General features: G+C 47.2%; 5 protein-coding genes across 12 annotated transcripts; 3 read left to right on the top strand and 2 right to left on the bottom strand.

Annotated features, from left to right (window-relative positions):
* The first annotated feature begins 1595 nt into the window (after nucleotides 1-1595).
* Nucleotides 1596-3141, top strand: Znf567 (zinc finger protein 567). Its single transcript, XM_038340981.1, has one exon. The coding sequence runs from the start codon at nucleotides 1600-1602 to the stop codon at nucleotides 3139-3141; it is 1542 nt and encodes a 513-aa protein (XP_038196909.1). The 5' UTR covers nucleotides 1596-1599.
* A 4586-nt stretch (nucleotides 3142-7727) lies between these two features.
* Nucleotides 7728-19068, bottom strand: LOC119821601 (zinc finger protein OZF). Of its 4 annotated transcripts, none has more exons than XM_038340729.1 (3): nucleotides 18957-19068; nucleotides 10570-10617; nucleotides 7728-10482 (listed from the first exon to the last, which is right to left on the bottom strand). In XM_038340729.1, the coding sequence occupies exon 3, from the start codon at nucleotides 9861-9863 to the stop codon at nucleotides 8985-8987; it is 879 nt and encodes a 292-aa protein (XP_038196657.1). In that variant the 5' UTR covers nucleotides 9864-10482; nucleotides 10570-10617; nucleotides 18957-19068; the 3' UTR covers nucleotides 7728-8984. The 4 variants fall into 4 exon arrangements, with proteins under 4 accessions (XP_038196657.1, XP_038196658.1, XP_041911573.1 ...); XM_038340730.1 differs by having other exon boundaries at nucleotides 18964-19039; XM_042055639.1 differs by having other exon boundaries at nucleotides 7728-10617; nucleotides 18957-19067.
* Nucleotides 19069-19236: 168 nt separating this feature from the next.
* On the top strand, nucleotides 19237-28825 carry LOC119821602 (zinc finger protein 565-like). 5 transcript variants are annotated; one of them, XM_038340734.2, is made up of 5 exons: nucleotides 19254-19330; nucleotides 20245-20378; nucleotides 21177-21241; nucleotides 22592-22718; nucleotides 27090-28825. In XM_038340734.2, the coding sequence occupies exons 3-5, from the start codon at nucleotides 21230-21232 to the stop codon at nucleotides 27731-27733; spliced, it is 783 nt and encodes a 260-aa protein (XP_038196662.1). In that variant the 5' UTR covers nucleotides 19254-19330; nucleotides 20245-20378; nucleotides 21177-21229; the 3' UTR covers nucleotides 27734-28825. The 5 variants fall into 5 exon arrangements, 4 of the variants coding, with proteins under 4 accessions (XP_038196663.1, XP_038196662.1, XP_038196659.1 ...); XR_005286639.2 differs by lacking the exons at nucleotides 19254-19330; nucleotides 20245-20378 and adding exons at nucleotides 19398-19476; nucleotides 24448-24543; XM_038340735.2 differs by lacking the exon at nucleotides 20245-20378 and having other exon boundaries at nucleotides 19237-19330.
* Nucleotides 28826-33587: 4762 nt separating this feature from the next.
* Nucleotides 33588-35527, top strand: LOC119821387 (cytochrome c oxidase subunit 7A1, mitochondrial). Its single transcript, XM_038340380.1, has 4 exons — nucleotides 33588-34035; nucleotides 34769-34855; nucleotides 34957-35041; nucleotides 35412-35527. Exons 1-4 carry the CDS (start codon nucleotides 34021-34023, stop codon nucleotides 35465-35467), a joined length of 243 nt encoding a protein of 80 aa, XP_038196308.1. The 5' UTR covers nucleotides 33588-34020; the 3' UTR covers nucleotides 35468-35527.
* Nucleotides 35528-36535: 1008 nt separating this feature from the next.
* Capns1 (calpain small subunit 1) lies at nucleotides 36536-44956 on the bottom strand. The gene is made up of 11 exons (XM_038340379.1): nucleotides 44873-44956; nucleotides 43691-43920; nucleotides 42708-42741; nucleotides 42328-42417; nucleotides 42155-42212; nucleotides 41991-42055; nucleotides 40687-40755; nucleotides 40500-40578; nucleotides 40275-40391; nucleotides 37225-37283; nucleotides 36536-37093 (listed from the first exon to the last, which is right to left on the bottom strand). The coding sequence occupies exons 2-11, from the start codon at nucleotides 43903-43905 to the stop codon at nucleotides 37067-37069; spliced, it is 813 nt and encodes a 270-aa protein (XP_038196307.1). The 5' UTR covers nucleotides 43906-43920; nucleotides 44873-44956; the 3' UTR covers nucleotides 36536-37066.
* Between the last annotated feature and the right edge of the window lie 18254 nt (nucleotides 44957-63210).

The raw sequence follows: 63210 nt of genomic DNA on the forward strand, positions 1-63210 counted from the left end.
CGTGTTTCCTTGCTGTCTGCGAGGTTGAAGATACCCCACCCCCCAGCCTTGCACATGCTGGGCACTCTGCTACTGAGCTACATCCCACCTTGTAGTTTGTTGATCTGGTGCTCACCATGTAGCCAAGACTAACATCACTCCGTCCCCTTGCCTGCCTCACAAGTGCTGGGCCTGCACGTGTGCACCCTATACTTGGCTATATGAAGCGCTTCTGAAATCACAGAATAGAGTTTACTTGAAGATTCTCTAAATATGAGTGGAAAAAAGTCTGTACACACTTGGGCTCTTGTCACTTGGCTCAGGCGACACAACCTTCTAGAGAGCATAATTTACTCTTCATCCTTGAACTTATTGCCAGCTAAAAATCTTTTTACTTGCTCAGACCTTGATTATGCATAAGATAAAAAGATAAGCGTCTGACAATGAATGGCAATCAGTTGCCCAGGAGTTCCAGAGTAAGATCGGCAGGGTGGGGACAGCAGCTGAGCATGCCGGTCTATTTTAAGGGTCCTGCAACAGGTATTTTCCTAGTGCTCGTGTTACATGACAAAGCAGTTCTTCTAGCTCTTCATTGGCCACACAGCTAGATTACAGGATTGCTTGCCAGATTCCAAGAAACTAACACTTTAAGAAATTAGTGAGCCGTGGCGCGTCATGCAGAGGGGGCCAGGTGAATATAATCCCTAGATTAGTGAGCCGTGGCACGTCATGCAGAGGGGGCCAGGTGAATATAATCCCTAGATTAGTGAGCCGTGGCGCGTCGTGCAGAGGGGGCCAGGTGAATATAATCCCTAGATTAGTGAGCCGTGGTGCGTCGTGCAGAGGCCCAGGTGAATATAATCCCTAGATTAGTGAGCCGTGGCGCGTCGTGCAGAGGCCCAGGTGAATATAATCCCTAGATTAGTGAGCCGTGGCGCGTCGTGCAGAGGCCCAGGTGAATATAATCCCTAGATTAGTGAGCCGTGGCGCGTCGTGCAGAGGCCCAGGTGAATATAATCCCTAGATTAGTGAGCCGTGGCGCGTCGTGCAGAGGCCCAGGTGAATATTCACCATTGTTTCACCACAGTAATTGAGATTCGCATATAAAAATTTGGGTGATGTTTTCTGCAGAAGACATTTTCCTGCAATTTCTCCGAATAAACTATCTTGTTGTTCGTCTTACTTTACTTTCATTCCCGTGAGTCATTTCGTCATTTGATCTTTCCAGACATGACTTCCTCTTGTATCATTCCTTATCTGGTTTCTATTGCTTTCTGTATATAACTGTTTGTGGATCAAAAGGTATTAACAGTGTTTCCATTTCTTTCTTTTTCATACTGAAGCACACTGTGTATTTATGCTTTATGCTTGTCATTAGGTTTTTTGTTGTTGTTGTTGTTGTTTTGCCTTGTAACCTGGAAATGGTGTGCTATAGGTTTTTCACATGTTAGACCATTTCAATTCCTTTCCCTAGCAAATTTGTGGAAATTCACTCATTATTCTTTCCTAGAAGAAAACTGGAGATCAGAAGAGATTTTAATGAAATTCAAAGAACACCGTGATACGTACCCTGGATCATTTGTGTGTGTGAACTATAAAGAACTGGCTATGAAGAGTAGCATGTATCCTGTCAACCCCAAAGACCTACCTCCTGACTGTGACTCCTGCGGGGATATTTTAGAAAGTGTTCCAGAATTAATGCACAGTAATCTAAGCCCTGCAAGGCAGAGACAGAAGGAGTATGATGGGTATTTGAGACCATGCCCAAATTCTATGCAAAAGACGGGACATCCTGAATTCAAATTTCATACTCCAAGTGGTAAGGCTTGCGGTCACAGTGTTGAACTCGGACAACATGAGAAAGCAAGCGCTCCAGCACAGCCTTCTGGATGTGAGGACTGGAAACAGTCCTCTCTTAGAAAGGGGAATCCGTCTGTACATAACCAAAGGAAAAGAACAACAGATTCTAAAAAGAAGCATATCTGCAGAGAGTGTGGGAAGTCCTTCTGCAGGAAGTCAGTGCTGCTGCTGCACCTGGCGGTTCACACGAAGGAAAAGCCTCATCAGTGCCCTCAGTGTGGAAATGCATTCAGAAGGCGGTCGTATCTCATTGACCACCAGAGGACTCACACCGGGGAGAAGCCCTTTGTTTGCAATGAGTGTGGAAAGCCCTTCCGCCTGAAGACAGCCCTGACGGATCACCAGAGGACACACACAGGGGAGAGGTCGTATGAATGTCCACAGTGTCAGGGTGCCTTCAGGTTGAAGTCCCACCTCATCCGTCATCAGAGGACTCACACGGGAGAAAAACCATATGAGTGTACTGACTGTGGGAAGGCCTTCCGCCAGAAGACAACACTCTCCCTCCATCAGAGAATTCACACAGGCGAGAAACCCTTTGTTTGTAAAGACTGTGGGAAATCGTTCCACCAGAAAGCAAACCTCACTGTCCACCAGAGAACTCATACAGGGGAGAAGCCCTACATTTGTAAGGAATGTGGGAAGTCGTTCTCTCAGAAAACAACACTTGCTCTTCATGAGAAAACTCATAGTGAGGAGAAGCCCTATATGTGTAATGTCTGTGGGAAGACCTTCCGCCAGAAAACAACCCTTGTGGCCCATCAGAGGACGCATACCGGGGAGAAATTGTATGCGTGTCCTCGCTGTGGGAAGGCCTTTAGAATGAAGTCGTACCTCGTTGACCATCACAGAACCCACACAGGCGAAAGACCGTACGAATGTGACAAGTGTGGGAAGTCCTTCAGTCAGAAGACCAATCTCAACCTACACCAGAGGATTCACACTGGAGAGAAACCCTATGTTTGCAGCGAGTGTGGGAAGCCCTTTCGGCAAAAAGCAACGCTCATCGCACACCAGAAGATCCATACGGGGCAGAAGTCCTATGAGTGTCCGCAGTGTGGGAAAGCCTTCAGCAGGAAAGCCTACCTCATTCATCATCAACGAACTCACACGGGGGAGAAGCCCTACCAATGCGATGACTGTGCAAAGTGCTTCCGCCAGAAGACAAACCTCATTGTCCACCAGAGAACTCACACGGGGGAGAAGCCCTATGTGTGTACCGACTGCGGCAAGTCCTTCAGCTACAAGAGAAACCTCCTTGTCCACCAGAGGCTTCATAGGGAGAATAGGGAAATGGAATAGAGCCAAGTGGCGTCTGTGCAGTCTTCCTGTGACTGGAAGCCTGCCGTCCCGGGAGGAAAAACACACCTCCACATGTCATAAATCCCTCAGCACTGTTGACTGCTTCCCAGTGTGTGTGGTAGATACGGGCATTGCTGAACTGGGTCGGCTGTGAAGATGATCTGTAACCTTTATAGACGGTTCAGCTGACTTTGAATACTGCATCAAAAAATACTTTTAGTTTTAGAGCTACCTGACCTACACGCCAGTCTCCAGGCCAGCCAGCGCTGTATGGGGGAGACCCTCTCAAAGTAACAAAAATATTGTATAATACATGTAGGAACACGTTAGAAAATGGTTATCAGCATTAATTACCATACGAGAATAAGAGTGAACCATCTCATTGTATTCCGTATTACTAGAAATTACTGCTTTCCCTGTGATAAACATATTTACATATTTAATTTTGTTTTTTGAGTCAGGGTTTCTCTGTGTGGCTCTGACTATCCTGGAACAGATATCCGCCTACCTCTAATTCAAGTGCTGGGATTAAAGGTGTGCACCACCACAGCCTGGCTCATGTTCTTAAATTTTAAGTATGTTTTATCATGTGTCTTGGATTTCTTTTAACATCATGCTTTGTTTTATATTTTAAAGATTGGTATGTTACTGCATGTGTCATTAGTAGTACATTAATTTTAATATTTTATTTAAAGTATATTTCTAGTTGTCTTATTTCTGGATATTTATATTTTTGATAACTGTCATAAAAATACTCCTATATTCTGGTATATGTCTTCTGGTATTTGTATATGTGTATGCATTTCTTATAACTTAATATCAAACTGGAATTTTTCCTCCAACATGTAGGTCTTTTCAGTTATGGTACATTCTGCCATATATCTCAGACCTTCCACTGTAGTGAAAAAATGATTTTTTTTTCCAAGACAGGGTTTCTCTGTAGCTTTGGAGCCTGTCCTGGAACTAGCTCTTGTAGACCAGGCTGGCCTCGAACTCAGAGATCCGCCTGCCTCTGGCTCCCAAGGGCTAGGACTAAAGGTGTGCGCCACCACCACCCAGCTACATACCAGTTTTCAAATGCAATGAAGTTTAAATTTTTTTGAATTGACATTTAAATTGAATTAGCATTTTTAAAAATCTGACATTCATTTTAAAGAATACATTTGTCTCTTTTTTCCTGTATGGAAGAAAATGCACGTGTATGTGCGCACATGTTCATCTGTGTGAGCGTGTAGATTTCCGGTATTCCCAGGGTGCTGCCCACTTCGTTCTGTTTGTTCTCTCACTGCAGCCTGGCCTCACCAGCTAGGCTGGGTTGGCGCTGGTGAGCCCCGAGGTCCTGCCGTCTGGGCCTCCCAGAGTTGGAATCATAAGCTTGGGCCACCGTGACCAGCTTCTTCTGAGGACTGAACTTTGGTTCCTAAGCTTGCGCAGCAAGTTAACTCAAGAGCTCCTCAGCGAAAACTGGGTACTGATGCATTAGGTTCCCAAATGTGATGCGTGTTCCACTAAATTTATGTTCTTTAGCAAAATATTATATGTATATTACTATACTATCATACAGTGTACTATATATAGCCTGAAAGGCCCAAAGAAGGCACTGGATCCCCGGAACTCTAATTACAGGAGGTTGTGAGCTGCTCGGTGTGGTGCTGGGATGGAACTCTAGTCTTCTGGAAGAGCAGGCACTCTCAACCACACCACCAGTTCATTTTCTCTGCCGGCATCTGCAAACTAGGATCGAACTGATCAACATGAAAGATTCTGTGTTACTACAGACCCAGTGAAAGGCCCACTGGGAGGTCATAGACCCTGACTGGAGAGTTCCTGTTTTGTTACATGAACATGGTGAGCCTGCCAGATTGCCTTCCATGTAACTGTATTCATGCCCACAAATCACTGTTGCATCAGCTTTGGTCAGAGAAGCTTCTTTTTACAATAGGTAGTGGTGCTTTCAGAGACTTAATAAATGCTTAAAAGCCAGGCAGTGGTGACTTACACCATAAAGCCCAGCATTTGGGAAGCAGAGGCCAGCAGAGCTCTCAGAGCTCAAGGCCAGCCTGGTCTACAGAGCATGCTCCAGGTCAGCCAAGGCTACAAAGAAAAACAAAGAAATGCTAAAAAAAAAAAACTTAAGACCAAGTGTTAGAATACCTATGGCCATAAACAGACATGCAAGGCTTAGGGAACTTTGTGGAACTAGGCCAGAGAGAGTGTAGGAGCTAAATTCCTGCCTAATTCTACACTTGGCTCATACAGTTGAAAAGATCCATCAGACGGTCACGTGGCTCAGTGATTTAGAGTGCAAGGCTTACTCCCTGCTCCAAGGAATCCACAGCCCTCTTCTGGCCTCCTGGGGCACTGCTTTCACATATGCAAACATAGAGATAGAATTAAAAATTATGTAAGTAATTGAAAAGTGCAAACTGCTAAGGAAGCCAATGAGTGTCACATCACACAAATGAGGATGTGTGCACGCGGTCTCCGTCCCCTTTTCTCTAAACAGTTCTTACACCGCATGGGTAGGGAAGCCTGCGGAAGCCTCAGGAGGGCATGGGATCCTCTGGAAGCAGAAACCGAATCCACCTTCTGGAACAGTTGTAAGTGCTGTAACTGCTGAACCAGCTCACCAGCATCTCCCCCGCTTTTTAAAATGTAGATTTACTCTGTAGCCCATGATGGCCTAGATTTTATTATACAGCCCAGGTTGGCCTCAAAGTCTTGGTAATCCTCCTGAGTACTGGGATTACAGGTGAGCACAAACCACACTTGGCTCCACTGAGCTCAGAGCGAGTAACACAAAAGTCATGTCATCACAGAGTCTCAAAATCCACCCCTCCAGACTCCAGAGTTGGCCACTGAGAACCAATGAGATGGTTTAGCATGGGACAGTTCTGGGTGCCAAATTAATTCCCAGAGACCTATATGGTGGAAGGTAAGATCCAGCTCCCCAAAGTTACCCTCTGACCTCTACCTGTGCTGTGACATGCCACGTGGCCATACATACACACATAAAAGATAAATCTTTTAAATCTCCGAGGAAGGCTGGAGAGACTGCAGCATGTATGGGGGTGCTTACAGCTAGCTACCCAAACCCCAGCTCCAGATCTCAACTCCACGGGCATGTGCGCATATGTGCACATTTCTACATAAACACGTACATACATATATAATTTTTAAAAGTTTCAAAAATCTAGTATTGGCCAAGAAAAAGGGCCAAGCAAGCTCTCAGTGGCACGTCTGCATAACCACACGCCATGTCGCCACAGCCGGTGCAGTACACATACATCCTCCACTCCCCACCCAAGCCTTCTGCTACCTCACGGACCAGCTCATTCATGGCCAGATCGTGTATGTAAACACTCCAGTCCAGGCTTCACACTGTCACCTCTAGGCTTCCAGCAAAGTATTTCTCTCATCTTTTACATTTTTATTTTTGAGAATTACGTGTATCTATCTGTGTGGGGGCATGAGGGCATGGATCCCCATGGAGTTCTCAACAGTTGTGATGAGCCCAGTTTGGGTCCTCTTCCAGAGGTCTGCACTAGAGCCAGACCCTTCCCATCTCCAGTTCACTATGACAGCAGCAATCACTTCCTGTATGCTATGCAGCTAGGCACTGCTTTAGATTTTCACGCACATTTAACCAAGGCTTTGAAATGAGGTGCTGGGATGAACTACGGCACAAATGCTGTCTTGTCATGTGACCCTCCGCACTCACAGTCCATGTAGACCAGGCTGGCCTTGAATAAATGTTTTAAAAGTCCTGAGATTAACATGTAGATGTTATTAACAACTGATATATGGGAGGGGGACAGCAAGACCAGCATATAGAGGGGCTTGCCATTGAATTTAAGGACCTGACTTTAAGCTCCTGGAGTCCACGTGGTAGAGGCAGTGAACCGAATTCTACAAGATTCCCCTAACCTGGTATGCATCCCACCCACCCACACATACCACACAAAATGTAAAAGAGCCCCAAGGCTGGGAGCGAGCTGTCAATAAGGTCCTTGCCTCCCAAGCATAGGACTTAAACCCATTTCCTTGAAACCATGCAAAAAAAAAAAAAAAAAAAAAAAAAAAAAAAAAAAACCCACCACAAAAATAAAAAACTGGTTATAATGGTGTGCACTTATAGTCCTAGTCTTGGTAAAGAGGCAGAGATAGGCAGATCCCTGGGGCTTGCTGTCAGTCAGCTTAGGTCTACGCCAACAATACATGGACACAGCACAAGCAACATCATATGAGGCTGTGTGCTCTGGCTTCCATAAACATCCACATCCCCAATGCAATGCGTGTGGACGCACCCCCATAAATATATACACTGTACCAAATTATATTGTGATGACAAAGATGGAATTTTAAAAATCTTCAGGAAGGACCAAAAGGTCTGAGCCACTCACCCAGCACCCCTTGGGGAAAGAAAGTGTCTATCAAAACAGGGGAACAAAACACTGAATGTCAAAATGTTGCCCATACATTAAACTTAAAGCTCTTTCAAGTCTCTACACTCAAATGATCTTACAAAGCTAGAAATGTAACGAGATCATACTCAACATAGTAAATAAAGTTGAAAGATTTAAAAATATGCTGTCATTTTAAATTTTAATAAAATAGATAATTTCATTACATAAAGTGTCAAGTCCATCCACTCATTGTTAAAGTTTTAGAAATATCTTCTATAAAAGCTTGGTATTTGCTTGGGAATTAATCGACTATAACATTTCTACAGGTACAGAGTTCCCACCTTTACCTCCATTCTTATTTTGAAAAATACAGAAAAGTACAAAAAATAAGACATGATATCCATATAACACAACTGAAAGTTAGCCAGTATCTTCATATATTTACTTAGTCTTTAAGAGAATGATGCTTCTATAAAGCTGAAGCCCTCCCACCCCGCCCACTCATTCCCTTCCCTTCTTCACTCTCTCGGGAGTTGGTCTGCATTCTGATGCATCGCGAACATTTACATACAGATTATTTATACCATGATAAGCTATGTCAAGAAGGAAATTCTAACTTGACAGGTCACTGCAGTATATGCATGATTCCGTAACTTCAGTTCCCCCATCACTTCCAGAAGTCTTCCAGTTACGCACACCTCACTTGTATCTGCCAGATGCCGCACAACAGTCCACCCAAAACTTTCCTGCTCCATTCCCAACAGGTGGTATTTGGCTACTCTACTGGTAAATTTCCTGGTGCCTAACCTCCTGAGCTTAATGACTCATGAGAACTACTACGTGTCTGCAAATGTTGCAAGGAATGTTTTCCCACTCCCAAGGTCATAACCTTGTATAATGTATAGCATTTTTATATCTCTGCTTTCGGCTTCTACACATTTGTCTTCTACTGTTGTTTCCAGTTTGTGGTGACTTTGCTCCTCAGAGAACAATGTGCATCCAGACAGAGTCTTGGTATTCGTCTGAAGCAATTCTTTCCATATTCTAAACCCTGCAGAGTTATCCTATAACCTCTGTCCTCTTCAAATCACAGTACATATTACAGCATGATCATAATTTACTTCGTTTCTTCTAACAGAGCTTACTATTAGACTGGCGAGGACGTCCAGACCTGTGCTGACAGCAGTAATAGTCTATCTTCCGCTCTCAGTCAGAGATGCTGTGTTTAAGGGTTCAGCATTGGTTTTGTTTTGTGTCCCATTCGCCGAGTGCCGGCTTCTACTCACACAGACTTCTTCCCCTTCAGCAGGAATTCTCCACTGTTCATACTTTATGTTAAATGTGTGGCTGATTTGTAGGGCTTAGCCTCAGAATGACTAACTGATGCATAATGGGGTGTAAATGAACACTTCCCCATACTGAAGATATTCAGAGCGCTTAATGAGTATGGATTTTCTGGTGTCTGATGTGGTGTGACTTCTGGCTGAAAGCCTTTCCACACTCACTACACTGGTACGGCTTCTTACCTGTGTGTATTCTCAAATGCAGGGCCAGGGTTGAGAACTGAGAAAAGGCCTTCCCACACTCATTACAGCCGTAGGGCTTCTCACCCGTATGGCTCCTCACGTGCACTGTGAGAGAGGAGCTCTGAGAGAAGGCTTTCCCACAGACATTGCACTCATAGGGTTTATCACCCGAATGAATCCTCACGTGCACAATAAGTGACGTTCGCTGAGAGAAGGCTTTTCCACATTCATTGCATTCATAGGGCTTCTCTCCAGTGTGGATGTTTTGATGCTTTATGAGGTACTTTTTCTGGCCAAAAGCTGTTCCACATTCGTTACATTTAAAGGGCTTCTCACCAATATGAATTTTCTCATGCTCAGTAAGATTTGATTTGCCACTAAAGGTTTTCCCACACTCCTTGCATATGAAGGGCTTCTCTCCCGTGTGAGTTCTCTGATGTCTGATGAGGTTTGACTTCTGGATAAAAGCTTTCCCGCAATCTTTGCACTCAAAAGGCTTCTCTCCAGTGTGAATCTTCTGATGGGTGAGCAGGTTTTCCTTCTGGCTGAAGGACTTTCCACAATCATTACACTCAAAAAGCTTCTCTCCAGTATGGGTGTTCTGATGCTTAATGACATACTGCTTCTGGCTGAAGGCCTTTCCACATTCGTTACATTCAAAAGGTTTCTCCCTATTATGGAAATGCTCATGCTCTGTAAGATGTGATCTGTGGCTGAAGAGTTTCCCACACACCTTACAGGCAAAGGGGCTTCCCCCACTTAAGATTCCCTGCTGACTGAGGTGTGACATCTGAATGCGAGTTTTACCACATTCACAAGGTTTCTCTCCAATTAGGAAACTTTTGAGAACTGAGGGATTACTCTTGGTTCAGGATACTTCCACATTTCTTATAGTTCTAAGGCTTCTGTGTCTGACCTCTCAGGCGAAGACAGAGAAGGACAAGGATTAAGAGTGTACACCTTTCTTCCCGGTGTACCTTTCTAAAAGTCAATGCTGTTTTTGCAAATTTCCCTTGTTTTTCTCCAGCATGAAAATTCTGAGATCTGTCATCTAGCTAAAGGCTTTTTGATATTCCTTAGAAACATGGGGCTTCCTTTCAGCATGACTTCTGGGTCATGAGATGTGACACTCGCATAAATGCTTCCCTGCAGCTGGTAAATTCATAGGCTTTTCCTCTAGCCTGCGTGCTCCACTGACAAATGGCAGCGTCTAAACTGCAGGCATTTCCGCACCGGGCTCTACCAAGATAATTCTTACCAGGAAGAGTAGGCTATGGTAGAGGACTTCCAAACTCTAGAAAAACGCATGATTCTTTCCCATACAACTTCCTGTTTAAATCTAAAGCGTGTTTCAAGCTCAAAGCTTGAACACTGAAAAATGTTCTGCCTTTTAAAAAGCGAAGTCTACTCTGAAAAAGAAAAGAAACGAAGTCTGTGAGCGAGAAAGGAGCATCCAGTTCCCTGTGTTCACCACTTTCCTCGGGGGAGTCACTGACCTCCAGATCTCGACGTCGCTCTACGTACTTGGCATTTCTCAGCTGCGTCTACAACAGACAACAGGGAACTAGTTAAAGGAGCACAGGTAGTATGTGGTGAACACTCAGCAAATACTTCCTGTAGGTTGCTTAGTACGACCTAAACAGCCCCCATTATCTACTGCTAGTTTTCATAGTATTAATGGTCCCATGCCACCTTCTGAGAGAGGGAAGCAACCGATAATGCCATACAGCTACACCTATGAACCACAGCAGTAACCAACATGGCCAGCTATCCTGAGGGCACAGCAGTAGCACTCACACCCTGGCAGTGGCCAATGGCTGTCTAACTGGACTGAAGGCATGTTTGACGGGGGAAGAATGTCAGGTACTGGAAACCTACCTGGGGTCTTAAGAGGAAGACTTACTATTCCCACTTTTACTAAAGCAGCCCAATCCCTAACTAAACTCTAAATATTTATTCTTACATACACAGCTAAGTGTGGCTCCTGCCACCATCAAATACACTTTTCTTTTGGTCAAAACGCAGAGAACAGCTGATCGTGGAGTGCCCAGCCCCAACAGACACAACTCTTGCACCGCAGGCTCCAGGAACATCGTGGAAAATGGGGTGGAAAAACCGTAAGAATCAGAGAATAGGGAGACTGCTGTAAGATTGTCTCCTAGAAATACAGGGCGGCTTTCCCGTTGATACTCAACAAAGGCTGTCTGAACAGGGCTTGAACAGGTGTGACACCAACAGTCATGCAGACATGCAGGGACAGCCCTCATCAGACCCACCCTAAACAAAGGAGCACAGGCAACTAAAGAGGACTAAGAGGAAAATCGTCCTCCCCAGGGATAAGCCCTCTCCTTGGCGAGTCAATTCCAACTGGTCATCCCTGAAATCATATACATACAAGTAACACTATAAATGGACTGAGCACATACATATATATATAAAAGAAAAGGAGGCCATGAATCTGGGAGGGAGCAGGGGGAAGAAATGGGAGGGGCTGGAGGAAGGGAGACTATGTAATTATATTAATTATATTTTCACTTCATATTCCCCATTATGAACAATAAAATTTCAGATTGTTTAGTATATAGCTCAGAGGCATAATGTTTGCTTAGCATTCGTGAAGTTCTAAATTAAACCCTCAAAAAAAAAAAAAAAAACCCAGCACCTAGGAGGTGGCAGGATGATCAGCTCAAACCACCTTTGCTCGCATGAGTCCAAGACTACCCTGAGCTACAAGACACTCAGTCTCAAGAAACAAAAATAAAACTGTGTATGAGAATTGTGCTTACAGAGATTGTGATAGCCCATATTCCAGAATGCAGAAATCCATGCAATCAGAATCTCTAAATTTGAGACAAAAATCCTTAAGAGAGAATATCTGGGTAAAAACAAAACAAAAAAACAAATAAACAAAAAAAAAAAAACCCTGATATTCATTTGAGAATACTCCTTAAAAAATAAGTTTTTCCATTTAATTAGTAAGTTGCATAACAATGAGAAATCATTCAACAGGATTAAAAGACCACACAAAAACAGGGTAATTATCACTCAGCTGACACAAGCCCACAGAGAACACTTTGCAGAAGTTGGTTCTTTCCTTCTACAGATGGAGCTCGTTGTTAAGCTTGGTGGCAGTACCTTTACCCACTGAGCCATCTCCTGACTTCCTATAAATGCAAACCATGTGGTAGATTTTCAAAGCGTAAAGAGCTTATTGGAGGAAACAGAAAATGTGGGCACAAAGATGCAAATGTCAAACAAACTCATTTGTATCACAAACTACCAGGAAAAAAAGTGAAGGGAGCCAAGTACCTAAGAAAAGGGAGTGAAAGACAGTGGAAGAAAAGACATAGTATAAAGACCACTCGGACCTCTAAAGCCGTGGTTCTCACCCTTCCTAACACTGGGACCCTTTACGACAGTTCCTCAGGTTGTGATGACCCCAGCCATACAATTATTTTCATTGCTGCTTTCTAACTGTAATCTTGCTACTGTTATGAATCATCATGTAAATATCTGACATGCAGGGTATCTGATATGCAACCCCTGTGAAAGGGTCTCTGGACCCCAAAGAGGTCCCACAGGCTGAGAACCACTGCTCTGAAGGATCCTGCCTGTGGTGGTGCACGCCTAGAAAAGGTGGGGGGGGAGGGCTGAAGGACTGAGAGTTGTAGGTCATCCTAGTTACATAAATTTGAGGTCAGCCAGGTCTACATGATACTGTTTCCAAAAAAAAAAAGGCAATTAAGAGAATGAGGACAAGTCAGGCAGTGATGGCACAAACCCTTTTAATCCCAGCACTTAGGAGGCAGAGGCAGGTGAATCTCTGTGAGTTCGAGGCCAGCCTGGTCTACAGAGTGAGTTCCAGGACAGGATCCAAAGCTACACAGAGAAACCCTGTTTCAAAAACAAGAACAAAACAAAAGAGAATGAGGGCGGCTGTGGGAGGGCAGTGGTGGCGCACACCTTTAACCCCGCCACTCAGGGAGACAATGGTGAATGAATCTTTGAGTTAAAGGCCAGCCTGGTCTGGAGTTCCAGGATAGCCAAGGCCATACACAGCACACAGAGAAACCCTGAGTGGGGTTGGGCAGGAAGTAGGGGGAGATGCCGTGAGGACTGACCTGGTAAAAGGAAGATGAGTTAGATTACATTATAACTGACCAAGAACAGGTCTCTTTACTAAAGATGGATCTTACCTTACACTTGCTATTGCTCATGGAAGCTTGAGAAGAACAAATTCAGAGAACAGACCAAGGAAATTGTGGAGTAAAAGAAATCTCAGAAAGGATAAAACTGATTATGGAAAGAACTCAAAGAATAGAAACTCTATCTTTGTTTTTGATTTTTTAGTCTTTTTTTAAATTTTTTTTATGATTTATTTATTTTATGTGCATTGGTGTGAAGGTGTCAGATTCCCTGGAACTGGATTTTCGGACATTTGTGAGATGTCATGTGGGTGCTGGGAATTGAACCCAGGTCCTCTGGAAGAGCAGTCAGTGCTCTTAACCGCTGAGCTATTTCTCCAGCCCCCTGATTTTTTATTCTTAAACAAGGTCCTGGCCATGTAGTTTTGACTGATACAGAACTTGCAACATAGACCATAGTGGCCTTGAACGTGTGTGGATACTTTTGCCTCTGTCTCATACATCATAGGCATGTGTTTCACAACCAGCAAATTTTGAAGGGGCAAGGGAGCCAGGCTCTCTTGTAGCCAAAGATGACTTCAAACTTGGCTATGTAGTGGGGGCTTGCCTTGATCTCTAGATCCTTTTGCCCCTGCCTTCCCAATTCAGGTATACAACGTTGTATCTAATTTGAAATGAACCACTTGGTACTTGAACAATGAATAAGCGCCATACATATAACCTATGCCTATGATCTTTTATTAAAAAAAAAGTATGGCTTTGGGTTTATTGACAGAGTCTCATATATCCCAAGCTGGACTTGAACTCCTGACTCTGGACACGATGACATTTTTTACAACCATTAATAACATAATCATGTAACTAATGACATAATCATAACAGAAATTCTATTTTCAGACAGTAACATGCTATCACTGAATAAAACAGAACTCAGAATGGCATGAACTGATCAAAAATTTAAAGATTGGTAAGATGGCTCAGTAGAAAAAGAGACCTATAGCCAAGCCTGAGTTTGATCCCATGGACCTACACAGTGGAAGGAAAGAACCAAGTTGTCCTCTGACCTCCACATGCATGATGTAGTGCACACAACTGTACAAACACAAAACCAAACAATACACAGAGGAGCAGAGCGACAGCACAGCAGTTAAAAGCAATTGCTGCCATAAAAAATATTTTTAAAAAACATAAAAAAAATTTTAAAAAAAGGGTTAGAGAGATGGCTCAGTGGTTAAGAGCACTGACTGCTCTTCCAGAGGACCTGAGTTCAATTTCCAGCACCCACATGGCAGCTCACAACTGTCTGAAGATCCAGTTGCAGGGGATCTGACACCTTCACACCAATGCACATAAAATAAAGTTAAATAAACCATAAAAAAATAATTAAAAAAAAAAAGCAATTGCTGCTCCTGTGAGTGCTGGAGGAGGTGTGTCACTGTGCGTGGGTTTGGAGGTTTTAAAAGCCCACACCAGGTCCAGTCTTGCTCCCTCTTTGCCTACATCTTAGTGAGATGGCTCAGTGGTTAAGAGCACTGGCCGCTCTTTCAGAGGACCCAGGTTCAATACCCAATACCCACATGGTTGCTCACAACTGTCTGTAACTCCAGTTCCAGGATACCTGACACGGTCATACAGGCAAAATGCCAATGCACATAAGTTTTTTTAAAAACTAAAAAAAGAAGAAGAAAAAGGAAAAGATAAAAGCTCTCAGCTACTGCTCCAGCACCACGCCTGCATGCCTGCCTGCCTGCCTGCAGGCATGTTCCCCACCATAATGGTCATGGACTCGCCTTCAGAAACTGTAAGAAAGCCCCTAACTAAAAGCTTTCTTTAAAAAGTTGCATTGGTCATGGTGTCTCTTCATGGCAACAGAAAAGGAACGAAGATGGAAATCATGATCCACACTGGACAAGAAAAGCCTGTACTGCCAGATGGTGGTGGTGCAGCCTTTAATCCCAGCACTCACTAGGCAGAGGCAGGCGGATCTCTCTGAGTTCAAGGCCAGCCTGGTCTACAGACAACCAGGGCCAAAAGAGAAAACCTATGGGGATGGGGGGGGGGGAGTACAGGTGGCTGTCAATGTGACTCCATGACAGGTTGTGGCCTAGCAACTCTGTAGTCAATCTCCAACACCAGAATAATTTTTTAAAAAAGAAAGAAAATGCTGAAGCTATTTATATTAAATTATAAAAAAACACAATGATGTTCCATCTCAGTATTATCTAATATAACAATAACACAGTAAAACACAGTAAGCTGAGCTAAGAATAAAGTTACTACAGAAACCAAGAAGCTTCCTATGCCACAAGATTTATACTACATTCATTGTAGTAACTCAGAAAAAAACCATTTACAAGTTAAACACTCTAAGACATTTCTCGAAGCTGGGCGGTGGTGGCGCACGCCTTTAATCCCAGCACTCGGGAGGCAGAGGCAGGCGGATCTCTGTGAGTTCGAGGCCAGCCTGGTCTACAAGAGCTAGTTCCAGGACAGGCTCTAAAAAAGCTGCAGAGAAACCCTGTCTCGAAAAACCAAAAAAAAAAAAAAAAAAAAAAAGACATTTCTCGAATACTTAAAGCTTATATGACCAGGAGCCTGAGGTAGGAAGAGTGTAAATTCAAAGTCAGCCTGGACTATATACATTAAGATCGTCTCTCAAATAGTAAGAAGAAATCCTGTCTCAAAAAACCAAAACCAGCCGGGCGGTGGTGGCGCACGCCTTTAATCCCAGCACTCGGGAGGCAGAGGCAGGCGGATCTCTGTGAGTTCGAGACCAGCCTGGTCTACAAGAGCTAGTTCCAGGACAGGCTCTAAAGCCACAGAGAAACCCTGTCTCGAAAAACCAAAAACAAAACCAAGGGGCTGGAGAGATGGCTCAGCGGTTAAGAGCATTGCCTGCTCTTCCAAAGGTCCTGAGTTCAATTCCCAGCAACCACATGGTGGCTCACAACCATCTGTAACGGGGTCTGGTGCCCTCTTCTGGCCTGTAGGCATACACACAGACAGAATATTGTATGTATAATTAATTAATTAATTAAAAAACCAAAACCAAAAAACAAACAAAAAACCCACAAATTTTTTAAAAACGTCAACACTCACACCTCCAAATGACACCCCACATGTTCATGGTCAGGATGTCTAACATCATAAAGATGCTGCTTCCTCTACATTACTTTATAAATCTAATACAATCTCAATAGCAATGTTCAGGGGACATTCTCCTTCCCCCAGAACTAGACAAGCAAATCCTAAGCCTATAACCCTAGCTTCTCGGGGTCTGAGACAGGAACAACCTGAGTAAGCCACCATGCCTGGCTTATTATGTGGGTGCTGAGACCACATTAAGGTCCTCAGGCTCGCATGTCAGCACTCCACTGAAAAGAACCAGCGACCCAGGCTCTCCCTAGTTTCTACAAAATAACAATGAACCAGCCTGGGCCTGAATGTCTATAACCTTGGGTAGGGACTCATTCCTCTCCCAGACATTTTCTGGGGATCTTAAATCAAACTATTAAACTTTTTACAAAGAAGCTACCCTAAGTTACTGCATCCTTGTGGGCAAGTTTCATGTTATCTCTTAGGATCCTGTCAGGTGCCCCTCAATGAACACCCTGTGAGGTTCCTTAGCATCCTTGGCAGACAAAGGCTCCAAACCCCACCAAACAGTGTCTATGACTGTGCAGAGACAATGGAAAGCAACTCTCTCTGACAAGCCCACACACATGCTCTGCCTTTTTTCCTCTTGTGATTTCTAAGTCAGAATTAAAATATCTTGAGGATAAGGATGTGTGGCTCAGTTGGAAGACTGCTTGCCTAGCATACAGGAGGCCCCGGTTCACTCCCTAGCAACACATAAACTGGAGGTACACCCCTGTAATTCCAGAGCTCAGGAGGTAGACAGGAAGAGATCAGCCTCAGCTACCACACTGCCAGTTCAAAGCCAACCTACACTAAACGATACCGTCTCAGAAAATTTTTAAAAACACCCAACTCGAGCTGGAGAGATGGCTCAGCGGTTAAGAGCACTGACTGCTCTTCCCGAGGACCCGGGTTCAATTCCCAGCACCCACGTGGCAGCTCACAACTGTCTGAAGATCCAGTTGCAGGGGAATCTGACACCTTCACACCAATGCACATAAAATAAAGTTAAATAAACCATAAAAAAATAAAAAAAAAAAACACCCAACTCTGGAGCAAGCAAGGTGGCTCAAAGCTACCTTTGCTACCAAGCCTGAAACGCGGAGTTTAATCTTCTCTACCCACATAGTGGAAGAAGAACCAACTCCTTCGAGTTATCCTGAGTTCCTCATGCACAATGTTGCACTTGGGCGTCCAAATAAAGGAAGGAAAGGGAAGGAAGATGTGTAATTTAAATTATTTCAAAAATAACATAATATAGGCCAGGTGGTAGTGGTGCATGCCTTTAATCCCAGCACTAGGGAGGCAAAGGCAGGAGAACCAGAGTTCAAGGCCAGGATGGTCTACAGGGCTAGAGAAATCCTGTCTCGAAAAAGCAAAGCAAAAGAAACCCACTAAAGGAGAGCAGCTAGGATGTGAGCATTGACTGCTACTTTTTGGTGGTGCTGCGGACTGACTCGGCACCTTGTGCATGCTAGGTAGGGGCTCTACCGCTGGTAATTTAGACTTGCAAATTTTAATTAGATACTCAATTGTTTTACTTTTACCATTTAAAGAAAGGCCAATGCTGGTAATGTCTTCTACGACCGCAACAGCAGGCAGAAGTTTTTTTCCATATGACACATAATTCACAGAGCTAGCTTCATGAAGGAGTTATGACTTCTATGATCAAGAACAGCAACAACTACATTTTCTTCAAAAAACGAGGAACTTGGGCCAATGAGATGGCTCAGCGGGTAAAAGGCGTTCGCTTCCAAGGCTGACAACCTGAATTCGACCCCAAAACCCACACCGTAGGAAGACAGAACGATCCCAAAATTGTTCTCAGACCTCCACACATGGCAAGCATGCCCACGCAAATACACGTAAATAAAACAATCTGAAGTGAGGAACTGTGCCTAACCTAAACCTTGACTCTCTAATCCTGGGTTTTTAGTGGAATGACGCTCCTCAAAAAGAAATGCAAATTTGCCTGGCAGTTCTATTAAAGTACCTCAAAGTCAGAAATGAAGTCTGCGGCAGACACCCCCGAAAGAAAAAAAAAACCCAAACAAACTTTTTATAATTAAGCATATCAGAATAATCTCCATTATTAATTGCGTTTTAGTATAAAAATCTTTTTTAATCTAAACATTTATATTAAGGTTTTATTACAAAATTCAACTGCCTGGCTATAAAACTCACTCTCAATAAATACTGCTTTAAAATTATTCACTCCTTAGCTTCGTCCTCCTCGCAAGTCTTCAAATAAAACGGATGCTCTTCGGGAAGATGGCCCCGTTATAATGATCAGCACTTTCGACACAGGAACTACGGCGCAGACGTGATCCTTCAACCCCGGTCCCCACGCCGCCTCGTAAAGCAGAGCCACCCATAATCCACACCCAGCTGCACATTCACTCGACAATCCCAAACAACGGTCCAACTCTGCGGTCAGATTCGGTCGCAAACGTCCAAGCGCTCCCGAGGCCCCCACCTCCGTCCCCCACGAAGGCCGGACGTTCTAAGCCCACGCCGACCCCCGCGCCGCGCCATCAAAGCTCGGAAGCCCTCCCCTCCAACCTCCCCGGCCCCACCGACCCAGGACGCCCAGATCCCACCTCCTACTTTGGCGCCACGTGGATCCACAGGCCGCGCTGACCCGCGGACAAAGACCAAAATGTCCACTCGCTGCCCTGCGTCTGCGCACTCCGAGAGCGAGCGAGCACTCCCAGAAGTCTCCGCGACGCTCCGGGATTTGTTCACCGAAGCCCGGCCAGGCTGTCGTCTATTATCGCCAACACGGCTTTTTCCGACCTTGGACTACATTTCCCACAAGGCATTGCGGCCGCCTGTTGTGTTTTGGGGTTTCTTTGGGTAGATTGTCGTCATTTGGACCTCAAAAAGTTCACATCTGGTGGGATGTTCGGAGTGGGAGGCTTTCTCTTTGATACCTCACGGACGCTATAGAAACAGACTGAGCCCAAACTCTAAGGTAAAAGGACGACATCTTGTCCATGGTTGGTGGGGTTCTGGACTACGTTTCCCAGAGTCCTTAGCGAGCTGACTTTGCATCTCAACTTGGTGAACTCTTCAGCTTTGGCAGAACCGGACGCGCGCGCGCGTTCTAGGAGATCGTAGGTGAGGGGTTTGGGAGTCCTGGGCGGGGACCGGGAGTGTCGCGAGCCTTAGGGCTGTGTACTAGGGAGCAGTCCTGGGCTGCAGGATTCTAAGTGTCGCTTTGATTGTGGCAGCGTGACCGGTTATGAATGCTATAAGTGTGCGGTTGAAATCACCTGTCTCCAAGTTGTATAGCTGATCGTTGCTGTGCAGACGTATTGTGATGCTATGTGTTGTGGTGCCGGAATCTTGTGATTGTGGAAATAGCATCGCGTGGTCCTGTAGTGTGTTATGTGCCCGATAGCCTTTATTCCTGTGGGATGTGAATATAGTTGTAACTATCACCGGTGTTTGTCTCTGTGGGTTAAGTGACCTTGAGTAGCAGTACTGTGTGTGTATAGCAGTGTTCTGTGTCTGTGGTTATGCATCAGCACTGCGTGGGCATCCTTACTGTGTCCTTTTTGGGAGAAGGGAGGGCGAGAGGATAAGACTCTGTGGCAGGTGACGCTGTGCATGCAGGTGTGGACTGTCTTTGCTAATGACTGTCTCCAGAGTGACTGTTCAGTTATGGCTGGATGGTGTCGAGTACTGTGCTTTCACCTCAGTGCTGCGGGTCTCTCCTTAATCCCCGTCAATGTCTCGGCAGCTGCTGACCACATCAATTGTCCCAGTAAAACAAAGGTTTCACGTCAGTGGTTCTGGTCTCTTGTTGATCACGGCCCACTCTTCAGCCCCAGCCGACCAGACCTTACAGATTCTCAGATAGTGTCTCTACCTTTCCCAAGCCAGGCCTCCATCTTCTGCGTGTCCCTCAGCGTTCTGGTCTCCTAAGCTCCCAAAGAACGGCCCACTGAGCTTCGAAAACTCAACAGCTTTTCCAGCCCAGAGTCCTTCTACGATCCTCCAAAAGCCAGCATAGTTAGGTGTGTTACAACAATACTCCATGATCCTGTCTCCCGTTTCTGTTGTAGGGTTTTTATGCTGTGATGAAACACCATGACCAGAAGCAGCTTGTGAGGGGAAGGGTTTGTTGTGCTCACATTTCCATGCCACAGTTCTTCATCTGAGGAAGTCAGGACAGGAACCTGGAGGCCGGAGCTGATGCAGAAACCATGGGGGATGCTGCTTACTGACTTGCTCCTCATAGGCTTACTCAACCTGTTTTCTTATAGAACCCAGGACCACCAGCCCAGGGATAGCACAATTGACTGGGCCTGCCCCCATCAATCACTAATTAAGAAAATGCCCTAAAGGCTTGCCAGCAACCCAGTCTTTTGGAAGCTTTTGCTTGAGGTTCCCTCCTCTCAGATGCCTATGTCAAGTTGACTTAAAAACTAGCCTGGAGGCCTGGAACTCTGAAGCTGGGACCAACTGAGGTTCTCTGACCACTGTAGCTGGGAATGCTGTGTGGTTTTTTTTTGGGGGGGAGGGGGGCTAGCCATCTGTGACCCTCTGTAATGTGGCCCCAACGTTGCCTCTGTTACTAATTTTTCTCTGCTTGATCATTCCCACTGGTATAAAACACACTGGCCTTTCCTCCACCCTGTCTGAACCCATTTCCACCCTTATTTCTGGTTCTCTTTTACTTTTCCCTGGGGGAGATGGGTGTGTGTGTGTGCAGATTCTTGCTGTGACCCAGTCCTCAGCCTGCCGACTTTTGGGACTGAGCTTGTCTGTTAGCTCATCTGGGCTTTATCCTTCTCTCCATTTTCCCTTTTTAGGACTCTTCACTTATCCAAAACGAGAAATCAGAGTAGGCCAGGTTCTGAATGCTATGTCCCTTCAGGTAGGTTGAAATTTCCTCTCAAATATTTTTGTTTTACTTTTTATTTATTTACTTACTTGTTTATTTACTTATTTGTGATACGGTCTTACTGTGTAGTCCTGGCTAGCGTAGAACTCACTATTAAACCAGGCTGGCCTCAAACTCACAGAGATCTGCCTGCCTCTGCCTCCCCGAGTGTGGATAATAAAGGCCTGTGCCACCACACCCAGACTTTATTTGCATTTAGTTAGTTACTTTGTTTACATTTAGTTACTTAGTTACTTTGCTGGTGGTGGTGGTGCGGTGTCAGTAAACTCGGAGGTCCGAGGACAACTTGAAGGAGTCAGTTCTCTCCCTTCTCCATGTGGATCCCAGGGATTGAACCCAGATCACCAGATTTGGGAGCAGGTGCCCTTACCTGCTGAGTCATCTCACTGGCCCCGGAATTTCTCCTAACCCTTGAGAAGATAGGAGCATCTCCGTGCCTTATGCCAAAATACCTCTGTAACCTGCTCTCAGGGAGCAAGTGATGGGCCCCACCTCTCTACTTCCCTACCTCCTCTCTTCTTGGCACTATTTACAAAGCTCTCACAGGGTGTCAAAGGGATAGAAATCCATTCTCTTGAAGAAGACAGTAGCTTACTTTCTTGTAATAGCAATGGGACTGAGGATGAGGTGACCCTCTCCAGTGACTTCAGCGGTTTCCTTTCCTATGCTGTTTCATGTCACTCCCTCTAAGAAAAGTATTTCATGGGCCTGGAGAGACGGCTCTATGTTTAAGAGCACTGGCTACTCTTCCAGAGGATCTGGATTCATTTCCCAGCCTCACATGGTGGCTCACAACCCTCTAACTGCAGTTCCAGGGGATCAGAAGCCCTGTTCTGACTTGCACAGGCACACAGGTGACGCACAAACATACATGCAGACAAAACACCCATACTCATAATGTCATGCTGTCAGAAATTATATACAAAAACTTATGTCTAGGCCGGGCGGTGGTGGCGCACGCCTTTAATCCCAGCACTCGGGAGGCAGAGGCAGGCAGATCTCTGAGTTCGAGGCCAGCCTGGTCTACAAGAGCTAGCTCCAGGACAGGCTCTAGAAACTACAGGGAAACCCTGTCTCGAAAAACAAACAAACAAAAAAAAAAACAAAAAACTTATGTCTATCACAAGCTGGTGGTGGCCCACACCTTCAGTCCCAGCACTCAGGAAGCAGAGGCAGACAGATCTCTGTGAGTTTGAGGCCAGCCTGGTCTACAGAATGGGTTCCAGGATAGCCGGAGCTACACAGAGTAAACCCTGTCTCAAAATTGAAAAAAAGAAAAAAAACTCTTTAATTCACTAATTATATGTAAGTCTATTGTCTCAGGAAACAGTGACATTCAGGGATGTGGCCGTGGAGCTTTCAGAGGAAGAATGGAAGTGTATGGACCCTGCCCAGAAGGACCTGTACAGAGACGTGACTCTGGAGAGCTTCAGTCACTTGCTCTCACTAGGTAAGGCCACACAGGAAAGGGGACACCCCGACGAAAACAGTGGGAGGTGCTGTGTGCGCCTCTGGCCTGAGGGGTAAAGGAAGGGGGCAGAAAGATGCAGCCAGCAGCAGTGAGCACTCCGTGTATTTCCCAGGTCAGAGGGGAGGGAGAGCTAGGAAATCCCCCACCTTCACTGCCCTTGACCTGTGGCCTGCCAAGCATAATGGGAAAGCCAGGGACAAGCCACCAAAGGCACAGAGCTGACTTGGCATAGTGGAGGGGAGCGGAAGGGTTAATGAACTCTAATCCCAATTCAAAACCAATGGTCTGGGGGCTGGAAAGATGGCTCAGAGGTTAAGAGCACTGACTGCTCTTCCAAAGGTCCTGAGTTCAATTCCCAGCAACCACATGGTGGCTCACAGCCATCTGTAATGGGGTCTGGTGCCCTTTTCTGGCCTGCAGGCATAGACACAGACGGAATATTGTATACATAATAAATAAATATTAAAAAAAAACAATGGTCTGAAATTTCTAGGGATTTATTTGTTTTTTGAATTCTAGGACTTGAACCCAGTGCTTTACATATTCGAGGCTTTCTGCCACTGAGCTATACAGCTCAGCCCATCTCCTTTTGACTTTCTCAGCCCACTTCCAAATGTCTCACTCAATGTCTGTTCTCCATTTCCTAGGAGAATTGTTTTGGGCTTTGTGAAGCTGCAAGTGAGCCATTCACTGGGCGCCTTCTTCTCCCTGTCCTTTGGACAGTCTTCACTTTTTTTTTTTTTGGTCTCTATTCTTTGGGTCCACACCATAATCTCAGCACTTGGAGGCGGAGGGAGGAAGGTCAGGAATTCTAGGTCCTCTATGTTAAAGCAAGGAGAAAGACCAAAACCATTATTTTCCAGTTAAAACAAGCTATACTTTGGGGTGTACTTGGGACTGGCCAGCTGGCTGTCTCACCTTCAGTTGGGGTTTGAGAGGGCAGCCCCTGCTGGCCTCTTGAAGTCCCTTGTATAGGCGAGATAAGGTATTCCCGGGGGTGAGAGAGTTGGCTGCTACACATTGTTAGAAAGCACAGTGAACGGGAGGGATGAGGATCAGACGTACAACAGGTGAATGGGGCTACAGGCAGTTTACGTCAGCGCTAGGAAACAGGAACCTTCCCTTCCTTCCTTCCTTCCTTCCTTCCTTCCTTCCTTCCTTTCTTCCTCTGTCCATTCATCCGTCCGTCCTTCCTTCTGTCCATCCGTCCATCCTTCCTTCCGTCCGTCCATCCTTCCTTCTGTCCATCCGTCCATCCTTCCTTCCTTCTGTCTGTCCTTTCTTCCTTCCAGTTTTGGTTTTTTTAAGACAGGGTTTCTCTGTGTAGCCCTGACTGTCCTGGAACTCCCTATGTAGACCAGGCTGGCCTTGAACTCACAGAGATCCACCTGCCTCTGCCTCCTGGGTGCTGGGATTAAAGACATGCACCACCATGCCTGGTCAGAGTTTGAAATTTAATGTTTGTTATTGTTGTTGTTGTTGTTGTTGATTTCATATACATTGGTGTTTGGTGTTTTGCCTGCATGTATGTCTATGTCCTTTGGAACTGGAGTTACAGACAGCTGTGAGCTGGCCTTGTGGGTTCTGGGAATTGAACTCGGATCCTCTGGAAGAGCAGCCAGTACACTTAGCACTGAACCATCTCTCCAGACCCCAGAGTTGAAGTATAAACAGTCTGGTCATGCCTCATTCCTCTTCCCATGAACAGGACTTGTCATTTCTAAGCCTGATGTCATCTTCTTATTGGAGCAAGGGAAAGAGCCATGAATGGCTACAAATTACATGACAAGACCTTGGCACCCAAGTGAGTAAGACCTGATCTGGCTGGAAAGATCATAGGACTAACGGTACCATGTGTCTACAGATAGCTGTAGCCTAGGTGATTGTCAGGAAGCCCTGAAAGCCTGCTGTAGAATAAAGGCCTGAGTTAGGAAACAGAGCAGGACCCTGTCAGCATTGGCCTGGGTGTGCACATTAAGTACAAATGTAAAAACATTCTGCATTAGATAGTATTTCCTTCCACTGCCTCTGCCTTCTGTGGTTGATAAATCAGGTAGTTATAATTTGGGAAAATAATGTATATGTATTGTTTTTATTTTTATTTTGTTTTGGTTTTGGTTTTTCAAGACAGGGTTTCCCTGTGTTAACAGTCCTAGCTGTCCTGGAACTAGCTCTTGTAGACCAGGCTGGCCTCGAACTCACAGGGATTCACTTGCCTCTGCCTCCCAAATGCTGGGAGTGCACCACCACCTCCCGGCTTATTTTTATTTTTATTTTATGTATATGGGTGTTTTGCCTACATATATGTCTGAAGCATATGCATGCCGGGTTCCCAAAGGAGGCCATAAGAGAGCATCTGATCCCTTGGAACTGGAGTTACAGAGCCACCATATGGTTCTAGGAATTGAACCCATGTCCTTTGGAAAGGCAGCCAGTGCTCTTAACCAGGGAGCCACCCCTCTTCCTCTTTTTTTTCCTCCAAGACAGGGTGTCTCTGTGTAGCCCTGGCTGTCCTGGAACTAGCTCTATAGACCAGGTTGACCTCAAACTCACAGAGATCCACCTGACTCTGCCTTCTGAGTGCTAGAACTAAAGGCATGTGCCCCCACAGCCAAGTTCTCTCTCTCTCTCTCTCTCTCTCTCTCTCTCTCTCTCTCTCTCTCTCTCTCTCTCTCTCTCTCTCTCAGAATAAACACCTTTATTCTGTGAGTGCCTTCTGCACTTTGGTTTTCCTCAGGCAGAGCTCCAGCTGTTTGCCCTCTAGCAGATGGGTTCCTGCCCCGCCCCTGCAGCCTGGTCTGAGGCGATGTAGGCAGGAAGCTGCCCTGCTTCTCCATCACAGTTCTTTTGAATTTTCCTTGATCCTTTTTTTTTGTTTGTTTGTTTGTTTGTTTGTTTTTCGAGACAGGGTTTCTCTGTAGCTTTTTTAGAGCCTGTCCTGGAACTAGCTCTTGTAGACCAGGCTGGTCTCGAACTCACAGAGATCCGCCTGCCTCTGCCTCCCGAGTGCTGGGATTAAAGGCGTGCGCCACCACCGCCCGGCTCATTGATCCTTTTTTGTTTAAAATCCCTTCCTCTGTAGCCCAGGCTGGCCTCAAACTCAGAGCTCTGTCTGCCTCTGCCTCCCAAGTGCTGCCATTAAAGGCGTGCACCACTGCTGCCAGGCAGCCAGGGCTACACCGAGAAACCTTGTCTTGAAAAAGCAGAAAAGCTGTAAAATTCCTTCCTCCTCAGGAGTTAGCTTGTGCAGTGTGTAGCGGGACTCTTACCTTCCGAGTGCTGTCAATAAGCGCAATGCAGTTCTTCCCCGTGGCCCTGGTGCGAACCAGCATGTTATTGGATGTGTTGCAGACATCAGCGATCCTTGTCTATGAATACAACATTCAAAGCCCCGGGAAAAGTTCCCCACATCCAGTCTTGGGGCACAGGAGTTTTTATTGCCTCTTCAAACTCAGGCAGGTGTACAACAAGGGCCAATCTGAGTGTTGGCAGCAGGGCCTCCCAGCTCTTACCTCTTCTTCTCATGTGAGAACTTTCTCTTGTTCTGAGTCTTATGTCAACTGTCCCAAAAGATGCCCATCCATTCCTAGATGTAAAGAGCTTCTTAAAAAAATAATTGTTACACTTATTTAGTGTGTGTGTTCATTCATATGTAGAAGTCAAAAGTCAGCTTGCAGGAATCAGTTCTTTCCTGCCACCGTGTGGACCTTGGAGATCAAGTCAGGTTGGCAGGCTCAGTGGCAAGCATCTTGCTGAGCCCTCTGCCCAGCCCTGTTGTTTCCTCTTTGATTTGGTCTGAGGTCCTTCAACTTTGAATAAGGGACTTAATTCTCACGCATATAGTTAGTATGTCTGTCCAGATGGTTCTGCTTTGCTTATAGACATGCATACACGCCAGGAAGACATTGGGACTTGTGTGCTGGGTGACTCTGGTCGATTTCAGAATTGGGACCCTCAGGCTTAATTTCTTTTCTTGCCCCAGTCTGGCAGTATGTATGCTTCTACCATATTTGTGCCCTCAAAAAACTGCTCAGTATTTGAGACATAGTATGTTAAATTTTTTAATATTTATTTATTTATTATGTATACAATATTCTGTGTTTCTGCCCGAAGGCCAGAAGAGGGCACCAGACCCCATTACAGATGGTTGTGAGCCACCATGTGGTTGCTGGGAATTGAACTCAGGACCTTTGGAAGAGCAGGCAATGCTCTTAACCACTGAGCCATCTCTCCAGCCCCTAAGTCAAATTTTTTTTATGGTGAAAATTTTCATTCTATCCCCATATTTTCTGTGGTGTCTTCGTGCCTCGTGGTAAAAATAGTTTGTAGTTGTTTTTCTCTGGTTTCCAGGCGTGGCATCGAGGGGTGAAGGAGTTCCACAGCAAGGACTTTTGGAAACAGAGTCCTTTAAAAGGGAGGAAGTGAAAAGCTGTGGCCTTGAGGACTCCCACGGCACGGACGACGGGGCTCGCAGAACCAGTTTGAGAGACAGCCGTGGAGTCAGGAGTGCCATCTCAAGCCAGTGGAAGTCCCCTATGGAAGTATGCCTGCTTTCAAGCCTCGCACATCCTTCGCCCTGTTACATCAGAGCCGCAGGACTCTGGAGAAACCTTTCGAATGCAGTGACTGCGGGAAAGCATTTAGCAGGGCCCCACCCCTTACGCAGCACCAGAAGACTCCTGCTACTGAGAAGCCTTTTGAGTGTAAGGAGTGTGGGAAAGCTTTTGGGCGAGCCCCACACCTCGTTCAGCATCAGAGAATCCATGCAGGTGAAGCCCTATGACTGTCAGGAGTGTGGGAAAGCCTTTGGTCGCACTTCCGACCTTACTCTCCGTCACGGGCTTCACACTGGGGCCAAACCCTATGAATGCAAAGAATGTAGAAGGACCTTTAGGCAGCAGTCACAGCTTATTCTGCATCACAGAACCCATACGGGTGAGAAACCTTCGTTTGTAAAGAGTGTGGGAAGGCTTTCGTTCGTGGTTCCCAGCTGACCGCACTGGAGAACTCACACAGGGGCTAGGCCCTGTCAGTGTAGAGACTGGAAAGGCCTTCCGCCAGCACTGGCAGCCCACTGTGCACCAGCGAATCCACACCGGGGAGAAGCCCTACCAATGTAAGGACTGTGGGAAGGGTTTTATCCATAGCTCAGAAGTCACTCGCCATCAGCGAATTCATTCTGGGGAAAAAACCTTATGAATGTAAGGAGTGTGGAAAAGCCTTCATTCGTGTTTCCAGGCTGACTCACCACCAGAGGATCCACACCTATGAGAAACCTACATATGCAGGGAGTGTGGCATGGCTTTCATTCACAGTTCACAGCTGACTGAACATCAGAGAATTCACCCTGGTATCAAACCTTATGAATGTAGAGAATGTGGGCAGGCCTTTATCCATGGCTCACAGCTCATTGACCACTACCGAGTTCACACTGACTAGAGGGTTCTGGGATATTTGTGCACTCTGTGATTGTGTAATAAAAAGCTGAATGACAGATAGCTACACGGGAGGTACGGGTGGGATTTCCAGGGAGAGAAAGGGAGAAGAGGAGGAAGTTGGACACACAGGAGACACAGAGAGGACACAGGAGAGCTAATGGAAGAGAGGTAATGCCATGTGATAGAATGTGGATTAATAAAAAACATGGGTTAATTTAACTTATAAGAGCTAGTTAGGAACAAGCCTAAACTATAGGCCGATCTTTCATAATTAATAAGAAGTCTCTGGATCGTTATCTGGGAGCAGGCTGGCAGGACAGAAAAGGACTCACTACCCCTAGAGTCCTAAACATCAGTTGCAGAGACAAGCCTTTTTGTGAAGTTCACATCTGGCCAGAGGTGTATCGCCCCCAGTGTGAATAATGTCAGAAGAAGTTCATTCATCTCTGTTAAAGGAATCAGAAGACTCAGTGCCAGCAGACAGACAAAGTGAGCATGGGAATTCACTTCGCCTTGTTCTCTGGTTACTAAGCGTCAGCAAACCTGTGCTAAAATTAACTTCATATGAACATAGAAAAGTCTTTATTGCCTATCAAAATATGTTCAATTTCTGAGAATCCCAAATAGACCGTGATCCTGATTAGATTATTGATTTGGTGTGCTGACTGGTGAATGTGTCTTTTGGTTGGTGTGGCACAGACCTTAATATTGCTCCCGATTAATGAATTTTGCAATTTTGTCCCTTCTTTTTACTTCTTTGTTGTTTTTTATTTTGTTTTCTGAGACAGAGTCTCATTTAACCTTGGCTGGTATCAAAATTATTATATAGCTGAAGATGACTTTGAACTCCTGATCCTTCTGTCTGCACCTCCCAGATTCTGGGATTACAGGCTTGCACTCCCATGCCAGCTAACTTCTTGGGATTTGGCTTTTTGTTTGTTTGTTTTTGTTGTTTTGTATTTTGGGGGGCTGTTGTTTGTTTGGTTTAGGTTTTTTTTTTTTTTTGAGACAGGGTTTCTCTGTGTAGCCCTGGCGGTCCTGGAACTCATGCTGTAGACCAGGCTGGCCTCGAACTCACAGAGATTTGCCTGCCGAGTGCTGGGATCAAAGGTGTGCGCCACCACTGCTCAGCTGGTTATTTGTTTTCTTTTTAAGAAAGTGTCACTTACCTTGTAGAAGGCCTCCGTGCTGTAATTTAACATGCATCTCTCTCTGGCATTTCCTACAACTGGGAGCTAAGATATTAGAGATTTAGCCAGATGTGGTGGCACATGCCTTTAATCCCAGCACTCTGAAGGCAAAGGCAATTGGTCCAGGCCAGCCAAGGCTATGAAGTGAAACCCTGTCTCCAAAACGGAGTGGGCACTGAAGCAATGGCCAGTCATTAAGAGCATCTGTTGCTCTTGCAGAAAACCTGAGTTTGGCTCCCAGTGGCTCACAACCATCCATAACTCCAGCTACGGGAACCCAACACCCCTTTCTGGCTCTGCAGGCACCAGCATGTACTTGGTGCTCATCAATTTATGTAGACAGAATATTTTTTTAGTTTTTTTGTTGTTTGTGTGTTTAAAATAGTTTTTTTGGGGGGGTTTTCATTTCAGAATAGGGTTTCTCTGTGTAGCTTTGGAGCCTGTCCTGGAACTCACTCTGTAGACAATGCTGGCCTTAAACTCAGAGATCCCCCAGCCTCTACCTCCTTAGTGCTGGGATTAAAGGTGTGTTCCACCACTGCCCAACCATCTGCCATCTTCATAATGCTTCATAACATGCTTCACAATATAATATTGTGCTTCACAATATAATATTGTGCTTCACAATATTATATTGTGACCACATAATGCTTCATAACATGGTCATCTTCATAACATGGTCATAATCCTGGAGCCCACCAAAGGGCTATTTAATTAAATAGTAAATTTTTAATCATCAACCATAAGTGATTCCATCATCCCCATCCCTAGAAGCCCAAGGATATTGGGAAGGATGGATGTCCAACCTTTTTTCATGCCTTGGTCTTTCTGGTGACCAGCCCCCATCTATCTATCTACCTGGGGACCTCCGACATCCCATTAGCAAATAAAGAACACTGTCAGTCACTCTGTTGGTTCAAAGAATTTTAGGAACTGGAGGCAGGACCAAAGATGTATTTTCTGTTACTCATCTGGTACCTTTATTCAGTCAGGAATATTCATGGGTTTTGTTTGAGGCAGGGTCTCACTATATAGCCTTGGCTATCCTGGAACTCAAGATGCTCGGCCTCCCAAAAGGTTTACGGGTATGCACTTATGAGGTAGCTTACAGTGCCGTGGGATGCATTGATTTAAAATCAGCAATTGTAAGCATGGTTTGGTGGGACCTGCCACTAACTGCAGTAGTCAGGTTGAGACATGAGGATCTCAAGTTCCAGACAGGCCAGAACAGTGTGGCAAAGCCCTGTCTGGGGACAAAAGAGGTGTGGGTGGGGTGAGACTAAGAAAGTAAATCAGAGAATCAATACATGGAAAGGTTCAGATTGAAGAGCAGCTGACTGTTTCCGCCACTAGATGGCAGAAGAGTGCTACCAAACAGGTTTTGGCAGACTTCCACCACAAGCGGCAATTTATTCGCTTGCTTGCTCGCTCTTTTATTTTTGTTTGTTTTTGTGTTGTTTTGTTTTGAGACAGGATATCACTATGTATCTCTGGCGTGATTTTTGACTTTTAACTTTACGTGCACGGATGTTTTTCCTGCATGCCTATTGTGATGACTTGAGAGAGGCCGTGGGAAGAAGGAAAAGCCTCACATTTAGGACGTTTTGCAGGGTCAAAGGAAGGAGACACAGTCCTGTGTAGTCCAGGGTTGCCTCCAACATGAAATCCTGTCTCAGCCTGAGTCCTAGGATTGCTCTTACGCTACTTTTTCCCTGAAGCACTAGAGATGGGACCCAGGGCTTTGCACAAGCTAGGCTTTGCACGATCTAGCTTAGATCTACCCCTGAGCCAAAACCCAAGCCCCTAATTGGTGGATTCTAGATAAACACTCCCTTGCCACTCAGCACTTTTATTTTTCCATTCCATGTATGCATGCATGGGTGGATACATGTGTGTATGTTTAGGTGCATATTTCTGTGGGTGGGTATGTGTGTGTGTGTGTAGGTGCATATTTGTGTATGGGGGGTTGTGTGTGTGTATAGTTGCATACTTATATGTGGGGGTATTTGTGTGTATAGGTGCATATTTCTGTGAGTGGGTATGCGTGTGTGTGTATGGTGCATAATTGTGGGGGAGGGGTGTGTGTGATATGCATATGGTGAAGAGTCCAAGAAATAAATATGGATTCCAAAAATGAGGAATATATATATAGTTGCAAGTCTGGGAGAATGAGAACAGACCATCAGCAGCTTTTCCAGCAGATCAAGGATCATTCACTCACAGGGAGCTGTTTTCTCAGATGTTTGGGAAGCTTAGGTCATTTTACGACTGGCTGTTTCATTTACAAGACCAGAATGCCCCCCTATAAATTTAGAATGGTGTCCTGGCCAGTCCTGATAAACGACAGAGGTGAACTGAGCTAACCTTTAGGAGACAGAGATAAGGTGACCTTTGGGTCAGATACTGTCTCCGTTTATGGACAACTGGCACCAGAGCAGGGTATTTTATGGGATACATCTGGTCAAGAGACTAGCTGACCGGACTAAGATCTCAGACCTCCTTATCACAGCTGTCAAATTGATGAAGTATACCTTGTGAGTAAACCTGGGAACAGACAAATGGGACTGTCCCCAAGATGACCCAAGCCCCTACCAATAGAATTACTGTTACTAAGCCCCCCTCCCCATGTAACCTGTAAACCTATAAAAGCTGAATAAAGAGTTGGATCGGGGTGATCAGTTGGCGAGACCTGCTGATTCACCCACAGACGCCTGTGAAATTAATAAAATAACCTCATGCTAATTGCATCTGTTGGTTTGGGTCATCGAGTTAAGGGGGAAATCGCCACCCTTGAAAACGAGGGTCTTTTCATTTTGGAGGTCCCACCGAGATGCATTTTGAAGAAAACGAGGGTCTTTTCAATGGTATTGCGTATGTGTGATTGCGCACAGATGAAACTGAACTAAATGCAAAAATATTTGACTCCGGCTTCAGTTTTTTCAGTGTGTGCTAGGGTATGGCTCGGCTCGGGCGGAGCGCTTGCCCAGAATGAGCTAGGTGCTAGAATTGGTCCTGCAGAAGAAACAGATTTCCCACTAGCACCAGTGGCTTCTGTTTGATTTTCTCAAAACCACATTACTAGTTCCTTCTTTCTTCTCTCCTCCTGTGCTTTCCTTTTCGACGTCTCAGGTAGCTCACCTCAGCCTGGAACTTTCTGTAGCCAAGGCTTTGGTGTATATAATGGGAGGGCCCACGTATGCCATGGGAGGACAACCTTGTAGATTTCAGCGGTGAGCAGCTTACCCACAGAGCTGGCTGGTGAGCCTTTCCTTTTTCTTAACTATGCTAGCTGAGTTATGCTCTGAGCTCACTTTATTGCCTCAATAAACCTCTGGCTATAGAGACAAAAGGGCCAGAAATCTAACCAAAATGACCTATTCTCTAGTAGTTAGACCTGGTGACCTATGGTCTTATTCTACAATTAAGCCTAACTCCCAATGGCCCCTGGCGCCTCACCCAAATGGCCAGTCTTAGAGAATCACAGAACAGTGGGTTGCCCTCTTGACCTTGCTCCAGGCCGAATCCCACAGAAAGGCCTAGGGAGCCTAACTTCAGCTACAGAGGAACCACACTTTTTTCTCAAGGGGTCTCTCCCTCCCTCCCCTCTGTCCCTCAGTTTGCTCTTGTGTTTCTAGAGTCTCTATTCTTTTTTTTTTTAAGCTTGTTTTTGTTTTGTGGGGGCAGGGTTTCTCTGTGTAACAGCCCTGGTTGTCCTGGAACTCGCTATGTAGACCAGGTTGGCCTCGAACTCAGAGATCCACCTCCCTGTTCTCCCCCACTACCACCACCCCAGGTGCTGGTATTAGTGTGTGCCACCACCAGCACCCAGGTATTCTTTATAATTTATTTTTATGAGCATTGGTGTTTTGCCTACATGTATGTCTCTGTATGGGTGTTGGATCCCCTGGAACTGCAGCTGCAGACAGCTGTGAGCTGCAGTGTGGGTACTGGGAACAGAAACTGGGACCTCTGGAAGAGCAGCCAGTGCCCCTAACCACTGAACCATCTCTCCAGTCCCACCCCAAAGTGTGTGGCAGAGTCTCTCTATGCAGCCCTGGCAGGGCTGGAACTCCGGTGTAGACCACTCTGCTTTGAAATGGCAGAAATCCACTTTCCTCTGCCTCCCGAGCGCTGGAATTAAAGAACTGAGCAACCACTCCCGGCTTATCTTTTTTTTTTTTTAATTTCTTAAATCAATTCTGGCTGTGTAAATAATTTTATCTCGGTGCCTCCCTATTTCCTCAGGACACCGAGGAAGATTCTGACTTGTCTCTCAGGAAACAAATATGGAAACTAAGGCTCTGAGGTACGAGGTGCAATCACTCACTCTGTAGACAGAATGAGGAGTTAATCTACCTCTGCCCTCACTAGCTCCCAGATACCAGCAGAGTAGCCCTAGACGAGGCCGGGGAATGGTGCGTCCCCTGAGACACCATCTCTGCCAAAAAGTATTCTGTTGGAATCAACCCAAACACGGAAACAGATGATGACTGGTAGGTTGGAACACCTTTGAGCTTATTGGACAAATCTGATTTGGCCACGCCCCCAACTGTCAAGCCCAGCGCAGCAGGCGTGTCTTGGGATTCCCTCACGGGTAAAGTGCTGCACGTCCTTGGACTGAGAGGAGGTGACTCGAGCTGCAGAGGACGCAAAATGAGGGCCTTGCGGGTGAGGCCCCCACGGGCTGTGTCGGGGTGGAGGGGAACCCCACAAGCCAGACGCCTACCTTAAACACGCCAGGATCTGGAGTCTTGGAACACGTACACCCCTCGTAGTTTGGGACTCCCTCCCTGACACCCTGAGTTTCCAAGACAGTACCTCTAACCTGGTCCAGAATCCTGGGTTTAAACTTCCCTTTACCCGAGTTCCCCCTTAACATCCCTCGGAGCCCTAATACCAACTCCCGGTGTCTTGGGCAGCCTGGAAATTCTCAGGGAACTTCCAAGCCAGTCTTGACATCCCTGGGACCCGCTTGGCAGTCTGCTGACCTCCACACTGTACTCTCTCGGCATGGATTTCCTACCTTTATCCCCACCCCACCCCCTTTTTTTGGACACTGGGCATCATATAGCCCAGGCTGGCTTCTAACCTGATATGCAGCTGAATAATTCTTTGAACTCCTAATCCTTTCGCCTCCCCCTCCCAAGTGTGATAACATATGTAACACCTTAACCTCATTTTTAAAATGCTTACTGAGTATCCCAGGCTGGCCCCAAACTCCTGATCTTCCTGCTTGAATACTGGGATTACAGGCCTCCACTGATTCCTTCCCCGCTCTCACTGGTGACTGGTCTCTTGCTTCTAATTCTAAGACAGATGTAGTCCCTACACCCCTTCCGGCAGGACCACGTGAAGGCAGCTCTCCAGGTGCCACCAACCCACCCATCTCCTATCCCTCCAGGTCTCCCAGGCTTTGATTCGGCCTTTTAGCTCATCTGCCCGGAGCCACTTAGAAAATCGTGTGGCAGAGAAGCAGAAACTCTTCCAGGTAGGACAATGTCCCTGGACACACAGTGGGGTGGAGGTGCCATGCACATGGAGGTCTGTGCAGGACCCAGCACCCTGTTGTCACCCTCATCCCTCACACAGGCCAACAACGACCTCCCAGTACACCTGAAGGGCGGGGCGATGGACAACATCCTATACAGACTGACTATGACCCTGACGCTGGGGGGTGAGTGCAGGGCCCACCGGTTGCCTGGGTTGTGGACTAGCAGGATCTCAGACAGTAGTCAGTGCTTCAGGAGGGGGCGAGTCCTGAGCTGACAAGGTCTGAGGACGGGAACAATGGGTTACCTATTGCCCTGAGGAATCGGAGCTAGTGATGGGTCTGCCCAACCCACCCCAAAATAAGCTCCTGGCCTGGTTCATCTCAAAACAGGTGGGGGTGGGCATTCCCCATGAGGAATCCAATTTGGGAGGAAGCTCAGAGCTGAACTGAGCTATGACCCATGAGGGGCTGGGGGAACCTAAGGGGCTTTTACAGGTCCTGTGAGAGGACGCATGGGCGTCAGGATCTCATTTGCTATCCATGCTTTCCCTAGGCACTGCCTACTGCCTATACTGCCTGGGCTGGGCCTCCTTCCCCCACAAGAAGTAACACAAGAATCTCGGCGGACCTGCACAAACATCAATAAACATATTAGCCTCTTGAGAACCCCACTTGGCTCTGGCCTGTGTGTCTGTGTGTTCCAACCCACCTTCCCATCATCCAGGGATGTCTACCCAGTGGAAAGCAACTCACCCCAACCCTTGGCCCCTCATGCTGGATCAGTGTGGTACTTAAGACGACCTGCTCTAGATGCCCACGGGGGACCAAGGACCTGGAGTGGCGATGCTGAGTGGAACAGGGGCATTATTATCCAGCATGGTATCCCCTCCCCTTGTAGAGGCCCAAAGGGTAGGGAAGGTGCTGGTCTAGTTCCAGAACAGCCAGGGCTATACAATACGGAGACCCTGATTCAGAAAGGAAGAGAGATGGCATGATCTATGAGCCAAAGGAGGATAAAGACTGGCACCAAGACTGAAGCCCGATGGTGATATGGCTGAGTGGAAGAGCATAGAATCTACGTGTGTGTGTGTGTGTTAGAGTACTTGCCTAGCATGTGCAAAGCCCTAGGTGCCATCCTTTGCACCAATCAGGCAATCAATTAAAAGACCCAAAAGATAGAAGTTCAGAGAGCTACAAACATGGCCCCAACGGACAAAATACAGAGGGGCCCCAGGATCTCTTAACAGCTTGGAAGCTTTGGGAGCTGCAAGGGGATCATTGGGGATTCCAAGTCCCATCCTGAGCCTGCATGGGATCCAAGTGAAGCCTCAGCAAAGCCAGGCTGTCTCAACTTAGAACAGTACGAGAAAAAAAAAGATGCGGAATAGGAAATACATGGTCCAGCCCCAAAGACAGGCACCCCAACCACTCTCGGGACTAGAGAGACAGACGATACTTCCCTGTTACTGCAGAGGATCTGGGTTCAGTTCCCAGCACCCCCAGTGGCCCACAACCCTTTGTACCTATGTTCCAGGGGATGGCAGATACATGGTGCACATACGGGCATGCTCATTAAACACACACACTATATAGTAACTAAACGAATACTCAAGGCCCCATAAGATCGTTCCTCCTCCCCGGACTCTGAGCCACCTCTCAACACTCAGGAGGCAGAGCCCATGGGAAGCAGCAGGTGGAGAGTTTATTTCCTCCTGGGCCTGACAGCTGTGGAAACAGTGCAGGCATTGGCACTAGGGTGTGTGGGCCTGCCATGGCCTGGAGTTTATTTGGCTGCCTGGGAGGTGACTGAACGAGTGTGTAATAGGGTGTGTGGGGACAGGAGTGATCCTTCCAGAACTGAGACAGGGCCCTTGGGACATGGAAGCAACCGGAGTGCTAGGCTTGGCCCACAGACAGGATGAAGGTGATGAAGGGAACGGAGGGTGTGGGATGGGTGTGCTGGGGAGGGGTGACCCTTCAGCAGAGAGAGCAAACTAGCTTGTCTTCGAGCCAGGGGTAACTCAGGGTATGGCAAGCTGGGGCATGTTGGCCTCTGGCTGCTGACTGGGAAGCTGGGTACCAGACAGGGAGAAGAAAGCCCTGTGGGTAGCAGGACATGACCATAAAAATGTGGCTGCAGACAGGATCAGGATTCAGTGTGGCTCCAGACTGAGCTGTGAGGGGCAACAGCAGGTCTGTGGTCCCGGTTCAGGAATACATAGTCAGCTGCAGCCACTGGAAGGGGAAGGCACAGATAAGCAAAGCGCCCTGGAGAACCAGATACCTCACCCAGGGCCTGCTGGGCAATAGGATGGAAGGGGCTGGAATCGGAGCTAAGCACCCACCCACAAGAGAGGCAGCCTTACCTCCTGGATGTTCACTTGGATCTGCCCAGTGCCATTTTTGTCAAGAGATTTGAAAGCACCTAGAGGTGAAAGGAAGAGAGAACTTGGATGCTTTGGATGATATTATACTAAACACATGGCCAATTATTCTCTGATGTGGGAGGTGATGTATGCTGGGAATATGCTTTACTGCCATTGGTTAATAAAGAAGCTGCTTTTGGCCAATGGCTTAACTGGGTAAAGCCAGGCTGAAAGAGATAGAGAGAGAGAGAGAGAGAGAGAGAGAGAGAGAGAGAGAGAGAGAGAGAGAGAGAGAGAGAAGGCGGAGTCAGGGAGACGCCATGTAGCCCCAGACACCCCGGACCAGGACTTTACCCGGTAAGCCACAGCCATGTGGCAATAGATTAATGGAGATGGGTTAGTTTAGGATGTAAGAGATAGCCAGAAATACGCTTAAGCTATTGGCCAAACAGTATTGCAACTGCTACAAATTTCTATGTGATGATTTCGGGAGTCAAGCGGCCGGGAACAAGTGAGTGGCTTCCGCCAACAATTCTCTTTTTGTTAACTGTTGTGTTTGTTTTGTTTTCAGACAAGGTCTCACTGAGTGTCCCTTGACTGACCTCAAAGTCGTGAAGATCCGCCTGCTTCTGCCTCTAGAGTGCTGAGACTAAGCGTGTGCCACCTGACTGGCTACAGGATAATGATGTTGTTATGATGATTAGTCAACTCTCCATTCATCCTTTTTTTCCTGTGCCAAGCAAGAACTGTGCAGAGAGCTTCAAAGACACGTGTGGTGGTGCACACTGTAATCCCAGCACTCGGCTGGCTGTGCAAAAGGAAGGTCTTGAGTTCATATGACTCTTAGCTACATATGGGGGTTCAAGGTCAGCCAGGCTACGTGAGACTGTATCTTAATAATAATAATATTATTAAATCAATAAACTATCTAATTATGTGACATGTGGCATTTTTAAACGAGGCAAAGAATTAGGGTACTATAACACAATATGGTAGGTAGAGTACTTGCCTATCATGCCTAAGACACAGGTTCAGGCTCTGACCCTCAATAAATAGACAAGTAAAGTGGCATGCTGGAGCTCACCCAGGAAGACAGGGCAGAAACAGACTAGAACCCAGGCCCATCCTCCCAGTACCTCTGCCACATGCTCTCCAGTTGCAATCCAAACAGGCTCCTAAAAGGAGGTAACTTGGCAATCTGTTTCTTGGCCCTAGAATCTGGTCCCCACTCCTGCCCTGGACCTTAACTCCAAGCTTCCTGTCCACAGACAACCAAGCCAGAGTTGCTCACACTAACCAAGGCAGAGTCACTACCTTCAGGTGGCCACATAGTGTAGTGGATGCCGCTGGTGCTCCTGCTACCATAGGCCAGGGGACCAGAGGACATTTCTCCTGAAATTCTTATCTTCCTGCCTCTACAGCCCGAGCACGGGGATGACAGGTGTGAGCTGTCATTGTTAGGTTAACAGAAGCATGGCGTTAACATTAATGGATGCATCTGTGCATGGTATCATGTATTCTAGTTCCCTACCAACTATGCTATATCCTAACCCTTTTAACTAAGTAACTAATTAATTTTGGTTTGAGACAGGTCTCACAAAACCAGGATTACCTCAAATTTGCCAATTAGTCAAGGATGACCTTAAACTCCTAACCATCCTCTTGCCTCAGCTTCCCAAGTTTTGGGATCACAGTGTACCATAACACCCAACCCTACACTACACCCAACAGCACACTACACCCAACCCCCCACACTACACCCAACTACACACTATAACCAATTCCACACTGCACCCAACTCCACACTACACACAACTCCACACTACACCCAACCCCACCACTACAAAGGAGCTTTGTAATCCAAAGCTGACCCAGCACCTCCCTTGCCTAGAATCTGCCCTGGCTCCACAATGCCCACGACAGTCTGAGCACCCCTGAGCTTGGCATTTATAGCACTAAAAAGTACCCATGCCCATCATCCCCGTTTCTTCTCATTGCTCAGTTTGGTCCTCAAACAAGCACAAAGTTGAATCCTGGCTTCCGACTTCCTGGCTGAGTGGCTGAGTGCAAGGCGGGAAACTGAACCTTAGGATCCTCCACCATAACAAGGGGACAGCAGCCCCACTCCTGAGAGTCTTAGGACCCTTACATCAACTCCATATAAAAGCCCTCACTGCAGGCGTGAAGACCAGAGGTTCAGGGTCACCCTCAGCTACAGATGAAGTCTGAAATCAACTTGAGTTACATAAAAACCTGTCCAAAAAAAAAAAAAAAAAAAACCAAACAAGACATGGTTGGAACAATAGCTCAGAGGTTAAGAGCACTGGCTGCTCTTTCAGAGGACCTGGTTCAATTCCCAGCACCCATATGGCAGCTCAAAACCATCTGTAACTCCAGTTCCAGGGGATCTGACATCAGGCACAGACAGACATACTCATATAAGTAAAATAAAATTTAAAAAACAAACAAAAAACAGGTCAGAAAGAAAGAAAGCCAATGTAGGTAGTATGGTAGTATATGCAGAGGCAGGTAGCTCTCTGTAGTCTTGAGGCCAGCCTGGTCTACATAGCAAGTTGCAGGACAGCCAGGGCTATATAGCCAGACCCTGTCTCAAGAGCAAATGAGAGAGAGAGAGAGAGTGAGAGAGAGAGAGAGAGACAGAGACAGAGAGAGACAGAGACAACTCAGTTGTCCTCTGACCTCTACATGTAAACACAAACTTAATTAGTAAACAACCTTAAAACAACAGCGGGAGTCCCATCACACTGCCCCTTAGCCTGCAACACCCTTCCTTGCTCCCTCTAGCTCCCTCTTCCTCACATTTGCCTTCCTCCAGGCAGCCCTCCCTATTCCCTGGGTTGAGTCAGATGCTTGCTTGATCTAAACAGCCTCCGGAGCTTCTCCTCACAGCCCAGGTGGCTGTCACTAGCCTATCCCATCCCCGGTGACCCCGGCATCATTCATGTTAAAGTCAGGCTTAGAGGAGACCATGGCCAATGAAGGTTAGCAAATCCCCAGCCTCAGAGAGATCCAGAGAGGGCGTCACTCACGGAACATGGCATCCAGCCTGACCAGGCAGCTGATGAAGTTGTCGAAGTCCATGCTGCCACTCTCATCCGAGTAGCGCCGGATGATCATACTGTAGAGGTGCTCGTTCAGGTGGAATCCTGAAAGGGCTCGGTCTCAGGGCGAGGGCATGGTCCTGCTCCATCCCCAGGACAGTGCTGCGGCCTCGCTCACCCCACCTCTAGCCCATCAGAGCCCTGCCAGCCCACCTGCAGCTTCAAAGGCCCCCGGGAGTTCACTGCTGCTGATGGTCCCCGATCGGTCAACATCAAAGCGTTTGTATATAGCCTGTAGGAGAGAGAAGACACAGTCCAACATCATGGAGCATGCATGGGTCACAGGTGTCCCCATGGCTCAGGGATCTGGATGCTGGGAGTTCCAGAGGCTACCACACACCTGCCACTTTTTAATGTTGTTCCAGAGGTACTTGAATTCTTCAAAGCCCAGCTTGCCTGTAGTATCACTCTAGCAGGAGCTTGTTAAGAACAGCATGACAAAATACAATGGGGTGTGTGTATGAGTGTGTGTGTGTGTGTGTGGTAATGCCATAAGGAAACCTATTGTTTTGTAGGCTACCTTTTAAAAAATTAATAGAAATAAAATAAGCTTGGAGGGCTGGAGAGATGGCTCAGAAGTTAGGAGCACTGTCCTTTCCACATAACACACATACTATATTCAGGCAAAACACTCATACATGTAAAAATAAATACATCTTTACAGATTGTTAGCTGGAACTGGGCAGAAATGGCTCACAACTTTAATCCCAGCATTTGGGAGGCAGAGGCAGGTGGATATCTCTGAGTTCGAGGCCAGCCTGGTCTACAGAGTGAGTTCTAGGATGGCCAGGGCTACACAGAGAATCCTGTCTTGCAAAATCTTGCAAAAAAAAAAAAAAAAAAAAGAGGGGGGAGGGTTAGCCAGGAGGTGGTGGTGCCTGCCTTTTAATCCCAGCACTCAGGGACTTTAGAACAGCCAGGGTTGCACAAAGAAACCCTCTCTCAAATAAATAAATAAATAATAAACAAATATAAAAACTGTTTAAAAAGCAAATACCTAAATAAAAGCTTAAAATTTCAAGTCCAAATCCTATCCTGCCATCTATTCTTCAAATGAGGCTTCTGCTATCCAAGTCCCAACCAGCCCCAAACTTGATTAGCTTCCAAGATCAGATATTAGGTGAATTCTGGGCAGTTTGGCCAGAAGCAAAACCACTGCGTCTCTCTGAGCCTGTTTCCTTTCCTGTTAAGTGTCCCCTGTCTAACCAGGTATCTGTAAAGGTTGGCTCCACTGATCAAGTAAAGTCCTGCGGTGGCAGCTGATACTATTTATTGTCATGTAGGTAGGCCTGTGTCCTCAATATGAAAATATAACCCTGGCTATCCTCAGCACACTCTCAGGAAATCCCCTCTGCACTGGGCGGTGGTGGCAGCAGCGGCGCCTTTAATCCTAGCCCTCCAGAGGTAGAGGCAAAGAGGATCTCTTTGAGTTAGAGGCCAGCCTGGTCTACAAAACAAAAAAGGGGGGAGGGGGAGAAAGAAGGAAGGAAGGAAAGAAGGAATAAAGGGAGGAAGGGAGGGAGAGAGGAAGGGAGAGAGGGAGGAAGGAAGGGAGGAAGGAAGGAAGGAAGGAAGGGAGGAAGGAAGGAAAAGAAAACCCTTGCTTCAGCCAGGACACCCTCTAGACTGGTCCCAAAAGGATACATCCATCACAGCCACCATGCTTCGACAAGTGTCAATGCCAAAACCATCAGTCTTCAGATCCGGGTCTGAGGGGTGACAGGTTGAAGGTGGGAGGTCAGAGATCACAGTCATCCCAGTGCATCTAACCTCTAAAGCTTCCCCACGCCCTGACCCTGGTCACTCACGTCGGGTCACCACCTTGTTGAGGATATTCATGAGTTCCGTGGCGCTGACCTCCATATCCTGAGAGCAGAAGGTAAAGACAGTTCAAGGGAGATGGAAAGGTCTGCATCTCATAAAAGACCACGAGGACTTGTGGGCTGTCGGTCAAGGAGGGCCAGTGGCCCAGGATACTTACATCTCCAGCCAGCTGGGCAAAGAGTCTCCTAAACTGCCGGACCTCCTCGCTCTCATTGGCCTCGGTATTAGAGAAATGGCTACGTGGAGGCTGCAGAGAGAGGAGGTCTCAGAATAGATACGGAGAAGCACATCTCTCTCCTCACACCCAAATATTCCAGGGAAAACTCAGAGAGGGCTGGGCAGTTCGAGGGTCAGGTCAGGGAACCTGAACTGAGTGTAGCGTGTAGCATGACCGAGACCCAGGGCTTCAGAAAGGACATTCCGAATGGCAGGGGAACTCCCTAAGAAAGGAAGGGGAGCCTTCTCTATAGGAATGGCGATGATGACGATGCAGACAAGCCTGGGATGGGGGAGTAGCTAGTACTTAAGGTGGCTTACCGGGGGTTCGGGGTTGTACTGCGCGGCAGCCTCGCTGAGGAGAGACAAGAGGGAGTTAGAGCATGGGGGCGGAGCCTCCAACGGGCCGCAGAACGGTTAGTTCGACCCCTCAAAGTTCAGCCCCCCTCTTCCTCAAGTGGTCCCTCCCCCTCTGTATGTCCCGGTCCTCACCTGTCCCAATTTTCAGAAGAAGGCTGCCCCTCCTTTTCCTCCATCAGGCCAACCCCTCCCACGGGCCCACCCCCACGGAAGAATCCTTACCTAGCCGAGGAACACCCACCAATCGTAGATGTTAGAATCACCTTGGCCCCAATCAATATCCCTGACATCCCACCACTCAGCAGGACCCGCCCCCTTGAAGAACTCACTTCATAGGGGGTCTGCACCAGTTACCCTCGGCCCAATCTTCTTCAGGTCTCTGTCTAGAACCTTACACCATTGCTCCTCTTCCCAGTAATCTAACTTCCTAACATCCCACACCAGTTCCATCAGTCCCCACTCCTCTGAGGGATCGCTGCTGGGTGACCAACGATAATTAGGTGCCAACCACCAGCTCTAACCCCATCAAGGATTTTTTTACCCACTAAAACAGCCAGTTCCTGATCCCACACAACCCTCGTTGGACCGTTTCTTCTTAGTAGACTCTGGTCTTTCCTGGACCCACCCTCCGAACAACAGCAGGCCACACCCATGTCAAGTCTTGTGCCATGCTGTGCCCTCAGATTCACTGGCTCCGCCCCCAGTGATGGATCCAGTCCTACGTAGTCTTCCCCAAACCCACTGACAGTTCCCTCAGAAACTGCCTCCAACTCGTTGACCCACAGAAGCAGATTTACACCCACGTCAAGCCCGTCCCTAAGAAGCGACACCAGACTCTTTAGGGTTCCCCTAGGGTCGGTTTTCTGGTGTAAGCCAGCCCGGTCCTAGACTCCACTTGAGCCCCTTCAGTTCTTGGGCCACCCCGGCCCTCCAGGTAGCCTTACCTGATGGCGCTAATGACTCCGCCCAGGATGCGCATGGCAGTTCCACCGCCTCCACCACCTCCTCCCATGCCCATGCCCATGCCGCCGCCACCACCGCCGCCGCCGCCCGCAGCTCCGCTGATGAGGCCTCCGAGCACATTCCCCAGGCCGCCGCCCAGACCCCCGCCTCCCCCGCCGCCACCGCCGCCCTTCAAGAACGAATTAACCAGGAACATGACTGCAACAGAGTCCTGTAGAGAAAAAGGGGTGAGTCAGGTAGTCGCCTTCCCGAAAGGAAAAAGCAAGAAAAGAAAGCATTTATTTCCGGCAGCTAGACTGGGGACGACACCGAGTCCTCGGGATGGGGGCGGAGCCTCAGACTAGGGTCTGGACTGGTGACAGCGGGTGGTCCTAAAATGGGTTCAATGGGTCCGGTTAGGTCAGACCCCCAGGGTCTAGAAGGTACCCGGGCCGAGGCTCGACGGCATGCGCGGGCATCATGAGGAGTAGGGGTACAATCCCCTAGGGCGTGGTGGCGCACAATCGTGAATACAGAATTTGGAAGCTGAGGCTGGAGGATCAGTTCAAGGCCAGCCTCAACTACAGCGCCAGCCTGGACTACGTGGACCCCTGTCTCGGGGCAGCTGGAAAGCAGGCGGGGTCTGGTGGGGATGCTCCACATAAGGACCCCAATTTGTGTAAGGTGTACCGGACGTGACTCAGATCGAGGCCCCCCAGAATCGAGCTTAGGGTGGGGATGACGGGAGGGTAGGAGGTGCAGCCTGGACCCTCAGGACTGAGTTCAGGAAGTCCCTAAAGAGGCTTAGGACAGTTAGGTACTCCCACTGAGGGATTACAATGGCGCTACTGGATCTGTGGGCTCCGGCCTAAAATTATGGCTGTGTGCCCTGAGGATCCTGGATAACGGAGTTCCTCCCACTGCAATGGGGATCAGGCTCTCGGATCGTGGTTCTAGACGCCCCAAATAATTTATGGGGTGCCCCTCAGATCTTTGGGCTTATATTTTTGATCGTGAGACCCGGGATGGCCAGGAGTACTCCGGAAGGGGTGACTAGAGTGTGACAGGCCCGGTTGTTCGGACCCCAAAGGTTGCGACTTTAGGGTTTCGCCAGGTCTGAAGACTGCCGAACCCGGGTCTGCGGGGTGCAGGGGTGCTGGGCCGGCGCGCCCGCTCTCACTTACGGTTCCGGCGGTCCCGGGTCGCTCCCTCCGGCTCTGGGGCCTCCCGCTGTGTCCGGCTCGGGAGGGCGGGGCCGGTGACTCAGGCGGCTCCTCTGGGCTGGGGCCCGCGCACCACCCCGGCGCCGTCCGCGCGGCCCTAGAGCCGCCAGTGCAGCTGCAGCTGCGCCTGCGCGGGAGGGCCCCGCCCCACGTAGTGGGTTCCGGGTGTGTGCCTCTGCCTAGCTAATCCGCCCCCATACACACACTGCCAGAAATTCAACGCCCTCCAGATTTAACAGCTCTGAATACTAACAAACCATTCTAACACCGAGGGACTGGAACGTCCAGGGAACTAGAATTTTGATCCAGGTCGCCCACCAGGTCACCCACCGTTGCAGTATATAGCCTGCTCCAAAAGGGACTTCAGTTTTTACTGTCTTTCATTCATTCTTTCATTCATTCTGCACTTGGAGACAGGTTTGTTATTCATCCCAAGCTGAACTTGAACTCACCCTAATGCCCTAGTTGACCTCGAACTCGAAGTAATCCTCCTGCCTCTGCTTCCCAGATGCCAGGATTACAGGTATTTGCTACCATAAACACCCTGTTGGGGATTTTTAGTTGACCATCAGTTTGTTTTTTCCAGCTTAGGTTCCTTTGTGGCTTCTAGGCAGTCTAGCTGTCTGAGCCTGGACCACTCCCGGGGGACTGTAAACCTCAGCTAGAGTCTGCTTATCCCTAAAACAGTGACCTGATGTCCGTGAGCCATGATTTCCTGACCTGTAAAATGGGAGCCATCCAGGGATGATGACACATACCTGAACACCAGCACTTGGGAGGTGGGGGCAGGAAGACAGTCTCAGTACATAACAAATTTGTGGCCAGCTTGGCCTACATGAGACCCTGTCTCCAAAGGGGAGGAAGTTAGCTGGGCCATGGTGGGGCACGCTTTTAATCCCAGCACTTGGGAGGCAGAGGTAGGTGGATCTCTGAGTTCGAGGTCAGCCTGGTCTACAAAGTGAGTTCCAGAACAGCCAAGGCTACACAGAGAAACTGTCTCAAAAAGGGGGAGAAGGGGTTAGGCATAGGTTCCCCCGGGTAGGCCCCTATCAAAATTAAGTGATTAAATACACAGTAAATGCCAGCTCTTATGTTAGTCCCTATGCCACCTTATTGTTCTCTCAGCTTGCAGCCCATGCGGATCTCTTAATTAGTTTATTCTTGCTCATCCTTACGTAATAGAGAATGCTAACTACCAGTTCCTAAGCACTTTGCACACATTGGCTTGTGTGTTCTCATGGCAGCCCTGTGGGATAGATGCTGTTCATTATCCCCATTCCACGTATAAGTAAACTGAGGTTAAACTGGACAGTCAGTCTACCTTACCCGTTCCTTTCACTGCCACCGTTACTCAGACACTCTCCAATAATTTAATTAATATGATAATCACTCAAATCACAAGATCACAGTAGACAAAATTGTACTTGTACCTGACGTCACCTAAGGGCTTGCTGGGACCAAGCCAGGCAATGGCTGCTCAAGCCTGTGTGTGGGAGGCAAGCTATAACATGAGCAAAACGGAAGGTGATGACCCGGGCCTACACCTAGGCCAATAAGTCATTCGGCGGTGACTAATGTGGATTCCTTTGCTGCCACACCCCTCTGCCACACAGTTCTCTGTCCTGACCTCAGGCTCCACTCCCTGGCAGACCTTTGCATAAACCCTGCCCTCTACCTACAGACACTCCTGTGTCTGGGTTTGCCTGTGCCCTCCACTTTGGATGGGAGCTCGGGGTCTCTCATTTAGGAAGTCCTCTTTGTCCTCACACCCATCCAGGACTTGGTGAGGCCACGGCTCCAAGCTCTCAGAATCCCCTGTAGTAGACACGCTGACACAGGCCTAGAATCCTCGGGCTCAGAAGACTGAGGCCCGTGAGCTACACCATAGGACCCTATCTCAAAACAACAGTTTAAAAATTGCTTTCAGGCCAGGCAGTGATGGCCCACGCCTTTAATCCCAGTGCTTGGGAGACATGGGGAGGTAGATCTCTGTGAGTTCGAGGCCAGCCTGGTCTACAGAGTGAGTTCCAGGACAGCCAGGACTACATAGAGAAACCCTGTCTTGAAAAACCAAATAAACAAATAAATAAAATAAAACAACTTTTTGTCATTGTTTTTATAGTACTCACTACCCAAAGTGATGGGTCATGTTGTCCTCTCTCTCTCCCTAACTTCTAACCCTAATCTCTGACCCTGTCTCAATTCCCAGCATTGGTGAACCTTAGGTCTTGTCCCTCCTATCCAGCCTACTGTGCCATTTGGTACCTCCCCGAGGTAAATTTTTTTTTAAGATTTATTTATTGTGTATACAGTGTTCTGTATGCCTGCAGGCTGGAAGAGGGCACCAGATCTCATCTTGGATGGTTGTGAGCTACCATGTGGTTGCTGGGAATTGAACTCGGGACCTCTGGAAGAGCAGCCAGTGCTCTTAACCACTGAGCCATCTCTCTAGCCCCTGAGGTAATTTTTTAATGACTTTTTTTCCTGTGTGTACATGTTGTGAGGTAGTCTCCTGTAGCCCAGCCTGGGGCGGGGCGGGGGGGTTCTCCTATAGCCCAGGCTAAGTGGTCTTCTACAGCCCAGGCTGGGTGGTCTCCTATAAAGCCCAGCTTGAGGGTCTCCTATAGCCTAGCCTGAGGGTCTCCTATAGCCCAGCCTGGGGATCTCGTATAGCCCAGGTGGCCTCAAACTGACTGAGTAACAGAGAATGCCTTGAACTGATCTTCCAGCCTCCACATCCCAAGCCCTGGGGCTGCCGGTGTGTCTGGTCCTGCTTGTCTTTTCTTCCATCTTCAGATCCCTAACTTCAACCTGGGCAAGGCGGGGACTCAAGGCTCCTTCTTCCTGCTTCCTATTTACAGTCTCCTTAGGGATGGGGGCAGAGTTCCTAAGGCACCAAGTATTTCCTTCCTAAGCCTCTGCCAGCACCAACAACTCCTATTTTGTTTGTTTTTGCTTTTCTTTAGTTTCTTAGATTTGAAGTTTTTATTTCATGTTTGTGCACATACGTCTGCCTACCATGTGTGTTCTGGTATTCAAACCTGAGCCCTCTTGACCTCTGGGCCAACTCTCCAGCTGATTATGTTCCCACCACCACCCCCAGCTAACTCTCTGGTCTCTGTTTGCTGCACCGCTCCAACCTGTCAATCAATCTAACCCGCTCCCTCTGCAGACCCTCAGTGCTGCCCCCCACCCCACAGCCTTAATCCCTGCCCTCCTCGGGCCATCTCAGCAACCTCAGTCACCTGCAAACAAAGGAAGCCTGTGCACATGGCTGTGGTCCGTCTGACTCAGATTCTGTTCCGGCTATTCCTCATTCCAGAAGCGTCAAAATTCTGTTCCCAGGGAGGATGGCTTGGTGGTAGAGTGTGTGCCCAGCCTGCATGAAGCACCAGTTCTTTTTTTTTCTTTACTCAAAGCCACAAAGTCCTTACTGATCCATCCTGTCACCTCCTGACCCTTTGAGACAGTACAAGGAAGCCAGGCTTGGTGGCCCTTGTCTTCATTCCCTGCTCACGGGAGGAGTGCATGGAAAAAGTTCCAGGACCTGGATGTTCCCAGCTGAAACCCTGAGAACAAAACAAGGAGGCTGCTTGTGTACAGTGTCCGAACAGCCCCTTTCCTGCACATGGGATACGGGAACTCCACAGCCCAGGCCTCTCCTGGCCCTCCCTTAGAGTTGCCTCATATTGTGATTTTTAGCGGGCTCTTCTCAGGTCTCCGATTAACTTCTATCACACACCGCTTTTTTTTTTCTTTTATGATTCAATCTCATTATTATATAGCCCTGTCTAGCCTGGAACTCATGCTGTAGACCACGCTGGACTTGAACGCACAGAGATTTTCCTGCCTCTGCCTCCTGAGTGCTGGGATTAAAGACCTACGCTCCATGACATTTCCCAGCCCATTTTTAGCATTCACGCCCCACTAATACGCTATATAATTATTGACCAATACTGCTTCTTGTCTGTCATCAGCACTAAAGTGTGAGTTCTCTGAAGACAGCGCTTTCTAGCTTGTTCACAGATGGGTATCTAGTTCCTAGAACAGCGTTTTCTTACCATGAAGGGGTTAAACTCTCCTACTTTTTACAACTGAATTTAAGTTGCAGCTCTCCAAGAAGGGCAAAACAGGTGTCTTTTTGAACAAAGGGCCATTTATCTACAAGGCTCTTACATTCAGGGTTGAGGGAGGGAGAAAACACAGAGGCCTAAGTCAGTCTCAGTATCTCAAGGACAAACTCAGCGGGCCCCCTTCTGAGTCACATCCAAGCTTGTACAGATGTATCTAAAATGATAAGACTAAACCTCAGCCGATCAAAAATATACTAATGTAAACTGCTGCTTGCTTAAACCGTGATGTAGCTGACCCTGAAGTTCCCCTTAGCTAATGTCCCTCTGGGGTAGTCGCCATTTTGTACAGGCGTCAACCCCTGCATGCTGGAATATTACACGCTCTTTGCTCTTGCATACTATTTGAGTCTGGGGTCTTCCTTTAGCATTTCCTCACCCCCCACAAGCAGTGTTGGGCACTGACTCTAGGCTCTCCGGGCTGGAGTCAAGTACTCTAGCATCAAATCGTACCCCAGCCCTTTCACAGCTGACTTTGTATGAGCAAGGGACACATTTTCAGCCCGGAGAAGGGATGCACACTGTGACATTTTGTTTTCGTGTCTTAGCAAATAAAGCTTGCCTGAAGATCAGAGTGCAGAGCTAAGCCACTAGAGGCCAGGGAGTGGTGGCACACACCTTTAATCCCAGCACCAGGGAGGAGGAGATGGGGGAAGTGATATGGCTGGGATATCACTGGAGAGAGGAATATTAGGGGGGAGGAGAAAGGAGTTCAGGTGCTGTTTGAGGTTTGGGGGAGACAATTGCAGTCTGAGGATGCAGTCTGTGCATGCAGTCTGCGGATTTGGTAGAGGTCAAAGGTCTCTCTAGTGGCTGGTGGCACTGCTTCTCTGATCTGTCAGCTTTCACCCCCTAATATCTGACTCTGGGTTTTTATTTATTAAAATTAATTAGAATTCCTGCAACAGACCAGTTCCCAGAAGGATAAATAAAGTATATCAGAGTACTGACCAAGTAGTTTCCAAATCTATTAAAAATGACAGGGACCAGAGTCCATATACAGTCAGTCAGTCCCAGGTCTCTATAGCACAGAAGGCAGATGTATCCAGAACAGCAGTCTTACTGTCTAAGCCAGGCCCATAGGGTGAACTTTTCTTTTTCTATGGAAGAGGGACAGGGAAAAGACTGACCTTACTTTGTCTAAGCAAAAGTGGTGCAATCAATTCTCCAAAGTCCTGCTGTTTGTTCACAGCCTGGACCTGGTCCTGGCAGCTAGTGTTGCACCAGGGGTCCTCTTGCCCAGTGGTCAGCGTCGTCCTAATCCAGGTGGAGACATCATGGTGTCTCATAATCTTCTCTGGAGATCTTGGGTTACTGCTAGGATCTCAGCGTCTCTGTCTAATGTAATAATAGTATCAAGTATGTATTTTCACAGTCACAAGAAACGTGGATCTGGCAAGGAGCCGCCTTCTGTCTCACTCAGAGTGGGTGTGGCTGTGAAGTTCCTCTGCCCTGGGAACACAGAGTCGGTAGCTACACTCACCTGTGGGCTTGATTTGCATTAGCATCTAGGTGGCTGAGTTAAAAGGAATCTCTTCTGGGGACCTTGCTTTTGACTCCAACTGAGAATTTTTCTCTCTGAAGCGAGTTTTAGTGACTCAGGCCCTTTTCCTGTATAAACGGTTATAATTTCCTTGGTGTTAGTTGACACCAAGGTGAAGGGTAAATACAGAAAATTAGTAGCCTATTTCGGTCAGAGCAGGAGACGAGTCGATTACACTTCCTGAGTCTGCTGTTAGAGCAGACGTACTGCCTCCTGTGTGAGGCTCCTTTCTTATCGGCGAGTACAGTCCTGTCAGTAAAGATAGTTGTGGGGACTATTTTTAGGTAGATTCTGGCTGTGAGAACAAAGGCTTGACTGACCAAATCCTTTTCACTTCAAGGATTCATGGTGTGGGGGGAGGTATCCAGTTGCCCTACAGGAAAAGTCAGGTTTATCCACTGCAAGGATACTATAGAAGGAGAAATGCCATGATTTCACGGGATTTCTACAGAATTGGCAGTGACTTATCCAAAGGACAGGTGTCACCGCAGTTCTTCAGAAAACGGTTTAGTCCGAGTGGATGTGTGCTGGGGTGAGAGAACTGTCTGGATTCTGTTAACCATGTTTTAGTCCGATAGATCTGCCAGCTATACGGTTACCTTATAATACTTGTGGGCTCACCACAGGTCCTGGGGACCAAACGTCTTCAGGCTTGGCAGCAATCATATTTACCTGCTGGGCCATCGCACTGGCCCCTCTGATCCTCCTGCCTCTGCTTCTCCAGTTCTGGGAGTAGCCCGTGCTACTCTGTCCAGTTTGTGAGATGGGAAACGTTAGGATTCAGGTACCAAAAGGACTCCATCCGTCCTCAGCCCCAACCGCTGCTTATTTTGTTTTACTTCTGACTTTTTCCTGAGATTATTTTTATATGTTTCTTATCATTTTGAATGTGCAAATTAAAACACTATTATTGTGTGTGTACAGGTGTGCACGAGGCACGATCATTCGCGGGGACTAGGGGACGATTCAGGAGTCAATTCCCTCACACCTCCTTTTGAGATCTGAGGATTGAACTCAGTCTGTCTGGCATCACTGAGCCATCTGACTGGTTCCTTCGATATGCAATGTTTATTCTGTCCATTTTTTGCATATTCGCCGCTCACCTGGGACCAGGCTCGGCGTTCCGCCCCCACTTTCCTCCTTGAAGGTGTCTGGTGACTCTCACAGTCCTTCAAGCGAAATAAACTAGACAGTAAGGCTGAGTCTTCACCTCTCCCTTCAGCTTGCTGTGAAGGAGGAGCAACGCCAGTCTCTGCCCTTTCTCTTCCCCCACTGGCTAACACAGGGATGTGGTAGAGCCATCTTGGATCTCACAGGCCAGGCTGCTGCCTGAGGAGTAGCAGGACCATAGGTAGAAGCTGTGTGAGTGCTTGGTGCCTGGTGACCTCAGCATCCGTCCTGGAGTGCTTAAGCTTTAGCGGCTGTGGGAGAAAGAAGTAGAATTTGCTGTAATCTGCTGGCCCGGTCTGTCACCTGGGTACCTTGTCCCTTTAAGAGACAAGCTCCACCCACACCCCCACACCACCCCCACTCCTTCCCAGGCAAGGGGGTCTCCACCTCCTCTCCAGCTCCCTCCCTTTCTCTCCACTCTCTCCTCCTCCCCTCTTCTCCCACTTCTCCCCCTCTCTGTCTGCCCTTCTTCTGGAAAGGCAGCTTTTGCCTCTCTCTTCTCTCTCCACCTTTTCCCCTTCCCCTTCCCTCCCCCCTCTATAACCTACTAAATAAACTCTATACCCCAGCTCTCTCTGCGTAGCGTATTTATCTGTCTCCAGCCGAGGACTCAGGCCACCCACCAGGGGACCCACTGAGGCCTCAGGTGACCCACTGCTGCTCATCTTGGGATCAGTCCCCCATCTTTATAAATAATAGAGTTCTGTTGTATTGACCCAGCTGTCCTTCTGTGTTCTTTTGCAGGGTTTGTTATAAATGCCATCTACCCTATCATGATCATTATATACGCCCTGGATAATTTCCCACAGTCCTAAAAACATCATTTTCACTGTATATATACTATTCCACCATCTGAAAGCCAGCAGAAGTTTTTCTTCTTCATTTCTTCCTCGAACACTATTTATTGAGCACTGATTAAACCATTGTTCTAGTATGTATTCTGTTGCTGTGGGAAAGACCATGACCAAAAGCAATGCAGGGAGGAAAGCCTTGAATTGGGCTACATGTGTGGTTATAGTGTAGCATGTTATAGTGTAGCATGTTATAGTGTGGCATGTTATAGTGTAGCATGTTATAGTGTGGCATGTTATAGTGTAGCATGTTATAGTGTGGCATGTTATAGTGTGGCATGTTACAGTGTGGCATGTTACAGTGTAGCATGTTACAGTGTGGCATGTTACAGTGTAGCATGTTATAGGGTAGCATGTTATAGTGTAGCTAGGGAACCTGGAGGCAGGACCTGAAGCAGAGCCCTGGAGGAACACTGCTCAATGGCATGCTCTCTCTCCATGGCTCACTCGACCTGCTTTTTTATACCATTCAGGACCTGGGGTGGCACTGCCCACAGTGCACCGGGCTCTCCCACATCAATCATTAACTAAGAAATGTACCCCGCAGATTTGCTTGTGGGCCAACGCGATGGAAACATGCTCTTAGCTGAGGTTGCAGAACTCTTCCCAGGTATCCTTAGCTGATGTCAAGTTGACAAAAAGCCTAACCAGCACGGCCATGAGGTTACACCCTCTGTGGAAGGAGAGGCAGACAAGCAGCAGACAGACACAGCTAACAATGCAATCCCTCCCTATTTTCAGAAGGAGCACAGTCCCAACTGTGCAATAGAGATTGGCCAGTGCGAGCTGAAGGGGCGGGAATAGGGATTCCAAACAGTGAGGTGTTAAGTGAGAGGACGAGGAATGAGGAATTAAGAAGACAAAACATAAAAAAGACAAAAGCAATAGCTGAGACCAGGAGGTCTGGCCTAAACTGATGATTAACGTCAAGCAAGTTTATAAAAAGTGCTGCATCATATATACTCTCTGTAGGGAGGAAAACGGCCAAGGTCAGAAGAGAGCTAAGTCAGACATTGTTAATAAAGAGAATGTGGACACAACCACCTAATGACTGATAAACAGGGGGAAGGGTCGGGTCCCTAGGAACAGCCAGCTTGACTCCTTCCAGTCCCAGGCTCCAGCCCCAGACCAGCCTTGCCAAATCCACTCACAGATAAGAACGCAGAACTGACGTTCTCTTTGACCTTTTAGCAGGGCCTCTGAGAAAGTCTTGGGTCTGTCTATTTATACCAAGGATCTACTTAGAGTGTTTCCTTTTGGGCTTCCTAAGCAAAACTACATTTCCCATCCTCCTTTGCAGTTATGCATAGTCTCTCAACTGCTGCCTGTACCATGGGAGCTTATACTTTGTATCAAATGCCCCATTCTGATCTACTGTTACTTGTTGACAGACACTGAGATGGGCATGTGGTGTGTGACTTAAGGATGGATAAGAGGAGAATATCTACAACTGAAAGGAAGAGAAGAACCATAATTGCCCCTTAAAAAAACCTCTTGAGATCTGGAGAGGTGGCTCAGCTGTTAATGTAGAACTTTGAGACAACTCTGAGGCCATTTCTGAGGCCTCTCAGCAGTAGTGCTACCCCCTCCCCTGGGAACCAAGGACCTGACAACTACACATGCATGTACTGAAATGCTGGAAACTTTCCATCTCCCTGAGTCCTTGTGAATGTTCTCCAAATAGAGCTCAGTTATTGGAAAAAGGACAAGATAACCCTTAGGTATTGACTCAGTTCCTGATGTTTTGACTCAGTCCCTGGGAAGGGGTCAAAGTAACCCACAGATGTTCTGCCTTACCCTGCCTGATCTGGCAACCGCTCTCCTGCCCTGGCTCAGTCCAGTAGCCCTTTGAATAAGCCAATCATAATAGTCAAAAATACCCCCCCGGGTTCCTCCCCTTTATTTCCCCTTCTATTTCTATAAAAATAGCCTCTACCAGCTATTCGGGGTCTTTTGGCTTCTCGAATGCTGAAAGACCATGTTGTGACAGAATTAAAATCCTCATGATTTTACATCAACTGCGGTGTGAGAGTCTTTTCTTGGGGTGACTACTCCTCAGTAATTGGACTCTAGGGTCCAACATTAATAGCACCTATAACTCCACTTTTGGGGGACCCAATGCTCTCTTCTGAGTGCTTCTGCACTCAGGTGGTACACACACATGCACTCAGGCACACACATATGTAATCCGAGATTTCTCTCCCACCTGCCACTTCCCAAATAACCACTCAGAGGCTTAATATTACTTATAAATGCTTGGCCGATGGCTCAAGCTTATTACTAGCTAGCTCTTACATTTAAATGAACCCATATTTCTTATCTTTGCTTTGTCACATGGTTTATGGCTTGTTACTTCATTTTCTACATGTCTTGCTTCTTTGGCATCTCCCAGACTCCGCCCTTCTCCTGTATCTCTGCTTGGATTTCCCACCTCACTGTATCCTGCCTTGCCATAGACCAAAGCAGTTTTATTTATCAACCAATGAGAACAACACATATTCACAGCATACAGAAAGACACCACATAGCACACATACAAATAAAATTAAATAAATAATAAAAACTGAATGTGCATTTGGGAGGCAGAGAAGACAGGTGGATCTCTGTAAGTTTGAGGCCAGCCTGGTCTACACAAAAAGTTCCACACCAGCTGGGGCTGCATAGTGAGACCTTTTCTCCAAAACAAGCAAAGAACAACAATAACAAACAAACAAAAAGATGACTTAAGTTTTTTATATTTATTTATTATGTATACAATATTCTGTCTGTGCGTATGCCTGCAGGCCAGAAGAGGGCACCAGACCCCATTACAGATGGTTGTGAGCCACCATGTGGTTGCTGGGAATTGAACTCAGGACCTTTGGAAGAGCAGGCAATGCTCTTAACCTCTGAGCCATCTCTCCAGCCCCAATGACTTAAGTTTTTGTGGTTTGCTCATTGGAGGGTTTATTTAAAGAGTAACCATTGAAACAACTAACTCAGCCAGCTTAATTTGAAATAACGACTTACTTTTCTTTCTTTTTTTTTTTTTTTTTTTTGGTTTTTCGAGACAGGGTTTCTCTGTAGCTTTAGAGCCTGTCCTGGAACTAGCTCTTGTAGACCAGGATGGTCTCGAACTCACAGAGATCCGCCTGCCTCTGCCTCCCGAGTGCTGGGATTAAAGGCGTGCGCCACCGCCGCCCGGCTACGACTTACTTTTCTTAAAATAAAAAGAAAAGTAAAGAAAGGAAGAAAAAAAAAAGAAAGAAAGAAAATAAAATTCTTGGACCTGAGGAGGTAGTTCAAGGGTAGAATTCTTACCTAGTATGTATAAAGTTCTGGGATAAAGAGCAGTCACACACACACACACACACACGTAAACTAAAAGAAAAATTGGGGATAAAATGAAATTTTGGTTGCTTTTTGCTTATGTGAGGTTGTACTGTGTAGCTTTTTTTCCCCTCTGTGTGTGTGTGTGTAGTTTGAGACAGAGTCTCACTTGAGACCTGACTTGTCTAAACCTTTCTGTGTAGCCCAGGATAGCTAGGAACTGGATCCACTCCATCACTTCTACTTCCTGAGTGCTAGACACCATGCCTAACTACAGAAAGGAAGTTCTCTGTGGCAAAGAGGGGGTGTCTTACAAACGGGACCACACTGGCTATGGTGGCGCAGGCATGTAAATCTCAGCATTGATTCAGAGGCAGGAAGGCCACAGGTTCCAGTATGGACTGTTTCAAGAATAAGAAAGAGCTGGGGACAGTGGTACACACCTTTAGTCCCAGCACTTGGGAGGCAGAGAGGTGGATCTCTGTGAGTTCAAGGCCAGTCTGGGCTACAGAGTGAGACCCTGTTTCAAAAAACAAAGAAAGAGAGAGAGAGAGAGAGAGAGAGAGAGAGAGAGAGAGAGAGAGAGAGAAGTTGGGGGTCTTTGTGACCCCCCTCTTGAATCTGAGCATCTTGTGAGCACTTTGGTCGATAGCACAGCATGACAGCACATGGCTCCTGAAGGTGATGACAGTGTGGATGGCTTCTGAAGGAGGGTAGGGAAGGGTCCTGTAGCTTCTGCTTGCTTACCTCAGAGCAGGGCTCTGGAGAAAGGGAGGCCCACATGCACAGAGGCTGCCTCTCCGGAAAGGCCGCGTGAGGTCAGGTCGGCTAGTCACAGTCCCCAGGGCTGGGCGGACAGCCAGCATCACTCCAGCCAAGTTGTGAGTCATTTGGACACCCAGCCTTGTCATGCTGACAGTCAAGGCGAGGGCTCTTAAAGAAGGAAGTGCCAAGGAACCGGTGAAGAGCTAGACTTGTTTTCACTTTTCTGCTCTGATGGGGCTCTGGGCTGGGGCCTCAGGCATGCTACGCGAATGCCTTCTACTCTCCCAGCCCTTGGACATTTTATCTTTGCCACGGCTCATGCGTGGAAGTTGGAAGTCAAAGAACAGCTTGCAAGAATTATTGTGCTCCTTCTACAATGTGGGTGCTTAGAATTGCACTCAGAACGTCAGTCTCAGCAGCAAGTACTTTTACCCAAGGACCCCCAGCTCACCTGCCTTTTGTTTGTTTTGAAACAGGATGTTGGGTCTCCCAACCTGGCCTTGAAAGTCTCTGTGAGGAGGATGATCTTGAACCCCTGACCCTCTCATCACCACCACTTCCAAGTGCCTTTTCCTGGGGCTAGGGACAGAACCCACGGGAGTTTGCACACTAGTCACACATGACTCTGAAAAAGTCAGAGAGAGAATATATATCAAGACTGGGGCTTTGTGTGGTGCTCCGTAAGCCAAGGCAGGAGGGTTGCCATGGGTTCCAGTCCAGCCTAAGGGGCATGCCTAGACCCTGTCTCAAACAGAACAAAACACCAAACAGCCAGGGCTGGCGGGGCATTCTTTTAATCCCAGCACTTGAGAGACAGAGGCAGGCAGATCTCTGGGTTTGAGGCTGGTCAAGGTTACATAGTGAGACCCTGTCTCAAAGGGAACAACAAAAACCGTGTAAGCAGCTGGCTGTGACAGCATGTGCCCGAGCTGTGTGCATTTTTACCCTGGGAAAACAAACACAGGACTCTTCATGCCAAGCAGGGCATCGCCAGCAGACAGAAGGAACACTTCCACTCAAGTCTTGCTCTGTGGAGCAAGTGGTTTATGTAAGGTTGTTCACAGGATTTGGGGCAGCTTCTGAGTGCCTGCCCACATCTCTTCTCTTTAAAAATTATTCATTTATTGTTATTGGAGGCATGAACATGTGGAAGTCAGAGGACCTTGTGGGATCAGTTTTCTTCTTCTACCTTCACACAGGTCCCAGGGATTGAACTCGGGTCTTTAGGCTTGACAGCAAGCACTGAGCAGTCTCACTAGCCTGGTTGATATTTTTTTCTTATTCTGTCTGTCTCTTTGTCCCCTTTACTTCTGAGGATCCAGAGACCTCATGCACTCTAAGCAAGAGTTCTAGACCCCCCAGAATTCACCCTTCTTTTAAAGACAGGAGTTTCCATATGTATACCAGACAGAGCCTACAATCCTCCTGCCTCAACCTGTCTAGTGCTGGGATTTCAGGCATAAGCCATCAGGATCATGATATTATTTTTTTAAAAATTAAATTTTGTTTATGTATGAGTGTTTTGCCTGCTTGTAGATCTTTGTACTATGTTCGTGCATGGTGCCTTCAAAGGCCAATAGAGGGCACTGGATCCTCTGTAACTAGAGATAATGTTGTGAGCTGCTCTGTGGGTGCTAGAAACTGAATCCCAGGTCTTCTGGAAGAACAGCCAATGCTCTTAACCACGAGGCCATCTCTCCAGCCCTAACCAGCACCAGATCTTAATATCACAAAGATAATCAAAGCCAGGGGTGGGACCACAAGCCTCTAATTTCCAGGACAGCCTGATCTAAATATGGAAAACCTGTCTGCCAGTGAAGGAAAGGGAAAAAGAAGCGACCAAGAGGCAACTTGTAGAGTTGCCTCTAGTGGAATTCGGCACTGCCATTCTCCAAAATTGAATACTGGCACAGTCTTTCAATCTATTTACAGTAACTAATTGGAAATTGAAGAACATCTCAGGACTGGTGAGAGGGCTCAGTGGACGAGGTCACGTGCCAAGACTGATCACTTGCGCTCTACCTCAGTAATCATAATCCGTGGGACCCACATAGTGGAAGGAGAGACCTGAGTCTGGTCTCTATAAACTCACTAGGGAGCACACACACATAAAATAAAAACTGTTGAAGAAGAGTTTTTTGTTTGTTTGTCTTTTAAAAGAAACACACTGAAAGGCATCAAGATAGTTGGGCGGTGGTGGCACACGCCTTTAATCTCAGCACTCAGGAGGCAGAGACAGGCAGATCTCTGTGAGTTCGAGGCCAGCCTGGTCTACAAGAGCTAGTTCCAGGACAGGCTCCAAAGCCACAGAGAAACCCTGTCTCAAAAACAAAAACAAAAGAAAGTATCAAGGGATGAAACCAGTTAAGTTCTTATTATTTAGACTGTGGGAAATCCATGGTGTAGACCCTAGGAAGTCTCTGAAAAATGAGTTGGAGCAGGACTGTTGCAGAATTATTAAGAGAGCTATCTGAATGCAGCATGTGATGTAGGGACCCTAGATTTTGATTTGTATAAATCAACAGGAAAGACTACATTTATGAAATAATCAGAAATATTTGAGTACTGACTAAATATTAAATAATATCTTTAAATTAGTGCAACTTATTTTTTATGAATCTTTTCTTATAATTCATTTATTTGTATTTTATGTGCATTTGTGGTATGGGAGAATGGTCTGTATTCTGTCAATTATATTTTAAATAAATGCTGATAGGCCAGTAGCCAGGCAGGAAGTATGGGCGGGACAACCAGACAGGAAGTAGAGGTGGGTCAATGAGAACAGGAGAATTCTGGGAAGGAGGAAGCCTATACCTCTGCAGTCCTGACCAGATCACAGAAGAAGCAAGATGTGACTGCCTCGCTGAAAAAGGTACTGAGCCATGTGGCTAGCATAGATATAAATTATAAGAGTTAATAAGAAGCCTGAGCTAATGGGCCAATCAGTTTATAACCAACGTAGACCTCTGTGATTTTCTTTGGGACATAACGATTGCGGGAACTGGGTAGGACAGAAACCCCATCAATACATTTGTGTGTTGCCTGCATGTATGTCTGTTTGAGGATGCCGGATCCCTTGGAACTAGAGTTAGACAGTTGTGAACCGCCATGTGGGTGCTGGGAATTGAGCCCGGGTCCTTTGGAAGAGCAGTCAGTTCGCTTAACGCTGAGACATCTCTTCAGCCCCCTTAGTGCAGTTTCTTTTTTACAGAACCATACAAAAACATTTCTGAATGAGATGTTATATTGCCCGAGAGAGGCAGGCGTGATTGCGCATGCCTGTAATCTTAGCATTTGCCAGGCTAGCTACAGCTACACAGCAAGACTCTGTCTCCAGAAACTAATTACTCCGTTAACTAATACAACGGGAGACGTTTAATAAACAAAACAAGAAGGCCATATGATGACAATTACCAAAACTGAATCAGGCACGATTTGAGGTTGCTGGCCTGCAGTTCCAGTACCCCGTCCTCTGGCTGGAGTTCGGGTTAGCCAGGGCTATGCAGTGACAGGTTTTTCAGAGCCAGCACTTGCGCAGCACCGCCGTCCTCTCAGCGGGCAGCCAGATCTCCCACTGCACAATTCAGGCTGGTACTGGGTGGGAGGAAACCCGGACAACTAAGTCCGCTCTGGAACAGTGGGATGGAGCTGAGATATCGCGATGCTTTCTGGGAAATGAAGTCCTTTTTATTTGCAGGACTACCGTCCTGCAAAACTGCCGGCCCCACAGTGTCTGAGCGGCGCGCTACTGCCCCCTGGTGGAGGCTGTGAGGGTACGGTCCAGGCTAGGGTCATTGCAGATGAGGGAAGTGGAGCCCTGGAGAAGCTGTAGGAATCCTTTCTGGAAAGGGTGGACAAACCTAGATGAGCGTTAGGGGGTGAAAGGGTGATGGTTTAAAAGCAGGCGCAAGGCCACGAGGATTACAGTGCGGTCTATTCTGGCTGGGCATAATACCTCGCTATACTTTTTAGTTAGTGACGAGCAAGCATTTCTGTGGGCCAGTTGCCTCACTAACAGAAGCTAATAGGTCCAGCAACTCTCTCTCTCTCTCTCTCTCTCTCTCTCTCTCTCTCTCTCTCTCTCTCTCTCTCTCTATTCTACTCTCTCATACTCTCTTCGTCCTCCCTCATCTCTCTCATCCTCCTCCCTCTCTCTCTCTCTCTCTCATCTCGCCCTCTCTCCTCAATCTCTCTCTCTCTCTCTCTCTCTCTCTCTCTCTCTCCTGTGTGTGTGTGTGTGTGTGTAGGTGGGTCTATTGTTGGTCCTGCTTCTGAGGAGTAAAGCTGTAGCTCATTCATCTAAATAGCCAGAGCTGGATGCGAAACCTCTGGGGCTGTGCCGGGCTCCAGAGTTTGCACTAAAGCTTACTAATTACACCTCTCTTAACTAGTTAATTATCCCAAGGTTTTAATGGGCACGAAAAGCAACTCATTATTAGCATGCAAATCCTTAAATCAGAAATTTAGCTCAGGGGGCTGGAGAGATGGCTCAGCGGTTAAGAGCATTGCCTGCTCTTCCAGAGGTCCTGAGTTCAATTCCCAGAAACCACATGGTGGCTCACAACCATCTGTAATGAGGTCTGGTGTCCTCTTCTGGCCTGGCCTGCAGAATATTGTATACATAATAAATAAAAAATTTAAAAAAAAAAAAAGAAATTTAGCTCAGCTCTGGACCACAGGCCGCAGTTAGTGCATTTGGTGATGCAGGTTAGGTTTCTGGTCAACAGGAGTCACGGGAAGGATTGCTTTAGTTATGGCCACTCGTATTCAAGCGTGACCCGCATTCCTCCGCTGATGCTGTCCCTGGCAAATCTGACTATTTAGTTTCCTCTTCACCCACTGCCCGCTCTGCTTACCTGGAGTGCTTTAGATCTAGCTGTGTTATTAATAATGGAATATCAGGGCTGGAGAGATGGCTCAATGGTTAAGAGCATTGCCTGCTCTTCCAAAGGTTCTGAGTTCAATTCCCAGCAACCACATGGTGGCTCACAACCATCTGCAATGAGGTCTGGTGCCCTCTTCTGGCCTTCAGGCATACACACAGACAGAATATTGTATCCATAATAAATAAATAATTTTAAAAAAATAATGGAATATCACAGAAGACACGGCTCAGGGGTTAAGAGCTTTTGTGCAACAGACTTTTCCCAGGGAGGCAGGAAAAAACGTCTACCCACCCTAAAGAGGGAGCCCATGACAGACTAAAGTACAGATGCCACCAAAGTCCAGCTTGGTGAACCAATGAGTTTGATTGGGTTATTTACAGGAATATGGGTGAGGGGTCATTTACAGAAGCAGAAATGACTCAAAGACCGCTGCATCACCATGCCCGCCCCAGCATGGTGACAGCTCACCAACACTGTGAACTTGGAGCTCACTGCACAGCCTGCAGGCGGCTCAACAGGTTGGAGAGCAGCCTTTCCAGGCGCCTCAGATGGTCTGAGCATCTTCCAGGCATTTCAACTGATCTCTGCTTCTTGCAGAAGCCTGGGCTTGTCTGATAGACATGCAGCAGGTTTCACTGATTAAATACACTTTTGGGAGGAGCCTAGTGAATCTGGTCAGTTTGGGGGACCTCCTGAAGCTATTTTGGGTGTTTATTTATTTTAACAAGATGGGTTTTTTTCTGTGCAACTGCCCTAGCCATCCTGGAACTCACTCTGTAGACAGGGCTGTCCTTGAACTCAGAGATCCACCTGCCTCTGCCTTCCGAATACTGGGCATGCAGTGGTTAAATTTTTTATTTTATTTTTTTAAATGTTTATTTATTTATTTATTTATTTATTTATTTATTTATTTATTTATTATGTATACAATACTCTGTCTTGTGTTCTGCCTGCAGGCCAGAAGAGGGCATCAGACCTCATTACAGATGGTTGTGAGCCACCATGTGATTGCTGGGAACTGAACTCAGGACCTTTGGAAGAGCAGGCAATGCTCTTAACCACTGAGCCATCTCTCCAGCCCTTATTTTTTTTTTTATTTTTTGACATTAAAAAATATCTGTGTGTGGGTTGAAGAGATGGCTCAGCAGTTAAGAGCACTGACTGCTCTTCCAGAGGACTGGGGTTCAGTTCCCAGCACCCACAGGGTAGCTCGCAACTGTCCAGTTCCAGGGGATCTGACACCCTCACACCAATGCGCATATAAATTATTCTTTTAAAATCTACGTGTTGTGCTGTATTTATGCCTGTGTGCCACATGCATGGACTTCCAGGTGTGTTCGACTAAGCCTGTGGCTGCTGGGAATCACACCTGGGTCCTCTGGAAGAGCAGTCGGTGCTCATAACCACTGACCCATCTCTCCAGCCCTAACTGGGAGACTTCTGAAGCACTCCCAGAAAGTTTGTGCTGGAGCTTGGTAGATTTGTGTGCGGTAACTGTGACTCTTACCTGGAGTGTCCCGGCGGAGAGCACAAGCTCCTCCTCTGCCTCTTAGCCCCATTACATGAAATACATATGAGCTTGGGTCCTTGGTGCTCGAGGGTGAGCTTTCTTGCTGAACTCAGGTTTGCAGGTGTTACTTGGATCC

The sequence above is a fragment of the Arvicola amphibius genome, chromosome 8, assembly GCF_903992535.2.
Source record: "Arvicola amphibius chromosome 8, mArvAmp1.2, whole genome shotgun sequence".
In the NCBI taxonomy this organism is placed as follows: domain Eukaryota; kingdom Metazoa; phylum Chordata; class Mammalia; order Rodentia; family Cricetidae; genus Arvicola; species Arvicola amphibius.

What these genes read in the sequence shown, in the direction of transcription:
- Znf567 (XM_038340981.1), top strand. Translation starts at nt 1,600, where the DNA reads ATGTATCCTGTCAACCCCAAAGACCTACCTCCTGACTGTGACTCCTGC.
- LOC119821601 (XM_038340729.1), bottom strand. Translation starts at nt 9,863, where the DNA reads ATGTCACACCTCAGTCAGCAGGGAATCTTAAGTGGGGGAAGCCCCTTT.
- LOC119821602 (XM_038340735.2), top strand. An exon ending in CAGTCACTTGCTCTCACTAG is followed by an intron (nt 22,719 to 27,089) that starts GTAAGGCCACAC and finishes TCTGGTTTCCAG; the next exon opens with GCGTGGCATCGAGGGGTGAA.
- LOC119821387 (XM_038340380.1), top strand. An exon ending in AGAAGCAGAAACTCTTCCAG is followed by an intron (nt 34,856 to 34,956) that starts GTAGGACAATGT and finishes TCCCTCACACAG; the next exon opens with GCCAACAACGACCTCCCAGT. An exon ending in TATGACCCTGACGCTGGGGG is followed by an intron (nt 35,042 to 35,411) that starts GTGAGTGCAGGG and finishes TGCTTTCCCTAG; the next exon opens with GCACTGCCTACTGCCTATAC.
- Capns1 (XM_038340379.1), bottom strand. Translation starts at nt 43,905, where the DNA reads ATGTTCCTGGTTAATTCGTTCTTGAAGGGCGGCGGTGGCGGCGGGGGA. An exon ending in TTGCCCAGCTGGCTGGAGAT is followed by an intron (nt 42,213 to 42,327) that starts GTAAGTATCCTG and finishes TTCTGCTCTCAG; the next exon opens with GATATGGAGGTCAGCGCCAC. An exon ending in GCATGGTGGCTGTGATGGAT is followed by an intron (nt 40,756 to 41,990) that starts GTATCCTTTTGG and finishes AGCTCCTGCTAG; the next exon opens with AGTGATACTACAGGCAAGCT.